Source organism: Bubalus bubalis, chromosome 9 (genome assembly GCF_019923935.1).
Source record: "Bubalus bubalis isolate 160015118507 breed Murrah chromosome 9, NDDB_SH_1, whole genome shotgun sequence".
Taxonomy (NCBI): Eukaryota; Metazoa; Chordata; class Mammalia; order Artiodactyla; family Bovidae; genus Bubalus; species Bubalus bubalis.
Genome location: NC_059165.1, coordinates 66,863,099 through 66,930,319, shown reverse-complemented (window position 1 = coordinate 66,930,319; position 67,221 = coordinate 66,863,099). Strand labels below are relative to the sequence as shown.

Below are 67,221 nucleotides of genomic sequence, written 5' to 3'. Positions count from 1 at the left end.
TATGATTTGTGCTGCAAATTCTAACCCTTAGGCAAGACCCTCAGTGAAGCCCTGCTAGACCCCTTCCCAATCAGGATTCTGTCCTCCCGGGAGCCCTCTCTCTGCCTCAATTCTCAAGGAACTGAGGTAGGGGTGGGGCACGGGAAAGGATCCTGTGGGACTCTGTCTCCAGGCCCAGGGGAGGACCCAGCGCTGTCTCACCCATTGCAGCTCTTCCTTCCTAGGCTCCAACCCTGCCCTGGGTTTTTTGCCCCAACAGGCAGCCCCTTGACTGGCTTCTGCTCCTGACTGACATGGGCTTGGGTGGCTGCATGTGGACATGTCGAGTGCCCCAGACAGGCCTCTGCGCCTCCTCTCATGCCTCAGTTTCCCTATCCATACCGTGGGCAGTTGAGCCCAGTCATCCTGCCGAGCTCCTGGGCTCTGGGTCACTGCCGTGACTGCACTTCTCCGGTTCTGGGTCAGGACCCAGACATCTGCTCCCCACCACTCCCTCCCAGCAGAGTGGAGCACGCTGGGAGACCCCTGAGGGGAGGGACAGAGGACATTCTTTCCACAAACAGCCCTGCTGGGCCCTGTGCTGGGTGAGGCCAGGGACCCATGGGTTTAGGACTGGGCCCACATGGCAGGACAGCCCATGTCAGGGTCAGGGCAGGAAAAGCTCCCTGGAGGTGGGGACTGAGGGCTGAACCTCGAGGAGAGAAGGATGCTGAGCATCTGAGTGGAGGGAGAACAGGGAATAGCATGTGCAAGGGCCCTGGGGCAACACCGGAAACGGGTTCTGGGAAACCCCTCGAGAACAGGGAGACCAGGGCAGAGATGACAGACAGCAGAAAACAGAAGGATGAAGATTGGCAAGGGGCCAAGGCTAATGGGCTTCACCTGGAGATGAAAGGTTTGGGGCAGAGTGGGCTGAGTGTGTCCCGAAACCTAGGCCTGGCTGGAAGAGAGGGCGGAATCCAGGGCAAAACCCACCCACAGGGTGTCCTTGCCTGACTCAAAAGAAGATGTCCCCTCTGGGCAGTGCAGCTTGGAGTTTGTGTGTTGGGCAGAACAGTGTGCAACCTGACCAACTGTCCATGGCTTCCCTGAGGCCATTTCTCTGCACACTCTTTTCCCCTGCCCCTGTGTCTTCAACTCTGCCCCTCCACCCTCCCTTCCCACAGGGACTCACGGCCAAGGCCTCCTCTGTGGCCCATTCTGTCTCGCCTTTCTTTTGCAGGCGCTCATAGATGACTGTGTCAGCCCCTTTGGTGTAGAGGTAGATGGAGCCCTCGGGCTTGCGGACTGTGGAGGAAGAGGCCTGGCTGCCCACATACACTCCCCTCCCCACCTACCCCCAATCCCACCCAGGACCGCGGGCCCTTACCCAGCACTGACATCCGCTTGCGGATGCTGTTGAAGTCCATCATGGCCAGGACCTGGTACACGCACTCCTCCCCCAGCTCCATCAGGGTGATGCTGTCCTGCGTGCGTGCCAGGAACACGTAGCCAAAATTTCGGGCTGCTGTGACTAGTGCCTCCTCGTCTGGGGAAGCTGCCTGGTACACTAGCTGGTCTGGCCAGGGCGGGGCAAGGCGGGCAGGGGTCTGAGAGCTTGACCTTGTTGGAGACCCACCACCCACCTGTCTCCACCTGCTTAGCACAGGGAGGAAACAGATACAGGAAGTTCCCAACATGTATTTGCGGGACGACAGTTTCTTGGGCCGGCATAACCTCTAAGTACAATAAAAGAAAGGGGCGATTGCATCCCAGTCCATAAGTCCTCCTCCTCCCTGTACGATGACAGGCCAGGACACCCTCAGTGGCAGAGGCTAAGTGGGGTTCGGGCTGGGGGCCTGGGAGCTCTCTAGTTGGGATGAGAGGGCCCTGGGAGCTGGCGGGAGAGCATCTGGGGAGCCCGGGCCCAGCCATCCCCAGGGTTGGGGGGGCACTCACTGTTCTTCTCCTGCACCATCACCGTGTGGCAAATGGCCAGCACGCGCCAGAACTCGCGCACCCTCCAGTCCTGGTTGGCCCGCACAGCCTGCAGGAGTTGCGCGTTGCAGAATAGCAGCTTCCCATCAGCAAATTCGTTCCAGAGGAAGGGGTTCTCCTGCGGGGGGTGGGGCACAGGCCAGCCCTGGGTGGGTCACTGCCCTTCCCCCCACCACCCAGGGCTCCGGGGCGGCCAGGGCTCACCTTGCCTGGGGTCTCCTCTGGGCCTGGGGAAAGACTCAGCTTTAGGCCTCAGCTCCCAGTCCCCGCATGGGGTCCCACAGCACCCCCTCCCTGGGCCAGGCTTCCTGGGGCTGCCGGCTGCAGCTAGACCAGCCAGGCCTGCACCCTGGACCCAGCACCCCAAGCCACCAAAGACCCCAGCCCCAGCTTCTGCCTGGAGAATAGGATGCAGCCATGTGTCCCAAGGCCCCCCTCCAGGGCGGTGGGGTGGAGGGCGTATGGGAATGGGGTTCAGCCCCATAGAACATGTTTGGTTTGACCTCCTCCTGGTGTCTTTTTAAAATTTGGACTTGGCCACCTACTTTGAAAAATAGGGTGATTTCACGAAAACCTGGGTCCATAGCACTTCTAGAAACATCAGAGACCGGCTGGGATTGGTGCCGCTCAGCATGGGCCTGGTGCCCTACCTGAGGGTCAGGTGGCATCAACCCAAGGGCAGGGGCCCAGGTCTGTCATGCGACTGCCCATGAGGCCCAATATCGCCCAGTGGGGCCCTCTGTCGGCTCCTGGTCTAAACTGTGGCCGCTGCATATCAACTAGACCAGAGACTGGTGAACCATGCCTCCACTTCAGGACCAGTTTCTGTGTGACCTGCAAGGCTATAAATGTTTTTCACATTTCTAGAGAGTTGGGAGAAACCTGAAAAGAATATTATCTTGTGCGACACGTGGAAATGCTATGAAATTAAAAATTCGGAGTCCGGGTGAGAGCAGCAGCTGCTTTCTGGGGCCAGAGACCCAGCGGCCTTAGTGGCCAAACATATTGACCCGTGGGTCCTTTACAGGAATAGCTAACCAACCCCCAAGTGAGAGGAAGCCCCTTGGCAATAGTGGTAGGGCACCTATCGGTGTGGGATGCTGGATGCCGGGCCACTGCTATGAGACCCTGGACACGGGGAGCGGGGCGCGGGCGGGGTCCCACCGTAGACAACTCCGTTGATGCAGCACTTCTTGAAGGTCATGATGTTCTGGGTGAGCGTGCCCGTCTTGTCGGAGAAGATGTACTCCACCTGGCCCAGCAGGTCGTTGAGGCTGGTGCTTCGCGCTTTGGCGGGCAGGTCCTGGGGCTCATAGTACATGTGCTCGTCCCAGTTGATGAAGACGCTGTTCCCCAGGTAGATGAATTCGGCCCTGCTGATGCACGCATGCGCACTCGCACGTTGGGTCACCCAGCCCTTGGGCCTGCTGTCCCTCCCCCACCTTCCCTTCCGGCTCAGCATGGGGCGGGGCCCGGAGGCCCCGGGGCTCACATAATGAACATGGCCATGGGCACCAGGACGCTGAGCAGGATGAGAAAGCCCCAGAAGATGAAGAAGGCTTCCATAGCCACACTGCGCATGTGCACGGCAGACACGTAGTGGTGATTGGCCTTGAACTCCTTCACCTTGTGCCAGAAGCCAAAGGTCAGGACTGCGGAAACCACCAACATGGACACAAAGATCTGCGCTCGGAGGGGAGGAGGGGCGCAGCGTGAGGGGGCCCGGGCGGCAGCGAGGCACCTCGGGGACGCGCGCACCCTTAGTGTGAACGGACAAGCACGGGGCGGGGAGCGGGTGTCCCCCGGCATTGCTTCAGGATGGGACGACGGTCAGGATGGGGAGGGGCTGGCAGTTCAGGGGGAGGGCAACTTGCAGGTTTTCTGCCAAGCTTCGCGGCTGCGAAATTATTTCGATAATTTTTAAAAAGGTAAAAGTTGATTTAGGCAAAAAATTAAGGATTTTTAAAGATCGGTGGGGCATCTTATCTCCTGCGGGTTTTGGAGACGTTGCAATCAAATATTGTTTTATAAAACCTTCCTCCCCGCCCCCCCCACCTCCCCCAAATCGCTATTTGAAGAAAAAATTCTCTGGCCTGACCAGGCGATCAAGCTGCATATTCTTCAGAGGAGGGAAACTGAAGCCTGGAAGATGACAGCCATGGGGCTTCTGTGCAGTGGGGCCCTTTCGCTCCCCTCCTCCATGGCCCCCCACCCAGGGCAGGGGGTCTAAGAAGCTCACCAGGACCACCAGTCTGTTCATCAGATGGTCTATCTTGGTTCTCTTCAGATGGATCTTGCCACAGTTCTTCATGATTTTTGTGTCAAAACCTGCAAGATTTCCACCCACTCATCCATCTATCTACCACCCATTCATCATCCATCCATTCATCTATCTATTCATCTATCCACCATCCATTCATCCATCCACCCATCCCTTCCTTCATCCATCCACCAATCCATCCACTGTCCACCAACCGTTCATTCATCCATTCATCCATTTACCATCTATCCAACCATCCATCCATCCATTTATCCATCCACTCTCCCGTCTACTCATCCATCCACCCACCCTCCATCTCTCTGTCACCCCCTACCCATCTATCCACCTACTCCACCACCCATCATTCCATCTATTATAAATACCCCCATTTCTCCAGTCAAAACAAAGGTGCTGGCTCAACATGTCCATTCCTGCAGTTTCAGAAATGAGAGTCCAGAGATATCACACCAGGAGCCCTTCATCCCATAGCAGCAGACATGCGGCGGCCAGGCCTGGCCTTGTGACTTCCTGCCAGTGACGTCAGGGTTCTCCGCCACCCAGCCCTACCCCTGACCTGGGCAGGATGGGCCCCGGGGCCCCGGAGAGCAGCTGTACCGGCATAGACGACCAGTCCATAGCAGGTGTCTGTGTTCCGGACCTTGCAGCCTCGCAAGAGGATGTTGCCACTATCCAGGGGGTATTTCTTGCCCTTCCACTCCAGGCACCCGACGAAGTGGTGCATTCGGCTGTTGGGTTCCTCACACACCACCTTCCCTGTGGGCAACCCAGTGTTCAGGGAGCCACGAGCATGGTGCAACTCAGCCACCCCTCTTCAATACTGGTTGGGGATGGGGGACTCAGGGAATGTTCCTGTCACTCTCCAGCCAGGGGCACCTGCATGGGCCCCACACTACCCCAAACCGGCCCCAATGGCACCTCCACTCCCACTATATAACACAGCCTCCTCCTGGATGCTCCAAGCTGGGCGTTCCTGGCCTCAGGGCCTTTGTGTGTGCTGTCTCCTGTGGTGGTACACACACCTCCTCAGGGAAGCCCTCCTTGATCCTCCAGCCAGATATGGCCCTCCCCCCATTGAGCCCCTTCCTCCCTGCCAGTGTCTGATGTCACCAGATGTTTATTCCTGCAGCCATATCAGTAATGTCTGTAAGGGACTTCCTTGGTGGTCCAGTGGCTAAGACTCCCTGCTCCCAATGCAGAGGGCCTAGGTTCCATCCCTGGTCAGACAACTAGATCCTGCACGCTACAACTAAGAGTTTCCATGCCACAACTAAAAAGGTCCCACATACCAGCACAGCCAAATAAATCAATAAATATTTTTAAATGTTTGTAAGGTGCACCAGTGCAGGCACTGGCCTTATCTCAGTTGAGCTGGGGACACCAGGGCCCAGTCCAGCACCTGACACACAGTAAGTGCTGAACACATATGAGGAGGGAGGGAAGGAAGGGGTGCCCCCATCCAGCACCCTAAACTACAGGGACCAAACACAGGGCACAGAGTTCCCCAGCAGGCAGTAGGGGAGGGCCTGTCCACCATCACCCTGAGAGAGTACAGCCACTGGTCTCACTTCTGTTTGACAAAACCCACCCAGAGTGCAAAGGCTGGCCCAAGGCAGCATCTGGCAGGGAGTGGGCTGGGGGGCCACGGGGCTCTTAAGTGACCCTCACCCTTCCTTCTCAGGGGCTGGACCCTGTGTTTCCTGAAGGTAGACATGAGAACTGTCTAGGGAGGGGCGGGAGAAGGATGGAGGAGCCATGGGGCAAGCCCACACCTCTCACTACCCCTCTGAACTGCAGTCTCCCCCTCTGCAAAATGGGCAGGGCTTCTGGGCCATCTGGGGTGGGTCAGGACCCAGAGAGAGCTGTCAGGGTGGCAGGGCCTTTCTCCAGATCCATGAGCAGACACAAAACCAGTGTCTAGATGTCAGGAGCAGAGGGGCTGTGCTTGGAGAGAAAGGTTCTGGCATGCTCCAGAGCCAATTAGAGTAACTTGCCTTTGCAATTTGACAGGAAAATAATGATAGCAAATAGTAACAATTAAAAAAAATTATCCCCTTGCTGGGGCTCAGCAAACAGTAACTGAACCAATAGGTGTGAAATGTCATACTTATCTGGCAGAAAATAATAAACCTGGAGATGTCCCTGTGGGCCTCTCCCAAACATGTAGGTGAATTGCTAGCCAGTGTACATGGGCTGCCTTGGTTTCTTTGTTTTGTTTTGTTTCTTCTTTCTGGTTGCACCACTCGGCTTGTGGGATCTTAGTTCCCTGACCAGGGATTGAACTCAGGCCCTGGCAGTGAAAGTGCTGAGTCCTAACCAATGGACCTCCAAGGAATTCCCATAGGCTGCCTTTTTGAATAAACAAACAAATGGTCTGGGAATAAATAAGACAGGACAACAGAGGGTAATGTGCCCATGTGGATGTCAGAAGCTGCACAACACCCTCCACCCAGGAGGTGGGGAACCTGTGCTCCCACTGCAGTGGGGGGAGACAGGGCCCAGAGGGGCTGGATGGGTTTGCCAGCTCCCACCTTGGAAGGAGGCTATCTTCCTTATACTGGTCAGCTCGTGGTGCGTGATCATTGGGGCCTGCCTGAACTTCAAGTTGGTCTCCCTAGTGACAAGAAGGGGAGCAAGACAAAAAAGGTGGGACAGACAGTGCCTGGTCAGGGCATGCCCAGCAGAGCCACTCTGGCATTTTCCCTAAGCACCTACTGTGCACCAGCTGCCAAGCAGGAGGCTGAGGCCCAGAGAGAGAGAGGGCCTTGCCCAAGGTCACACAGTGTTTGCCAAAGGGCTGAGGCCAGACCCTGGGCCTTCTTGCTTTGGCACCTGGCTCATGGTGGGTGGGAGATGGGCTTCCAGAAATGGTGGTGCATTTTTATTGCTCCAGCTGACATTCAAGTGTCCGCATGCTCCCAGGGCAAAGGACCACAACATCCAAGTGGGCTGGGTGTGCAGCCCTCAAGTCCCCAAAAGCCCTAGTGATGACCTGGTCTCTCACCCGTCGATGTCAGCCGTCTCCACATAGCACAAGCTGCTGGGCTCTGTGCTGGCCAGCAAAACCAAGTCAGCCTGGGGTGAGGAGCAGGGTGGGAGATGACAGCCTTGCATGGGGGCAGAGAAGGGGGAGACCAGTGGTGGGGGGATGGGGACAGCCCTGCCTCCAAACCACCCCCCCAACCCAGCTCAATGAGGAGGAGATGATGGCCTTGCATAGGGGCAGAGTGTGGGAGACCAGCAGGGTGAGGGACGGGGAGGAGGGGGGGAAATACCCTGTCTCCGGAGCACCCCCTGCAGCTCACCGGGACAATGCTGTCTTTATGCAGACAGACCAGGTCTCCCACATGTAGATTCTTCCATTTTCTCCACAGAAAGCTGCGTGGGTGGGGGTGGCAGGGGTGGGGTGGGGTGGGGGGTCCTCCCACCCCTTACCCCCGTCCTGATTGCCCCCTCCTCCCAGATTCCAAGGCCCTTCAGACCTTCCTGCTTCCCCTTTGGCTGAACTCTGCTCCATGAGGGTGAACAATTGGATCTTCAGCCCCTGCCCCTGCACAGGGCCCACCCCAAGCCTGGTAGACAGCAGGCATCTAATAAGTGCTGGTCTGGGTTTCCCCTGGCCCCACAGGATGTCCAAGAGTTCAGAAGATGCTGGATGATCTTCCAGGCACACCCCCCGTGAGTGTCCATCCCTCTTCCATGCTGGAGTTGCCTCCCTTGGACAGATCCCACACCCAGCTGCTGCGGCCTCACCTCTTCCCCATTAGGATCTGGCATGGCCGATTGTTGACGATCTTGTCACTCCTGTGTCTCCCCTGGGCCGATGGGGATAGGTCAGAGCAGCAACGATTCCTCTCATGTTGCTCAGGCAACAGGACAGACACAGGTGCCAGGCTAGAGAGCCCAAACCCTGCGGTGCTTGTCCAGTGACCTTGCCCCGGGGAGGGTGTTGGCAGCAGAAAGAGGGCGGTTTCCTGCAGGCTGCCAGTGTGGACACTTGGATGACCTGCTGAAGGGACACTGGCACCTGCCCCAGTGGCCACAGGGCACAATGGACAACACAGCCCACCAGGGCTGCCTTCTGCCCACCAGTGTGGACCTTCCTCCCACCGCACCCAGGAGTCAGGAGGACCCACCTGCCTTTGCCCTGCTCCCACCCCGTCCCTCCTTACAATATCATCCACCAGGTCTCGGATGGCCCGGATGGTGAGGAGGCAGACGAGCGGGGTGAACAGTGTGAACCAGGGCAGCGTGGAGATCTCGGGGATGCCCTGACACAGAGGATGGGTCATGCCAGCCAACCGTCTTGGGCACCCTGACCGCCTCCCCTCCCCTCAATCCTGCCCCCTCCCACCCACACATCCAGCACCACAACCTCGCATCCTGCTGTTCCCACCTGCAGGCAACTCCCCCCTGGGCCCTCTCCCTGCCTGGACCTCCTGCCCAGCAATGCCTCCTCTTCCTTCCATGCACTGCCCCCCCAGGTCCTCTCCTCCAGAAAGCCCTCCTAACCCCACGCTTGGTCCCTCCTCAAGGCCTTGGCTCTCATGGGATCCCCTCTGTGCAACCTCAGATCTGCCCTCAGCACAGTTTGTGTGGGGGGCCTACCCCATCACTGGTTCCTACCATGTGGTTTAATGACAGTCATTTCCCCCAGTCCTGAGCCACCTTAAGACAGGTGTCAGGGCCACTACTGGGTCCCCAGTGCCCAGAACAGTACCTGCATACAGTAGGTGCTCAATAAGTGTTTATTGGCTTGATGGATAAAAGCAGTGTCTCACTTTACTCAGATCAGAATGAGACACTGGGTACGAGTTGGGGTGTTTTGGAAACTTCCCTCACCACACGGGGCCCCATCTCTACCCACCACTGCTCACCCATCTCCACCCATGACCAGCCTGATGCCAGGAAGTAACCCAGCGAGTCCCTAGAATCTGATCCTTCCTCCTTGCCCTCTGGGACCTGCTGAGGCCAAAGGGGTCAGTAGGCCTCCTCAAACTGGAGGAGCCATCCATGCACTCACGTCCTTCAATATATATTGAGCACGTCCTGTGTTCCAGGCCCTGGACTGGGCAGTGAGGACCCAGCCATAATGGAACTCCCAGTCTGTGGGGAGTGGACACTGACCCGCTAACCACACAGACAAACACATGGGTCTACAGAGCCATGTGGGAACCACCCTGGGTCTACAGAGCCATGTGGGAAGGTGGGAAGTGCCGGGGGTGGGGATGGGGGCTTCCTGGAGGAGACAGCTCAAGCAGGTAGAAGGAGTGGAGTGACCATGGGCACTGACTCCTGGGACTACCCTCACCTCACCTGGAGGAGGATGATGAGAAGGAAGTAGAGGTTGGAAAAGCGTTGGAACTGCTCATACAGGTTCAAGGGCAGGAAGGAGAAGACATTGTACTTGGCCGTGTGGATGATGTTCTTCTGGAAGGAGAGCTGGTGTGGGGGTCTGCCTGCCCAGCCCCACCTGGCCTCCACCCACCTGCCCTCCAGCCACGAAGAGCATGAACAGAGCCCCTACTGGGTGCAGGCTTGGTGAGCCAGGTCGGTGACCCCAGGATTCCCTGCAGGAAGGTAGAGCCTGAAGGACACACTGTACTGCGAAAGCTGCCTAGGAACATATTTAGGGCAGAGGAGCCACGTGGGGCATCCGTGCCGGACCAGTGACTCTGCGAGGCCAGCACTACAGTCCTCAGGACCAAGTGGGAGAACCCAGCAGGCAGAGCCCCGGTGGCCACTCTCCCTCACTGGCAGGTCCCCAAAGCCCGTAGGAGCGGGGATGGGGGAGGCCTGCCCACCTTATACTTCCTTCTCTGCCAACACAGAAAGACCTTCTCCTTGAACTGGCTGTTGTAGGCCCGGTTGTTGGCCTGCACCTCCCAGGTGAACTCTGGAGGATAAACACAGGCTAATGACACCCCGGAGGAGGGCTAATGGGCCCCTGGGGGATCCAGCTGGTAAACAGACAGGAGGGCCCTCGACCTCTGTACACGGTAGGCACTTGCTCGGGGAGCCCAGGTAGATCTGAGGATCCAGCCACCCCGAGACAACCCCTAGGCCATGGAAGACCTATTCACACCCACTCCTTCTACAGAGGGGTAAACTACAAGGCTCCGGGGATGAGCTCCAAGGTGTCGGAGGCTCCATGCCCAGCCCAGGTGCTCTGGGTCCCAGGCTTCCAAGTCCTGAGTGCACCCTTCAGTCCCAGATTTTGAACTACCTGTAACCCCATGAGAACCCCGCACTGGGCCTCCTGTCTCCCCACTTCAGCCGCTGTGCTTTCTAATGCCCCTTGGCGGAGCCCACCTTGTGCCCACACCTTTCCCCCCACCCTATGCCCACGCTTCGCCCAGACATGCACCTGAGTTCTTCTCCTCGTCAAGGTCTTCTCGGTACGCGAGACTGCCCATGCTGGTGGGGCTGTCGGGCAGAGTGGCCTGAGGTCACACTGGCGGCTGTATTAGTGCCCACCACTCCAACCTTCTTGGAAAAGTCATTTCCTATGCCCACCTGATAAAGTCTCCTCCCCAGAATCTGAAGGTCCAGTCACCAGCTGTGAGTCCTTGCTCACTGCTGTGGTCACCTGGCCACTGTTCCCCACCCCACAGCCCCCCACGGCCCTCCGTAGTCCAAGCCCCCCACTGCCGCTCCTGGAAAGGCTGCACACAGCACAGGACATCCAGCCTGGTCAGGTGTTCGATCGATTTCTTTGTTGACAGACTAAATGGGCCCCCAGGGTTCCCTGTCGTATCTCGAAAGGGAGTGTATGTGGCCAAGGGGCTGAGAGGTCTGAGTGTGACCCTGGGGTAGCAACCACCAGACTTCCATAGAGCCAAGAGCCTGGTTCCTCCTAGTCCTTCAATGCCCCTGGCAGCTCCCCAAATGACCCCCAGCCCCAGCACTCCACACCCCTGGTCCCACTGTTCCCTCTGCCAGCAGGACCGTTCCCTTTTGACAGGCTGGCTGGAGGCTCCTCACCCATCTGCTCTCAGCTCATATTTCTCCGATGGCCCAGGCTTGTTCTTGTTCTGGCGCCTCCTCTGGGCCTCCCTTCTGCCTGCAGTGTCCCCCATTCCAGCTCTGATCACCCTTTCTCTGCGTCTTCCCCCATCTGGGTTGCCTGCTGAAACTGGAACCTCCCAGAGCAGGGACTGCTGGCGTCTGAGTCATTGGTGTCCCCAGGGCCCCGGGGTGGGATGGCCTGGCTCAGGGCCTGCGCTGATGCTCCTGGGAGCCTGATGAAGGCCAGTGCCCATTCGCCAGAAGAGAAAAAACGAGGCTCGGGGTGAGTGAGGCTCAGCCTGTGGGACCAGAGCCACTAGGAATCCCGGCCCGGGCCAGATGGGGTTAGAGGGCTGCTGCTGGTCAGAATTCACGCAGAGTGTTTTTGGGGACGGTAACACGCCTCCCCCGACAAGGGTTTGCTTCCTCCTCACCCCACTCTCGGCTCACCAGAACGTCCACTAACCCTGGGGAAATCCCGAGCATTCCCACAGCGAAGCGACGCAGGATTCGATGCCCAGCCCCGGAAAATGCACTGGGAGATCTCGGTCCACTACACACCGTGAGCTCCAGAGCCCGTCCGGACCCTGGCCCGCGCGGACCTCTAGGGGGCGCCTCCTCCGCCACGGACTCCCGCCTTCAGGCCCGGCGGAGTTCAGGGAGGGTGCGCGGGCCCACAGAGACACACAGCTGTGGAAGCGCCGCCGCTCACCTGCGCGGGCCGGGGCGGGCGGGGCCGGGCTGCCTGGGGCAGTCCGCTGGAGTTCAAAGCGACGGACGTGGTGGAAGCTGTTAGGCGGGTGCCAACGGGCCTGAAACGGGCGGCGCGGGCGCGGGGCGGAGCTGGGCGGAAGGGCGGGGTCTAGGGCCGGCGGCGGGTCCAATACCAAAGTAGGGGCGGGGCCGAAGGCGGGGTCGAGAGAGGCCAAACAGAACAGGGTCAAAAGAGGCGGAGCCGAAGGCAGGGCCCAGTGACCTCGAGGAACGGGGAAAGAGCGGGCGGGGCTAAGGACGGTGCGGGACGTCGAGGGCGTGGCCTGAGCGGAAGGTGAGTCCAAGGAAGAAGGGCGTTACCCAGAGGCAGGGCCAATACCGAAGGCGGGGCGGGGGAGAAGGCGGGGCCGAGAGTCATCCACGCCGAACACGACTCAAGGAGGAGGAGCCTAGTGTGACTTCGCGCAATAGAGCTAGAGGAGGCGGGACCAAGGGGGAGGGGCCGAAGGCGGGGCCGAGTGAGGCCTTGCCAGTGGGGCTTGCTGGAAGAGTCTTAATCTGGGCTTTTGTATTAAGGGGCTATGACTCAGAGGGATGGAATGGGGAGGGAGGAGGGAGGAGGGTTCAGGATGGGGAACACATGTATACCTGTGGCGGATTCATTTTGATATTTGGCAAAACTAATACAATTATGTAAAGTTTAAAAATAAAATAAAAAAAAAAAAAAAAGGGGCTATTGACAAACCTGTTAGTTCATTTCAGTCGCTCAGTCGTGTCCGACTCTTTGCAACCCCATGGACTGCAAGTACGCCAGGCCTCCCTGTCCATCACCAACTGTCAGAGCTTACTCAAACTCATGTCCTTTGAGTCGGTGATACCATCCAACCATCTCATCCTCTGTCGTCCCCTTCTCCTCCCGCCTTCAATCTTTCCCAGCATCAGGGTCTTTTCAAATGAGTCAGTTCTTCGCGTCAGGTGGCCAAAGTATTGGAGTTTCAGCTTCAGCATCAGTCCTTCCAATGAATATTCAGGACTGATTTCCTTTAGGATGGACTGGTTGGATCTCCTTGCAGTCCAAGGACTCTCAAGAGTCTTCTCCAACACCACAATTCAAAAGCATCAATTACTTGGTGCTCAGCCTTTATTGTCCAACTCTCACATCCATACATGATTACTGGAAAAACCAAAGCTTTGACTAGATGGACCTTTGTTGGCAAAGTAATGTCTCAGCTTTTTAATATGCTGTCTAGGTTGGTCATAACTTTTCTTTTAAGGAGTAAGCATCTTTTAATTTCATGGCTGCAGTCACCATCTGCAGTGATTTTGGAGCCCCCCAAAATAAAGTCTGTCACTGTTTCCATTGTTCCCCATCTATTTGCCATGAAGTGATGGGACCAGATGCCATGATCTCAGTTTTCTGAATGTTGGATTTTAAGCCAACTTTTTCACTCTCCTCTTTCACTTTCATCAAGAGGCTCTTTAGTTCTTCTTCGCTTTCTGCCATAAGGGTGGTGTCATCTGCATATCTGAGGTTATTGATATTTCTCCTGGCTATCTTGATTCCAGCTTGTGCTTCATCCAGTCCAGCATTTCTCATGATGTACTCTGCATATAAGTTAAATAAGCAGGATGACAATATGCAGACTTGAGGTACTCCTTTCCCAATTTGGAACCAGTCTGTTGTTCTAAGTCCAGTTCTGACTGTTGCTTCTAGACCTGCATACAGATTTCTCAAGAGGCAGGTCAGGTGGTCTGGTATTCCCATCTCTTTAAGAATTTTCCAGTTTGTTGTGAATGACAAACCTAGACAGAATGTAAAAAACAAACAAACAAACCAGAAACATCACTTTGCCTACAGAGGTCCGTATAGTCAAAGCTATGGTTTTTCCAGTAATCATGTATGGATGTGAGAGCTGAACCATAAAGGCTAAGCCCTGAAGAATTGATGAATTTGAAAAGTGGTGATGGAGAAAACTTTTGAGAATCCCTTGGACTGCAAGGAGATCAAACCAGTCAATCCTAAGGGAAGTCAACCCTGAATATTCATTGGAAGGACTTAGGCTGAAGCTGGGAGAAGGAAATGGCAACCCACTCCAGTGTTCTTGCCTGGAGAATCCCAGGGATGGCGGAGCCTGGTGGGCTGCCGTCTATGAGGTCGCACAGAGTTGGACACGACTGAAGCGACTTAGCAGCATGATGAAGCTGAAGCTCCAATACTTTGGCCACTTGATGTGAAAAACTGACTCATTGGAAAAGACCCTGATGCTAGGAAATACTGGAGGCAGGAGGAGAAGGGGATGATAGAGGACGAGATGGTTGGATGGCATCACTGACTTAATGGATATGAGTTTGAGCAAGCTCCAAGAGATGGTGAAGGACAGGGAAGCTTGGTGTGCTGCAGTCCATGTGGTCATAAAGAGTCAGACGGGTCAGAAATCAAAGTCTTCTCCAGTACCGCTTTTCAAATGCATCAATTCTTCAGGACTTAGCCTTTATGGTTCAATTCTCACATCCATACATGACCACTGGAAAAACCATAGCTTTGACTATACGGACCTCTGTCAGCAAAGTGATGTTTCTGTTTTACATTCTGTCTAGGTTTGTCATTTACAACAAACTGTGGTTGCAAAGGACATGGGGGAAAGTCCTTTAGTGGTGGAATCTTGTAAAGCTTGCACTCGGTGAGGTGGGTTGGACCTGGTTGAAGCTGGGTGGGCCCACAGGGTTGGGGAGAGGCTAGAGGCAGAGGAGGGATGCTGGGGTGTTAGATAATCAGGAATTGAGTCTGAGCCATGGGCCTGGGTTCTCTTTCATTCATCCCATTTCAATTCAATGAGCATCTCCTATGCACAGGTAGAGTGTTGGGCGTCTGGCTGGGGAAGGCTGTTAGAACCACTGAGACCATACTACCAGGAAGCAGCACAGAGGGTTGCAGCCTGGAGTTTGCCTACTCAGCACTCAGGTAGGGCTCCGGGGGCCTTCCTGGAGGGGGCAGGTGTGTGAGGCAGCGATGAGGCTTGGGCAGCATTCAGGCCTGGGCAGCATTCAGGCCAGAGGTGGGGTACTTGGATCAGGGTGGGGCAGTGTGTGGGGGGCACTACTAAAGGTAGGGTCCTCTTAGGAGGGGCAAGTTTGAGGGTTCAGGGGAGGTGATTAAGCTGTTTTTCATATACTTTTAAAGAACCTTCTGAAGAACAGAAATTAGGAAGGTACTTCCCAGCTTTGGAGTCAGTCACTCCCCCTGGCTAGCTGTGACTGAACAGGCCAAATGTACCTGCCTGTCCTGCCTTCCGAACTGATGTTGGGTGAATGAGTGATGGAGTGGAGACAGCACCCAGAAGCTGACTGCCCCATCAGAGCAGCAGCCTCCACCCCCATTTCTTGGGAAGCCCTGCACATCGAGCAGCATCCTGCTCTTCCAGCCCTATCCAGGGCTTACTGAGAAACACCCTGGGGAGGGGCTTGGACAAATTGCTCCAACAGCCTCCAGGAGACACCACCACCAGGCGTGCACCTATGCAGAGGGCATTTGGTATTCAGCAGCCCCCTTCCCACATGGTGACAAAAGGGAGTTTCCCAAGCAGGCAGATCTGGTTTGCAAAGGCTCTTCGGCCTCTGTGAACCAGCAGTTTTGGCAAGCTGAAAGCTTTCGTCCCAGCCAACTTGACCCCCTCCCCTGCATCCGAAAGCCCCTCCCCCAGGTGCCCAAGGCTTCCCTGGGGTACTCGTGCTCTGGGGAAGGGGAGAGGGATGGAACCCACACAGCAATGTCCTTCGGAGACATGCTTGCATCCTGTATTTAGAAAACCACTCCTTGTTCAAAAAAAGGTGGGGAAAGTCAATAGGTCACTAGAACATGGGTCATAATGGGTCCCAGAGGGTCAGGATGGTCAGTGGCTGGTGGCAGGGGCCCAACTCTTGGCTGCTGGCTGTAATCACCAGCACTGGGAAGGGTCTGGAAACATGGGGCCCTGGGTCCACGAGGGAGAGCAAGGTCCTGACACCCGCCCCCGACTAGGGGTGAGTGACCTCCACTGTGCATGGAGAGCCACACCTGGCACCAAGAACACCACATGTCACAAGCTCTAAAATCCATACAAACATTTATTCTGCCCCTGCCTGGGGGTGGGGGAGGGGATCTTGGAAGGGGGTGCTGTGGGGCTTTACAGAGAGCCCCCAGGGGAGGGCGGCGCTCTGGTGGGAGGACAGTGTCCAGAGGCCAGTAGGCCCTAGGGTTTCCAGAAGGCGAGGCCTCGGGGGCTGATGGAGGCGCCGGATTGGTTCCCAGAAGCCCCAGGGTCCAGGTAGGTTGGGGAGGCCAGATCCCACTGTCCAGGCCCAGGTTAGGTGGAACTCCCAGGTCCTGGTGGCCTTTGGGGCGCCAGCTGCACTCCCAGCTCCACCCCCACCCCCCAGGAGGGAAGGCAGCACCGGGGTCTTGCTCCTCCGGGTGGGGAAGACAACTGTCAAGTCATCAGGTTTAAATTCAAAAAAATAAAAATAACAATACAAAATAAAAAGACAAACCCCTGTCACAAACAAACTCTTGACAAGCCTGCCACCCCCACACCCTCCACCCACAAGAAGGGGCACCAGCAGGGCCTGTGGGGGTGGCAGGCCGGCCCCGCCCGTTGAGTCAGCAGCAGTCTCAGAGGACAGAGGTCAGGGGCAGAGGCGGGGACGGGCAGGGGCGCAGAGGGGCTCAGGGCTCCAGGGTCGGTCTCGGCGCTGGGCTCTCTGCCGCCAGCTCATCTGGTTCTCTCGGTTTTCTGTGTCTCGGTGACGTGAACAGGGTTAGCTCTCGAGATTTATTGCACTGTTTTGGAAGAGGCCTGGGGTAGAGGACGGGCCGGGGCTGTGGGAGAGGCGAGCGGGCGGGCAGGCGGCGGTCACCGCTTGGTCTTGGCGTCTTCTCGGATCTTCCAGATCACCAGGTGCATGCAGGCACTGGCATCCTCGCTGGAGCTGTGCCCGTCCACTGCAGGCAAATGGGTGTCAGAGCTGGGAACCTGCAGCCCCCATATCCCCCAAGGCTCCCACGTGCCTGTGCCCCAGCACTCACCATTGTCCTGGATGATCTGTCTGAGGTAGTCGGCCATGAGATTCCGCAGGGAGCGCTTGTAGGGGAGGCCCAGGCGATGTGGGAATAACACAGACGTGTCCACCACGGTGCTGTGGATGACCTGCAGGCGGGTGGGCGGGCGGTCAGGGAGGGTCCCAGAGGACACGCCGGGGCCTGGCCTCAGATTCCACAGCTCCCTCCCTGGATTGAGAACAATGGGCCCCAGCTGCCTTCTGGGAACCAGGATGGAGGGGACAGGGTACCTTCAAGGCCAGCAGGTCGCTCTCCAGACTGTGACCGATGAGGACGGTGTCTGAGCTGAACATGCTAAGCAACACGGCCTGGACATCCCGGAGCGAGATGCTCGTGTCTGCAAGGTCAGCCTCGGTCACTCCTGAAAACCTGGGTGGGAGGAAGGAGGCATTATGGAGCTGGGAGGCCCCAACCTGGAGCCGGGCGGGGACTGGGCTGCAGGCAGGGGGTTGGGCCGTGGTGGGGAATGGGCAGAGAACGCGCACCTAGTGTTATAGTCGACAATCTCGTTGTCTGGCCTGACAAAGGTGTCATACACAACCTGGAGGTCCGTGTCCACCACTGTGACGCGCGTCAGCTCCAGGCCGTACGTGGTGTAGGACTGCAGGGCCAAGGGACACGCCTCAGACGGAGGGTCCCGACAGCCCCTCCCACTCCACAGCCCAGGGTCCCTGAGCCCCATACGCGGCAACTCAGGCCCCACTTTAAGATACAGAACCCATGCCAGAGGCCTTCCAGGGGCTTCTCTGGGGGGTCAGAGGGAGATAAGAACATGGGTGCCCTCCCCACGCCAAAGCTGAGCCAGGGGCTGTGTTGTGCACCAGGCCCTCAGGCTCAGGTGCTGGCCAGGCTGTGACATGAGCTCGGGGGAGAGGTGGACTCACTGCCAGACACCCTCTTCTTCTGACGCTGGCACAGCCTGAGGTTCTGCAAGAGGAACTGGGAAGCCCCTCCCAGGCAGCAAGCCCCCCAAGGGCTGAGGAAGTTCAGGGTAGCCGGGCCCACTCACCATCTCACAGTCGAGGGCGTAGACTCCTGGATGCGCATCTCCTGAAAGCTCTTTCTCAAAAGTCTTCACGAACCCTTCCAAGTTTTCCTTCCGGCCATCTTGCACATGTTGCTTGGGGTGGAAGGAAGGGAAAATCAGGTGGTGGACTCGGAAGGGCAAGGCTGGGCTCAGGGGCTGGGCTGTGCTGGCAGCAGTCACAGACTGTCCTTTACCCAAGGTCCCCACACCAGGCAGGAAAATCAAGGACAGGAAAAGGGAGGCTTGGGGCCAGCGCTCCCCAGGACAAGGAATGACCCAGGACACTTACCTTGGCAACCTGACAGCCGGTAGAGCCTATGGCAGCTGAGCAGCACGTGTACTGAGTCTCCCAGCCACCGGCCACTATAAACAGATGCAGTCAAGCAGGTCCACCCAATGCTCTGGCCCAGTCTAGAACACCCGGTCTGCCTGGTGGGCAGGGGCTTCCTAGGCCCCTTCCCTAGGGGAGCGCCAGGCCCAACCAGGATGTGAGGAGCAGAGACACCTGACAGACCCCACCCCACCCTCACCCAGCACTAGTTCTCCTCACTAGGCAGTGAGGACGAGCTTGGTGTGGCCCCAGGGAGGCTTGCCTACCCAGAGAGGGTCTAGGGCAGCCAGCGGGCAGAACTTAAGGAGCCCTGTATGTGCCCGTGAGTGGGAAATGGCCACACTGGTGACAAAAGGAAGCAAGCAGCCACAAGACAGGATGAAGCCTTGGTTCCCTTGGGCTAAACTGCCCCTGTTCTTCAAAGGCAACAGGGGTGGAAAGGGCACCCGGTGGGTGGGGCCGGAGACCTTCCTTTTATGAATGCTGTCACAGGAAGCCCTTTGTATTATTTTTTCCATAAAAACCCACAGTGGAAAAAAAGTTACAAACAATCAGAGCAGGTGGCCAGACCAGCCCAGCCCGGCAGGGGTCTCACCTCGGTTCCGGCGGAGCCGACCCCAGTGGTAGTAACACTCCTCCTCACGCACGCAGCGGCCAGAGGAGGACACGAGGTACTCGGTGCCGCAGCGGCAGCAGATCCTGCAGGAGGCTACCGGGTGGGGGGGTGGAGGTGGGGTGCATCAGGCCAGCCTGCCTGGCCCTGAACTCTGTGTCCATACCCATTGGCTGTAACACTCCCTGTCCCCAGACAGCCCCCTCCCCAGCCCCCCAACCCCAGGGCAGTGGTGCAGGAGGTACTCACAGTCCTTGGGTTTCTTCTCCTCGGCTGTGAAGATGACGGCGCCACCAGGCTTCTCGGGGTGTGGGAAGGGGTAGCCATTCTCCTTGAGCTGGCCCTCCGTGAGCAGGTACTCCTTGAGGCGGCTGTAGAGGGCGGCCCCTGGGGACACGAGAAAGGTGGTCAGCCCACGGCCACACTGGGGCCACACCAGAGCCCTGGGAAAGAGGGCTGAGAGCTGCCGGGGAAGCCCTGCAGGAGCCAGGCTCACCTTTCAGATCCTCCACACGGGGGCTGCTAGGGCGGCTGAGCGAAAAGCTGGTCCTGGCAGCCAACTTGCCCCCCAGCACCACTTCATGGGACACCACCCTCCGGCCGCTGGTTTCTGGAAGAGGGTAGTGAACACAGTTCAGCCTGAGTCCTTCCAAGTGCTCCGCTCCCCAAAGAAGGGAACAGCCTGACCTCCAGTGACCTTAACTCTATGGGGACCAGTAGGCTGCCTGGAAGCCCCTCCTCCTCCCCAGGGTCTTCACCTCTCAGAAGGGAAGGGCAAGACCTCCACATGGGAGGAGGAGGGGACTGGCCTGCGGCAGACAAAGTGCAGAAGGCGCTAACGCATCCTTTAAGAAGCTTAGGAAGTACCCTCCTGCCTCAGGCTTTTGAAGAGGCCCCCCCACATTAGCAGGGGCCCCACAGCTCACTGAGAAGGACGGTTAATAGTGAGAGGAAGCTCTTTTGAGGGCACAGGGCCAATGTTATCCTCCACAGGGGCCAGACAACCGGACACGGCAGAGCCTCTGTCTGACAGCCTCCTGATGGGAGGGGGGCTCCTAAAGGCCAAGGCCTGGGTCTTTCGGACATGACTTACTGTTGAGACCAGCTCCGGTACCCGGTCCCAGGCCGCGCAGCTTCTTGAGGGTGTTCACAGCCACGTTCAGGTAGATGTTCTTGCTGGGGCTGCGGTCGTAGGCTACCTTCTCCTCGTTGAGCGCCTGTGGGAGGACATGGACTCAGCCCCACCCGGCCCCGCCTCCCATCATCCCCCAACTCTCCCACCCTCACCACGCACCTTCTCTATGGCTTCCTGGTTAGAAGAGCAAAATTTGAGGCACTCTTCAATAAACAGGTTGAGATACCGCTGGCGGATGACAGTAGGGACTTTGCCCCCAAACTCTTTTGGGATAATGGGCTTCTTTAAACTCTAGAGAAAGAGACCAGCAGAGGGTGGCAGGCTTGCTCCCACCTGGCCCTGGCCTGGCCCAGCTCAGGGTCGACTCAGTTAAAGGGAGACAGCAGGCAGTACCGAGCGCTCACCTGTAAGGACGGGCTATGCGCCACACGCTTGGGGGCCACGGTGGTGGTGGTCTTGGACGCCATGCCCGACAATGTGCGCGTCTTCAGGGGCTGGCTGCCTGGCTCGGGGCCGCTGGGGGGCTGGCTGCTGCTGGCCGAGAGGGTCCTCTTGGCGCCTGTGGGGGCTGTGGGGGGACAGGGGCCGTGAGAGCAGGAGGAGAGCACGCCCATCACCGAGCTGCAAAGCACCAGGCGGCCGCAGCCCTGGAGCGCCAGCAGGACATGCATCTGGGAGCAGAGAGGGAGGGGCCGGGGTCGGGCCCTAGGGCTGTGAAATGACATCAGGCTCTATTGGCTTTCAGGTAAGTCCATCGAGGGGGCGGGGGGCAAAAATGGGGCTTCGGAGGCCGGCTCAGGCAAGGTCACCGCCAGGGTGGTGCGGCGAGTGGTGGGGGGTGCAGGGAGCCTCTGCCACATGTTCCGGCCCCCGACTCCAAGGCATGGAAGTGTGAGGGACAAAAGGCCCTGGCTCCCGGGCTGAGCACCAGAGCATGCGGGTCGCCCCCGGCCCGCTCATTGTGACCAGCCGGCTGCCTGCAGCTGCCCCAGTGTTCTGCCGCTCCCCTTGATGAGGTCACAAACCAGACAGAGGAGGGGGCCACCAGCAGGGCTGTCTCCAAGGGCCCCAGGCGGAGCAGCAGCTGGCAGTGGGGCTGGGGAAGGGGCATGGGGACAGAGTGAGATCACCAAGGTGCGGACAGAGCGGTGACCCAAGCCTGCCCACACCAGGCTCAGCCATGAGGGAGGTAAGCTCCCCACCAGCCTCGTTTCTAAGGATGCACACTTCTCGGTGACAGGAGCGCTTTCAGGGTTATGTAGAGCAGGAGGCATCGGCAGGTGAGTACTCCTGAGGCTTGGGGGAACCGCCCTGCCGCCAGAGTGCAGGCAGTGACACCGCCACAGAACTGTCCTAAGTCATCGGAGATGACCAGACAGCCAAGAGTAAGGTTAGGCTTCTGAATGTGCACCTCAGGGCCACAGTTCAATGCTCTCTCCCTTCCTGTCCCCTCGTGCCCTGCTGGAGATGGACTGCATGGTTGCTGGGAGCTGCACCTCAGGCACCCTGAGGGGAGGGCCAGGAATGCCGAGGGCTTTTCCTATGGGAGGCTCTAGCACCAGGAAACCTAAAGAGCCTTCAGAAACCTGGAGCTGTCTCCTCGGGGCTGGCTCTTCGAGGGGCTTGGAAGCAGCAGCAAGGACACCCAGGGAGTTAGTCAGACAGCAGGGTCTCCCACCCAGGGAAGCCCAGTTCTCTGCATCTGGATGAGCCTTCAGGGGCTGCACAGCCCTGCTCCCTTTGCATGCCTAAGCCCCATGCTTATCGCACCACTGAGGTGTAACAACTTTAAGACAAGCCCAAGTCAGAGGACAGTGGCCTCAGGGTGGGAGGGGAGGAAACCCAGGCCCAACCACTACCCCAGATCCACTGGTTTGACTGGAGGGTTGAGGGCCTCCAGAGCCACCCCCTCATTAACACCTTGTAAGGTGCCACACCTGGGTGGGAGCCTCCTAGACCAGGCCGGCAGGGGAGGCGTGGAGAGTCACTCTCAGTCTGGGGACAGACAGGGAAGGGAGGAAGCCACCCTCGGACTCCCCAGGGTAGCCCCGCCAGGCACCTCCCACTAGCATCGGGGCTGCTTCACAGATAAGCATAGACATCCAGCCAGCACCGCTCAAGGCCACAGCCCCCGGCAGAGCAGGAGCCAGGCCGGGCGGGGCTCTCCCTGCTGGTGGCAGCATTCCCCAGCCTCTGGGACCCACCTGCAGCCAGGAGGGGGTTGGGGACATGGGCAATCCTCCGCTTCTCTCCTGGGGCCGAGATGTGGACAGAGCTTGGCTTCTCACTCAGCTGCTGGGTGGCCTGGAGCCAGCCGGCTGACTCCCTCTGCGCCTGCTGGGCCCGTCGGTAGCACACCTCCTGGGCGGTCGGGGGCCGGGCAGGGGGTGCAGGGCCTCTCCTAGTGGGCTCCACCTGGGTGAAGAATTCCAAGTCCAGGATGCTGTGGATCAGAGGCCAGAACAGGCCTTCCAGGGCGTCAGGACAGAGGCAGCAATGCAGGATGGGGTAGGCCAGCCCAGGGACCTTCTCCTGGGCGGGCAGGTACCCTGGAGGGAAGCAGCTGGCCTTCATCTGAGTCTGCTGACCGCCTGGAGAGAACCAGCTGGGTTTCCTCTCAAGTGTGCTCATACCCAGGCAGGAACCAGCTGGGCGCTTCAGCACTCCAATTCACCATGACGCTCCACCCAGCCCTGCCCTGCTGGCTTCTGCGTGCCCAGTCCCCTCAGCCCTTCTGTAGGCACAGGCTGTGTGTTCCCACCCACCCGTTAGATTATATCCTGCTCGGTCCAATCTTCTCTGAACGGTACTTTCAAAATGCCCAGCAGGGTGCAGAGGGACTGGTGAGTGGATCACCTCCATTTCTCTCTTCTGCCCCAGCCTTCCGAGTGCTGGCTCACTGACTAGCCCCACGGTGACTGACAACTGATCCTGTCTGTACACTACAAGGGAAGAACCCTAGGCTCAGAGACGTGGCAGCACTTGCCCAGGATCACAGACCACCTCCGAACTGGGGCTGGGCAGTGTGACCCTGCTGGAGGGCTGCCCTCACCTGGCTCACCACGCTCTGGGCTTTGCCCCCCAGCACTAAGCATACCTTGATGACCGGATGTGGATCCTAAGAACTGCTCTGCAGGACAAGAGCAGAGCCAGAGGCCCCAGCAGCAAGGGAGCGTGAGGAGGCCCTGCCTCTGTAGATGGGTGCCCATTCCTTCAGGACCCAGAGGCAGCCACTTACCTCCTTGCCTTGCTTGGAGAGGTGAGAAATCCTCCTCTTCTGCCCAGGAAACAGCGTGGTCAGGCCTGAATGCCCCTTGTCCTCAGTCTTCTCCTCCTTAGAGGGCTGAGACACAGATCTGTCCCTCAGCGAGCCCACCCCACATCAGCCACAGCTCTTCTACTCGTCCTGGCCTGGGGTACACAGGCCTGAGACAGGAGCAGGTGGTAAGACACTAACTGGCTGCCCGGCTGGAGAAGGGGTTTCAGGGTTCTCACCTCCCCCCAGAACGTGCACAGGCCCTGCCTCCAGGTGAGGACACAGACTTGGCACCCGGGCCCACCTCTCAAGGCCCCCAGAGGGTGAGTTCTGCAGACCACCCAGCCCACACTTCCACCCACCCAGCACAAGGACCGGTGCAGGTTCACAACTGTGGGAATGAAGGAAGAAATGAGAAAAGCAGAGGGCCAGGAACAGGGATGGGCACTAAGGAGGGGGGAGCAGGGGGTGGGGCAAGGGTCCCACTAGGGATCCCCCTGCAGCTGCAGGTTGCCTGTGGGACTGGCTGTGCCAGCTTTGTTCAGAGCAAAGGTCCCTCTGGTGGTGAGGTGGGGACACTGCAGCAGGAAACCAGAAAGGTGGAGGCTGGCTGAGTTTGGGGGTCTGACAGGGAGGAGAGGGGAAAGGAGGGGAATGGGGGCTGCAAGGAATACGGAAGTGGTGAGAGAGGCAGGGAAGCAGCAGGATCAGGAGCGGGCAAGTGGTAGCCATCCAGGGGTCTGAATTATGAATGAGTTGCGAGGCTGGTGCTGAGAAAGCCGTCTCCACTGGGTGCCGGGACTCTGGTCACAGGGGAGTCAGGGAGGTGCCTGGCTTGCCTGCCCTCACCTGCCGGGCCAGGCGGCCCTTGTCCTCAGTCTTGACAGCCGTTGACTCATTGAAGATGCGCAGGCACTCCTCCATGGGGTCAGAGTCAAAGTCAACCTCCTTCTCCAGGGCCGAGTAGTCCACGTCAGAGCCCGCCCCCGAAGAGGACGAGGAGGAGGGGGGTGGGGAGGCCTTGAGGCGCTTGGGCGGCCCCCGCGCAGCCGACAGGCCCAGGCTGGAGTCCGAGTCTGAGTCCGAGCTGGAGCTGAGGCTGGGGGGAGCGAGAGGCCTGGTGGCTGGCGCCTGGGGCCGCGGGTCCTCGTCCTCACTCTCATCCCCGAAGAGCTCGGCATGGCTCAGGGTCCGCCTGGGCAGCTTGGGGGCGTCCCGGGGGGCGCCCTCGTCCAGCGAGAGGGCCTTCCTCTCTGCCAGCTTCCCTGACAGGGTCTTCCCAGCTATCCTATCTGATGGTTGGTGGGCTGCCCCCTGTGCGGGGCTCGGCAACGGTCCTGGCCGTTCTGGTCGGCCTTTCCCTGAGCTGGCCACCGGAGTGGCTGAAGATGGCTTTTTCTTGGTCCCTTGGGGCCGCTCTGCCTTGTGCCTGGGGCTGCCGGCCTGCGGGCCCCTCCTGTCTGCAGCGGGCTTCTCAGCCGGCCTCCCTCGTGCACCATCCTTACCCTTATCTGTCTTCCGGACACTGTCCTTGTGGCTGGCAGTGGGTGGCACCCCACTTTTCTTCTTAGGCCTCCCCTCCTTGGGGCTGCTGCGCTCTGGCGCAGCCCTGGCTGGTGAGCTGGGCTTAGCCAGGGGTGGCCTGCCTGGGCTCCGAGGAGGTGGCCCGAGATCCTCCACGTCACACTGCACCGCCATCTCCTTGGTCTCCCGAAGGCTGCCCTCCTCCAGTTCAGGGCCTTCCCTGGAGCCCGGCTTCCCCGGGGCCTTGCTCTCAGCACCCCCTTGAACTCTTGGGGGGCTGGTGGTGACAGATTTGTCACCCGGAGCGACAACAGCGTCATCGTCCGAGTCCGAGAACCTGGCGTCGCAGCTGCCAAAGGGGTCACAGGGCTTCTTGGGTGCAGGTGTGTAGGGCTCGCTGCCACGGGAGCTCCGGGGCCGCTTGGGGGCCCTTTCGTCCTTGGTGCTGGCCCTGCTGAGCAGGCGGGCAGAGAAGTTGGACAGGGGGTCATACTCCAGGTCTGTAGATGGCTTAGAGTTGTCCACCACATACTTGCTGCTGGAGACGGGGCGGCTGTACCGCCGGGGCTGGCCCACGGCCTTGGGAACATACTCCAGGGCGCCGCCACCCCCTCCACCATGGCCCTGAGCCCGATCTGGCGAGGCCAGTGAATACTTGCAGCCAGGCTCAGCGGTGGCAGCCAGTGGGGTGGGCTGATAGCTGGCATCGGGGCTCAAAAGGCCATGGCCGCTGGGGTTATAATCGAAGGACAGTGGGAAGGCGTCCCCGTCCAGGCTGGTGGCGGGGCAGGCAGCAGGGCCATGAGGTGCCAGGACGGGGGCCTCAGCTGAACCGCACTCCCGGGCCGTCTCCAGGAGCTCCTGGTAGCGCCTCTGCTCCAGCTCCACCTCAGAGCGCACAGCCTCGATGGCCTGGTTGACCAGCTCCAGCTCCAGGATGTCTGAGCAGGAATCAATGCCTCTGCCCAGGGCGCCATTCTCCCTCTGTGCGGGGGGCTTGGGCAGCTCAGGGTTGTACGGGTCATAACCAAGCCCTGAAACGGAGAGGAGAAACAGCCATGAGCAGGCTGGTGCAGCAGTGGCCACCTGAGCCAGTAACCAGCCACTGCCTAATCCCAGGCCTTGACCCTTGGGGCCAGCAGGGAAGAGCAGAGAATCAGCCTTTCAGAACCTGCCAGGGCCAGGTCTACAGCTGACCGCACAGAAGCTCTGGCAGCAAATCAAGGGTCCTGGAGGGTCCCTCCGTGCAGGTCCTGCCACCAAGTGGGGTGTGGGGCACAGAGCCTGGGGTCTTCCTGACCTGGAACATGGATGGTGAGGTCTGGGGAGCTGGGCAAGGGTGGGCTTCCCACATAGCTCAGCCCACACTTAAGCCATACCACACATCTCCCTGAAGCCAGGGAGGCAGGAGGACACTGGCAGAAGGCCGGATAGCCAGCCAGCCAGGGCCAAAAGCACAGGGCACAGAGCCGTCTGACTTGGGGGCAGGGAGCAGAAGGTGGGCCCGACACAGCCCACCCAGAGCAGCGGGCAGACATGCACAGCCCTGCCTGGTGACTGCGCCTTTAAGGCTCTGTCCTCCCACAAGCTTTCTCGCCCACAGAAAAGTCCACTGGTGGCGCATATACCAGTGAGGACATGGAAAGTCCTGAAGTGTCGACTGTGAGGAGGTGGCAGCTGGGTGTATGCAGGACAACATGGCAAACTTCACAGGGGAAGCAAGGCATACTGTCCCCAGAATGATGCCCAAGTTTAAGATGTTCAGACAACGCGTGACGTTGGGGAAGCACAGTGGGGTGGACGGCAGGGCGGGCATGGGACATACTCATGTCTGCATCGGAACAGGGGTGGCTGGGCAGCTGGTGGGCAAGCGGCTGCTGTTACTGACCCGCCTCCAGGGTACATTACACAGGAGCAGCCGAGCACCACCCAAGCTGGCAGGGATCTCACAGAAGACTCCCTTATGGACAAAGGTGCAAAGCTTCTCCGTAAGGTGTGAGCAGGTAAAGCCCAATGCTCCCAGAACTGAGTAACTAGATTCAATTGTTTCAGAATTTAAAATGGTTTCTGGTTAGAATGTCTCCCAGACATGAGTCTGTGAAACTGAAGAAAAAGTGACTTGTTCTGATGCCCTGTGCTTGGCCATGCTCCAGGAGCCTCAGGATGGAACCAACTGTGTCCCCACTCTGGGCCTCTGACCTCCAGAACCACCAGAGGAAACCCTGTGCTCTTCTAAGGTACCTGGTGAGGAGGGCTCACCAGGTAGAAACCCCAGGAAACGTGAACACCCTTGAGAGGGGACGCACAGGAGAACCGGCGCTGCTGCAGGACAAGGGTGGGTAGCTGGGCTGCTAGAGGACCAGGGGGCCAGGGGTGCAGGTTCCATCACAGACCTACTGTCCGGCTTTTACCCTGGAACCTATTTCTCAAGTGACACGAGAGGACGTGTGTGTGTGTGCTTCAGACCACCCCAGACATACCCAGCCTGCAGGTTATAGACAGGGTGGCAAAACCGAGTCGCACAGGCCACAGCGGGACTGGGTGCTGGTGACTGGTCAGAACACACAGGCACTTGCCCCTCTGCCCCAGAAGAGGTTCAGGATGAAGCGACCATCCAGAGGTCCAGAAACCCCCAAGGGCAGGATCCAGGACCCTCCCCACAGCTGACCCTAACCCACAGCGGGCCTACAGGCACTACCACAGACCCACCCCAGCCACTTGCGGCCCATGCGAACAGAAAAGCCAGTGCTCTCTCCTCCCCTCGAAGTCTTGGTTGCCAGCAGAGTGGAGGGCCTAGAACACAACCTGGGGGGCACTGACGGGGCATGTCAGCAAGCGGTGGGCTGGGTCCTGCAAGTCTTGGGGGACCTCCAGCCCCAACCCCCCTCACTCCCTGACCTCCCTCCTCCTGAGGCTGAGATGGCTCCCAGTAGCAGGGCTCATCTGGGGGAAATGCCCCTCGCCCCAGAGGGAGTGGGGTTCTAATGGATGGAGGTCCTCCCCACTCTGACCAGCTCTGGAACATGCGGCAATGTGCCCCAGCAATACAGAAACCCCCCGGAGTGCCTCATGCCCTTCTCATGCCAGAGGTCAGACCTCTGCACTTCACGATGTGACAGGAATCCCATCACAAACAAGCCTGCACTTGGGAAGCAAAGAGAGGAAGGAGGTGCCCAAAGGGCCAGGCCACAAGTAAGGAAGAGGGTGGCAGGCTGCCAAGGCCCCAGGGGGCCCGCTGGGCACCCTGATGAGGAGAGGAGCTCCTGCTCTCTGATGAGGGCCTGCACTAGCGTCAGAGGGCTTTCTGAGGGCAGTACCCCTTCCACTTCCTGTAGCCTCCACAGCCCAACACTCAGACTCTGAAGAGAGTAAGCCCCTGGCCAGGCCCAGCCCCCGAGATCTGGGCATCCCAGAGCCCTGCCGAGGTGGGATGTTTCAGTACCAGGGAGGCTCCCTCTCCACACCCCACCAGGCTAAATTGAAAAAAACAAAAGAAACAGCCCCAAGAGAGAGCAGAGGGTCTAGGTCAAGACCTTCCCCTCTAAGCCTCAGCGTCCCTGAGGTGACACAAGGCTGCAGGTCTAGGCACATCAACCACACAGCTGCTGGGGCTCGGCCGCAGTCCCTGCAGCTCAGAAGTGTGTGGGGCCCAGAGTTTGACCCCCATGCTCCTGCTGAAGCTTCTGGAGGCCTCTAGGGGGAGGCAGGTAGATGGAGAAGGCATTTGTGATGCTACCTAGCCCCCACCCCACCCTGCCTCAAGGGACCAGCCCTTGGGAGACCAGGAGGAACTGGAGAAGCCAAGCAACAGGTTACCCTCAAGAGGTGGAGAGGGGCCGCAGCGCCGCAGAAGCACCTTCCCGTTAACAGGGAGTTAATGTGGCTGGAAGCCAATGGGCACTCCTTTGGGGTTTGTACCAGGGAAGAACGCCTTTGGTAAACAAGACTAATTGGCTGTTTTTCAGCAAGGGGTCGACTCTCAAGCTGACTGGGAAACCTCCTGAAGGCCTGGCTGCCGGGGTTACACTCTCAGGAGAAGTTCCTGCCCCAGACCCAGGGCAAGAAATGGGCTGGCAAGCAGGGCCACCACGGAAGAGACACCCTAGGGAGGCCCCTGGCAGCTCCTGGGCTGTCCCCGTGCCCGGTCTTTGTGTGCCAGCCCCCTCCTGGTTCTGGCACCCGGGGCCACTCTCTCCGTGACCTGGTCCCAACACGCCCTGGTCACCAGCTCCAGGTGGCCAGGCATCCAGCATGGCAAAGCCCAGGCTGGCTGTCCCACCTCCAGCCAGGAACACACACTCACGGCCACAGTGCTCAGGCAACAGATCGCCCAGAGCTCACTTTGGGTGGAAGGACAGTGTGGGGTGGCAGCTGCCCCAATACCTCTGAGCCCTGTCCTCTGCTCCCCCTACCACCCTCAGTTGAGGAAACACTCTGCAGACAACTGGCCCACAGCTGCAGCTGCAAGTGCAGTTAATGAGCAGACAAGTGGGCAGGAAGGCCTCACTGGGGGGCACGGGCCCCAACCCAATCGACTCTAACTCTGAGGCCTTCCCCTTTAATTCTCATGCCCATCCTGCCTGCTTTGGCACCCCTCACAGAGGAGGCTGGGACTGGGGCAGTGCCATACCCCAAAACCCTGGCTCCCCTCCCCAGACCAGAAGACCCAGTGCCACCTGATTCTCTACGGTCCGAAGAACTCTCCACCACCCCACCTTCTCCTTACGCCTCTGCCCCCCATCAACTGACGATATGCACATGGCAGTGCCACCCCCTACTTTGTGCCCTGGTTAGACAACAGTGGGGACTCTTTCACCTCAGGGGATGGTCACAACCCAAGGGAGCAGGCCAGGGGGTCAGGAAGGGACAGGCACCATCCCTAACACATGAGAGATGAGTAGGACAAAATAACTAATCAAAGGAGAGCAATGAGGCCCACTCCTTTGGCAGGAAGCTGCCCAGACGGCAGAAGCCTCGAAGGCAGAGAGAGAAGGACTATCAGCTTCCAGACACCAGGCAAACTCCTATTCATCCCTCAAAAGCCAGCTCAGCAACCGCTTGCCTGGGGATACTTGCCTGACTTGTTGCAACCACAGGTGCCAATGGCTCGCTCTCCTTGATTCTGGCCGATATGTCCTGCTGGACACTCCTTCCCTCCCAGAGGCCCCCAGGTAATCTACAGATGAGTACTGAATTCAGACAGACCCGAAGAGCCCTAGAGGATGCCAGAGCCAGCTCCAGATTTCACAGCTGACTCAGAGGCTGGGTGGACCATGCCTGTGTGTCTGTGCCGAGCTCACAGCTAAGATGGCCAAGCCGCCCTCCCCGCCGACCCCCCCCACCACCCTCCACGAGCGCTCAGGTCCGTCAGCCACCCGTCCTGCTCCCTACACTTTTCTGGGCTTCCAATCCTGCCTGCCACCTGTGCAGACCGCTAGGGGCAGGGTCAGCCTTCACAGAAAGCCTCAGCCATGGACCCATCACCCTAAAACCACTGGCACAGTTTTTGCTGTGAGATCACACTGACAGAAGTCAACCTTCCACACGGGCACGGCTTTGACACCAACAAACCAAGTTCCTGCGCAACCACTGTTCAAGTCCAATGTTCTGATCATGGGGATTCTGAGGGAGGTGCCGGGGCAGAAGAGGATGGCAAGGCAAGGATACTGCACAGGACAGCTGGGTGAGACGGGAGAGGTGCACTGCTTGTTGAGAGGCCTACCTCAAGACCCCACCTTGCAGAAGGGGTGGCCAAGGCTGAGGCGGTGACACTGAGCAGTGGGAGGCTAGGCTCCTTGCACCATGGAGGACGCTGCCCCAACACCTTCACCTGAGGCTCTACTCCGCCTGCAGGGCTGCAAGCCTGCCATGGGGCTTGTGCCTCCCCTCTGCCGTACACTCTGGGGATGGGGTGCACTCAAGCATCTCGCATAGCCCCTGAGCTCACCGGGCTGCTGTGCTGTCCTCGCTGATCCAACCCTGGCGCTTGGGCTGCTCTGCCTCTCACCTTGGGTCCCGGAGGAGCTGGGGCGGGGGGGTTGGTGTGGCAATTCTCGGGGTGGTGCTCTCTCAGCAGGCCAAAGCCGGCTCTCTCAGCCCATCCTCAGATACAGAAACAGGCCAGGGCTGGGACACTGTTCAGGCTCCTCCATCTCGTTTGGCAGCACTGACACCTGGAGCTGGACAAGGCCACATGTGTGCAGGGAAAGGGAACTGCCCCGGGTACTGTGAAGTGCTGAGCGGCATCCCTGGACACCCCTTTTCCCTACCCCCCCCGGTGCCAGGAGCCCCCTACTTCCTGACAACCACAGATGTGTCCCCAGGAAGGTCAGTTATGAACCCCAGGCAAGACACTGCTTTGCTGACACTAAGCAGAGAACCCTAAAAATGCCAAAAAAACCCAGCTCTGGGGGCAGCTGTATCTTTATTCAAATGGCCCGAGCCTGGATCTGGGCAAGAAGGCCGGTCTAGAAAGCTCCCCAGGTGCTTCAAGAGGGGCCACCAGGTGTGGGAACCAGAGGCACGGGGCAGGCCTCGCACCTCGCTGGGGTTTCTGCAACCTCGACAGAAGGACCCAGCTCCCAAGAAGGGCAGGGTTACAAGTACAGGAAGGACAGACCATGTCCCAGGCTGGGAGGACGCATAGAAAGCCTGCTGATGCGGGAGTGGGGACATCGCCATATACAAGACGCATCTGCTTTGACTTTGCAGTGTTTTCCTGTATGTTTAAAATGAACATTACTCCGAGTCCAAAAAAAGGCACTCTGAACAGAGATGACTTAGCTGGGATGGGACACTGCCTCTGAAGACAGGGGCTGCACCACCCACTGAACTTAGACCGCCCTCGTCCCGGCAAGAAAGGGATTCGTGCTGCTCTGAAAAGCCACAGTACCTCTCCTCCACTCCCTCTTCACAGAGAAGTCAAGAACAATGGAACAATGGAACCACCCACCGGATGGCAGTGCAGGCTCCTCCCCTGGGAGGTGGCAAGCCTGGGTCCCCTGAGCCTGGTGGCCCAGCTCCCTTGGCTGAGCTGCACCTGTGCACACAGCTCCCCAGGAGGGGTGGGGAGGTGAGACTGATGACCCGGGTCTTCTCCGGGGTGCTCCTGCCCCCAGGGAACACTGGGTGAAGTCTGGGGACACCTGTGCTTATTAAGACTGGGGGACTCCTGGCATCAAAGAGGTGGGGCCAAGGAGGCTGCTCCATCCTGCACAGAGCCCAGGATATCCTCCCCCACAGCCCCCCACCAGTTTCTGGCATTATTCATGGCTCCACCGTCTCCCGACAAAGTCAGAGGCCCTTGACAGGACTGACCCAAGACCACACCTGGCGGCAAGCTAGGGAAGCCCTGGAGGTAGTCAAGTACCTGGCCAGACCTTCAGATACACAGGTGACACTGCTCTCTGCTGGGCTTTCTCTCCCAGGAAGGGTAGGAAAGGGTGTGTATGGCTCACTTAGGAAGAGAAAGCACCAGACAGAAGAACACTTCCCTTCTGTCTCTGAGCACGGCCATCAAGGCCGTGGGGAGTCATGCCCTCGTGAATCCTGCTGGCCCCCAGCCCATGGGGAAGGCAGTGAAGGGCTACTGCCCCTTCGGAAGCACACACTTCTCTGGCTGCACCCTCCCTTCCCACCTGACTCCTGGCCCTTAGCGTCCCTTAAGAAGCAAGGCTTGCTCTCAGGACACCAGACCACAAGGGTCCCCTAGGGGCCCAATGTGAGACCCAGGTGAGCTGGGGCCACCCTGCCTTCCAGCACAAGTCAGGGCTTCCTTCGGCCGGTCTTTGGGAGATTTCAGTGCTCAGGCCCTGCAGAATGGGTGAGGCCCTTTCCCAGGTCTCACTGCTGCCTCTAAGCCTTGGGACACAGCACTGAGCCCACACATGATGGGCACCCAGGTGCCCAGCAGCAGGAAGTGAGGGGGCAAGGGCCTGACCGCCCTGATCCGACCCCAAGAGGCGCACTTACCGACCATGCGTACACAGGTGCGTGGCTTCCCCTCTCTGGGCCCGTCTCCTTGTCTGTAAAATTGGGACAATTGTCCCTCCCACCGGTTAAGAGTCATGAATAAAGAGCATGCCTGAGGGTGCACGGCAGTAACTGGGCAACCCCAGCAGAGCATGGGGGTGGGGACCCTGGAGCACAGGAGGGCGGATCTAAGGGCCAGAAAGAATGGGATGGGCCCTACACAGGCTTCAGGGGGCCGGCAGACCAAGGCCTGAGGTGCTGGAACCCCTACATCCTGCCTGCAGGCAGTCAGTACCATCTGCATCCCTGCCCAGCCCACCCTGGCCGAGCATCTGCTCTTGGGCCATTGTCAGTCTGCTCACAGGGGGACCCAGACAAAATCTGGCCTGTGGCTGCAGCCTCTCCAAGCCCCACAGGAAGTGTGCCTGTCAAAGTCCAGAGCAAGGCGGAGCTGAAAGGTGCAGGGGTTGGGGGGGCGGGGGGAGTCACACCTGAGCCCATCAAAGAGGAGGAAACAGCATCAAAGAGGCCCCACAGCAAGACGGAGGCTGAGCTGCAGGAAGAGCCCCACCCACCCCCCCAGAGGAGAGGAGAAGAGGACTGCTTGTTCTCACCTGCAAAAGGAAAATGTAGACACACTGGGGTCAGGGGTAGGCAGCTGCACTTTTTCCTGCGGGAAAGCGAAGCAGACAGGACCACATCACCAATGGGTTCTCAAAAATAACACTTTGGGAAACTGGCCATTTGTGATGCAGGAAGACATCAAGAGACCAATGAACTTGGAAGAACACACAAGAGATACATCAGCGCTCTCAGATGGCTGGAAGTCAACCTGTGGGCCTGCAGACGAGTCACCGCCCAGGGTCCGAGGGAGCCGGCCTGCCCCTAGACATCAGGGGCTCTTTACAGAACATCATGCAGACCGCACCAGCACGTCAAAAGATGGAGTGAGAAAGTGCACCGGGGCAGGGTGGCCCCCAAGGAGCGTCCCACACTCAGGCCTAAAGCTCAGGCACCTGTGGGCACAGCTATCTTTCTTCCTTGAGAGAAAGTTCCCAAGAGCCAGGCCGGTGTCCCACCCAGGTGTGCAGCCTGACCTTGAATGATAGCATCTGGGCGGCTGATGCAAGGCCAATGGACCAAGCAAAATTTAGGGTGGAAATTTGAGACAATTCTTTTTTTCTCCTTTTAGGGGGCGGGGGAAACAGGCCTTCATACTAGCAAGGGTGCTTCTCAAGTAAAAAAGCTCTGAGATGAAGATCTGTGTCTTAAGCAGAAAGAGAGAGGATAACTGAACAAGGAAATCTGGGTCTGATGGAAAGAGGGAGCCAGTCCCCGAGAACAGGGGCTACAACCAGAGCCTGAATTCCCCTGAAAGGAACGACACACATCCTCCCTGTGGACCTTTCCTTGTGATGCCCCTCTTTTTACCCCCGTTCTTCATGTCTCTGCTCAAGGCCTACACCTCCTAAGAGAAACAGTGCCTGCCTCCTGGCAGCTCTCACCTGAACTCTGTGACATTGACAATCACCACGCAGAGAGACGCGCAGCCTCTGAACGTCCTCTCGGAAGTCTGCCCCCCATCCCAACACACACACACACACACACACACACACGCAATCAATCAGGTTTGACTCCCTCCCTGACCCTAGCATGACACACAGGGTTCGACACCCAGTCGGTGAGCTCCGAAACAAGACCCTCTCGACTCCGCTGTTGTCAACAGGGGCGGCCTCGAGCAGAGATGCGGCGGGGGAACGAGCGCGGAAGTAAACATCGCCTGCAACCAACACCCCGGGCCGGGGAGGGGGCGGGAACGGTTCCCCCGGCAGGAGTCCCGAGCCTGTTGACCAGTGCTGGCTGCGCTCTTTTCCCGACCCCCACGCGCTTCACACTCGCGACACCACTAGGAGGGCAAGTCCTCTCGTTTAGGTTTTACACTTGCGAAAACGCAGGCTCAGAGGACCCGAGACCGGCAGTGGGCTCTGGGGTGGGTGACCCCGGCTTGGAGGGACGTCGCTCGCGAGTGTACAGGGAGAGCTGAGCGGGGAACGGGGAACCGAGGAAGCCTGGGCGTTGGGGTCCAACCCTCGACGGGGAACCGAACTCGGAGCGGGCAGGCAGACATTACCTGCTGCGGGGGACACCGCTCCACCTTCGCCGGGCGCGCCCGGGCCCCGGGCCCCGCGGTGCCGGAAGTGGCAGTAGGGCCGCCGGCAGGGTCCCCCGGGCGCCCCAGCCCAATAGGGGCAGTCGATGGCCCGGAAGAAGCCGGTGGAGCGTAGCATGGTCCGTCCCGCGGCGGCGCCCCGGCCCGGAGCCGCCGGGCCCCCGGGCCCCCTCACTGACGCCGCGGTCGCCGCCGCCCGCGCCTCACGGACCCCGCCGCCGCCGCCATCTTGCTCCGAGGTCCCCGGAGGCCCCCGGGATGCTGCCGCAAGGGACCCCGGGAGCGGCTGCCCGAAGTGCGCCTGATCAGAAACGCCTGCTCCCGCGGGACCGAGACGGATCGCAGGCCCCTGGTCTGAGACAGATGGCCCCCAAGGGAGGGATAGAGGACACAGGCTGCCCTGTCTGAGGCCTCAGAGCGCCTCGCTGGCGCCTCCGCCGGGTCCTCTAGCGGCAGCAGCGCCATCTTGAGCCCCAGGCCTCTGCGGCGCCAGGGCTGTCCAAGGCGCGCCTGATCAAAAAAAAAAAAAAGCTCCTCACTGCCCTACTACGGCTTATTTGCATTCAATTTGCGTTTTATTAGCTTGTCTTCCTAAGGCGCCCTCTGGTGGTCTATTGGAGTTCTGCAGATGCATCTCAACGGCACCTGAGTTACCCAGTTCAGGCTGTGAAACTCAACCCCGCCCGGGTTGACTCGCGGTAAGTGCTTCATTTCTCCCACCTGGACACTTGCGGCAGTTAAATATCCAGGTACACTAGAGGAGACCTGTTCCGATTCATTCATCGGTCTACCTAATATTTGAGCACCTACTATATATCAAGGCCATGCCCCAAAGTATTTTATCCAGTTACCAGATGATGGAAATTTCAGTGGTTTCTGGTTTTTGTCTATGGTGAATTGTGCTACTGTGAACATGCATATATAGGTATGTGAGCACCAGTTTTGTTTCAGTACTAGTTTTTCAAATGGTGTAAATGTGTTTGTTGCCCGTTTAAAAAGTTGTGAGAGGACTTCCCTAGCGGTCTAGTGGTTAAGACTGCGCTCTCAATGCAGAGGCATGGGTTTGATCCCTGGTCAGGGAACTAAGATCCCAAATGGCTGCACGGTGCAGCCAGGAAAAAAAAATTGGGGGAAATGTTGCAAGAAAAACTACAATTTCCAGGCTGTCCACCATCTGGCAATTACCAAGGATCCCCCTGAGCAGGGGATAGTCTTCTTAGGTCACCTCCCACTTCTCCTAGCCCACTTTTCTCCCTACCTCAGCACCTGGCCCTGCAGACACAGAGGCTTGAGAACCCCTCACCCTCTGGGATCTCTCGATGCCTCTCCTCCACTGCCAACAGTGGGGTGGGCTCCTGAACAAAGCAAATATCCTCACCCTGGTGGAGGTAGTGTCTACATGCAGACAGACAACAGGAAATCAGTAAGTGAGATATCACAGTACAAGGTGAAAAGTGCTATGGGGTGGGGGGAATAGAACGAAGTAGGAAGTTCAGTCTCTCAGTTGTGTCTGGCTCTTTGTGACCCCATGGACTGCAGCACGCCAGGCTTCTCTGTCCATCACCAACTCTCAAAGCTTGCTCAAATTCATTTCCGTCTGGTTGATGATGCCATTCAACCATCTCATCCTCTGTCGTCCCCTTCTCCTCTTGCCTTCAATCTTTCCCAGCATCAGGGTCTTTTCCAATGAGTCAGTTCTTCGAATCAGGTGGCCAAAGTATTGGAGTTTGAGCTTCAGCATCAGTCCTTCCAGTGAATATTCAGGACTGATTTCCTTTACAGTAGGGGGGTGGGAAAAGGGAGTGGTCCATGTAGTCCTATGGGAAAGGTGGGCTTTGAGCAGTTCTGAAGAAGGAAATGGGGACGCTGAGCAGACATCTGGTGGAAAGGCATTCCAGGCAGAGGGCATTGTATGGGCAAAGGCCCAGGGGCAGGACTGCATCAAGCTTATCGGAGCAACCGTGGTGAGGAGGAGGCCGGTGTTGAAGCAGAAAGAGCGAGGGAGGAGGGGAGAGCAGGGAGGGGAACCGGGCAGGTCATACAGGGCCTTGTGAGCCTTGGGAGCCTTGGGGAAGACTTGGACTTTTACCCAAGGGAGGTGGGAGCCCTGAGGGCTGTGCGCAGAGAAAGGAAACCTGACTCAGGTGCTCACGGGCGCCCCCTGGTGGCTGTTGTGGGCGGCTGTGGGTGCACCAAGCAGGGGGAAGCTGGACTGGTTCAGGTGAGCCATGATGTGGGACCAGGTGGAGGCAAAAGAGAGGGGAGAAATGGGTGGACTCTGGATATGTTTGAAGGTAGAGCTCCAGGGAGATTTCCGGAGGTACTAGATGTGGATGGTGAGCCAAAGCGGGGAGTCAAGGACGACCCCAAAGATTTTGCATGCTTGGAAAGATAAATATGCAGTGGGGGAGGGGTAAGAACATACTGGGCCCAAAGTTGAGGGTGAGGCTGGCATGAACCAGGGGTTGTCTTTGCACAGGGGGACCTGAACCTGGGGAGGGGAGCTAGGGGTCCCCGAAATCATCTGCCAATGGAGCGTCTAGGAGGCAGAAATCCTCCTGGTGATTCCGGGACACGGAGAGTGCATGCAAGAGAGATTTAAGGGGGTCTGAGCTTGCGGACCTAGCATTCCAGGAACCCTGCCGCAAAGAAGCAGAGAAGTCTGCCAGAGCTGGAGTGGGACAGGGGTCCGGGGAGGGACATCTGCGAGCTTTCGGGCCATATTCCAGTAAGAAAGAGAGCAAGGAGGGAGGGGGTTCCAGAGGGTAAGACGAGGGCCACGTGTCTAGATTGGAGAGACCTTGGCGGCCCCAAGGGCAGGACCCTGGGGAGGGGAATTAACGGAGCCGGTGTTGCAATGCCGAGGGCGACCACCAGATGGCGGGGCTGCCACCTTCTCGAGGGCGGAAAGTAGCAAAACCCTTGGGGAGTGTCTGCGCTGCGTGTCACCGCAGCCCCACTGTCCTTCCGGGCTCTAGAGATGGCTGGAATCTGGGGTGCACTTTTCCTAAGGGGATCAGAACTCTCACCAATTTCCCAACGCTCCTTCCTCTCCCTTCCATTTGGGAGCCGCATACAGCAGGCATACAATACAGGAGCGGCCAGACGACTGGACAAAGGAGTGGTGCGGGGTACCCTCGGGAGGAGCCCTGTAGAGCAGTGTAGAGAAGTGCGGGATCCCCGCGCCCGCGGCGCCGGAGAAGGGCGGGCAGCAGACGCCCCCGGACGCCATGTCACCGCGCCTCAGTTGCCGGGTAACGGAGCTGGAAGGCGGGCCGGGGGCTCAGATGCCCGAGGTGTGGGTGCCTCTGGTCTGCAGCGCGAGCTGAAGAGGGCAGCCCCCTCCTCCGGCTTTAGGGCTAAGGGGCGTTGCCAAGACCGCCTGCAGGTCCGCGGATTCACCAGCCCACTGGCTCAGTTCCCGCAAGAGGAGGCTGAGGACCCACATTGGCAAGGGGGACAGAGAGTCCCAGAAGGCCCACCGCCTTGAACCGGCGAAGGGAAAAACCACACAGGCTCCGGAATCGGGTTTAAAAAAGACTTGTTTAATTAAATACCAGGATGAGGCCAGGCAGGACAGGGGGGAGGAAGTCACCCGAAAGCAAAGTCCCTTGGGGCCCTCCCCCTCCACCCACCTCTGGGGGCCACAGTTAAATGGCTGGAACCAGGTCCAGGTGACCACCGGTCCCGTCAGGCCCCCGGACACTGGGGAGGGGCGGAGGGGCGAGTTCTCAGCTCCCTGGGTCCTCAGACCACAGTCCACCTCCCGTGGACAAGCACCGGCCAGCACTGGGACAATACGGGGAGGGGGCATCCAGACGGACACAAAGGGAAACAAGGTTAGGCCCGCCCCACCCCTCCCCCCTTCCCTCCCCACCCCGGGCTAAGGCATCTCACCATGGCGCAGCCCCCTCCCCGGGACCCTAGGCGCTGCCCCTGGATCCTGCCAGGGCCGGTTTGGGTCCACACTAGTGCCATCCAAACGCCCCAGCCCCCTACTGGGAGACAGGAAGTTTCTGGAACAGGTTGGGAGGGTGCCACAGATCTGCAGCCAAAGGCTATGGAATAGGCCTTTTCACGGTAAGGGACAGGGAGCCTGGGTCCCTTCCCATTCCAAGGCCGGGGTCTTCAGTCTCTGTCCAAAATGAAATCCAGTCTCAGCCACAGTGGGAGAACCCCAGGAGGGGATGTGGCATTTATCCCTCCCCTACCCTAAGTTCAGACCACGAAGATCCTCCCCCCACACCCACAACCCCTGAGGACAACAGACCACCCACAGGGGCCCAGATCAAGGAAGGGATTGGAGCCTGAAAAAATATTCTACCCGGTCCAAAAAAAATCGAGCTATACTTCCCGCCCCCGTGGGTGGGACCTCAACTGCGGGTCCAGGGGCCACCCTGCTGCCACCACCAGGAGGGCAGGATGGAGCCAGGGCCCAGGGCCTCTTCGCCCCCATCCGCAGTGCTGGGAAGGGGTCCATTTGGCCCAAAGGCTGTTCTGGTCCAAATAGGAGGGACTGATTGTCACATGATGCTGCTCAAGGCCAGTGTCGGGGACTCTTCCCCTGCAGGAGGGAGGCCGGCGATGGCGCCAGCTTCTCCCAGTCTCTCACTCACACAATCGCACACCCACCCAGCGAGGGGCAGTGCAGCCCCCACTCCAGCAGACAGAGGACAATAAATAAGCCTGCATTTACTCATATCCCGTGATATCCACCCCCCAAGTGAGTCTAATTGCTCTTTGGAAGAACCCCCATTTCTCTCCCTCCCTATCCCAAGTCTCAGAAGCAAATCAGGACCCCCTGTAGAGACCCTACCACTTCCCCCACCCCCACCCCGCCCGGCGGCTGGGGAGCTGAGGGGCCCCTCCCTCGGCAGTGGGCCAGTGTGGACACCTGAGATTGAGTACCCGAATGGGGCGGCCAGGCCGCACCCTGTTTCCCTGAACATCTCCAATGGCTTTCGATGGGGTGAAGGGCTCCTGGGGCGGGGTATGGGGGGACAAGAGGCAGCCCACGCGGTAACCCCTAGTTCACCTATGGCTCTGCACACTTCATCCCAACCTGGAGAGAGGGGCCTGGGGGCCAGGTCTGAACGCTGGTTAGGGGGTGCCTTTCCTGGGGCACCTCCCCCCAAGGCCCACATGCCACCCAAAGCAGGGAGGTGGTGAGGGAGAAGGGATGCCTTCTGGCCCTCGACCTAGGGTCCCTGTTCAACAGCTGGGAAGAGAGTTAACATCATGGCTATGTACAGACACGGGGCCATGCTCCTCCCGGAGAGCAACCTCCAAGGCCCAGATGACCCCGGTCCAGTCTCAAGCCCCCTCCTGGTTTGCTCGAGGGGGCAGGGGCAACTCGGGGGGACCCTCCGGGGGACACTGGAAGGGGCCGGTCTGGCAGTCAATCCGAGCCCCACCAGGGCCCGGGACGGCAGGCGGGTTGCTGGTGCTCCATGCCCAGGCCCAGCGGGGGTGCACTCAGGGCGGCTGGACAGGGCTCTACAGGCCGACTGGGGCCGGGCTGGGCACTGGGCTGGGCGCAGGGCTGCCCGCCAGGCTGCAGGGCAGCGAGTCGCTGGGCGAGGTGCTGCGGGTGCCCTGGCGCCGGAGAAGTTCCGGGCGGAAGCCGGGGTGGCGACGCGCGTGCTTGGTCAGGTGGTCGCTGCGGGTGAAGCGCTTGGAGCAGAGCGGGCAGGGGAAGCGCTTCTCGCCGGTGTGCGTCCGGTGGTGGCGGGCCAGCTCGTCAGAGCGTGCGAACTTCTTGTCGCATCCCGGCCAGTCGCAAGCGAAGGGGCGCTCACCTGCGTGGAGGACAGACAGTGGTCAGCGTGTGGGGGGAGAGAAGGCCGTTCCATCAGATCTCAAAGGGTGCTGGTCATTTGTCTCACCCCCACCTCCCCCGCAAAACTCCTTCGAGAGGCTGAATTCTGGGTGTGAATTTAAAACGTGTAAATGTATAAAGAAAATGACCCCAACTCATTTCCCGAACACTGTGATTATCCCCTCGTCTATTTCCTACGACTAATGGTAATTACTAGCTTTCCCAGGTGGCGCCAGTGAAAGAATCTGCCTGCCAATGCAGAAGACAATTCGATCCCTGGGTCAGGAAGATTCCCCTGGAGGACACGGCAACCCACTCCAGTATTCCTGCCTGAAGAATCCCATGGACAGAGGAGCCTGGTGGGCTACAGTCCATGGGTTCGCAAAGAGTCTGAGCACAATGGTAATTACAGACTGGGAGCAGCTGCCACGAGTTGAAAGGAAAACCTACAGAGACCCGGTTCTCCCAGGCCTGTCCGCCTACCCCTACCCCTAAGACGGCGTCACCTCGGTGACATGTGTCTCCCAGTGTACTTGCCACACACGTGACCGCTCCGATCTTAAGGCAACAGTTCCTGCTGTCCCCGCCCCCGCGACACTCCCTTCTACCTTTCCTGTGGGGCATTCCGAGGGCTCCAGGTGCTGGCGATCCCAGCTAAGCCCCTTCCTCTGGGAAATGACCACCAGGGGCGCAGGTGCCGGGCATCATCTGGGCGGTTTCCTGTGCCTGACGCCACCACTGACCCTTGTGGCCCTCTACGAGCAGAGGAACATGTGAAGGGACACCCCCAACCCCCGGCCGCGCTAGCAGGGTGGGAAGGGTCAGAAGGCGCGGCGGGGATTGCCCCTGGGTTCGGGCGCGGGAAGGGGCGGAGCCCGAGGCAGCCCGGGACTTGTCCCGCCCCCGCAGAGCAGAAGGCTAGGGGAGGGGCGGGCCGCCACCGGCAACTTCCTTCGCAGACCCCTCCCACCGCCAGGCCGGCCTCGCCCATCCTGCCCCGGCGGCCGCCGCCATCCCCGCCCGCCCGTCCCCACCCGCCCATCCCATGGGGGTCTATGCCCTACGACAGTGCCGCCCGATCCCCTCTCCTCAACCGTGTATCGTCAGCGTGTCCCCAGCCGACTCGGGGGGACCCCCGCCACGCCCGTCCTAGGGGCGGTGAGCTTCCCAGAGTTCGCACGCTCCGGGACCCAGCGCGGGGTACCTGGGACCCTGGAACCCCCCAGACGTTGTGTGCCCAATGCGCAGGGATTTTGCGGGGTGTGTTGGGGAGAATAGATGCGGATATGTGGGCAGGGTCTCCCCTCGCGGCATAGAATGGAACCTAGAAGAGGAAGGGGGGACGCCAGCTGGGGGACGAGAGGGGAAGCCACAGTGGGGTTAGGGTAGGTTACACACTGGGAGGCCCACACCAGGCCCTGGGGACTTTGGTGACCCAGGCTGACCCTGCACACGCCCACTGGGAGGAGGTGGCAAGGGAGACAGACTTGAAGGGTGTCCTCTGCCAGGGATCAGAGAAGAGACCTGATGGGGCTCTTCTCTGATCCCTGGTAGAGATGACCAGGAGCCAGCGGCAGGGGCCATGGGACAAGAGCCGCAGCCGTGGGGGAGTGGGGGAGGGCTGGAATCTCAGGGTGACCCAGTGACATCTCCGCTCTGGAAGCAAGGCCTGCCTAGGGAGAAAGGCTAGGAGGGAGGAACCGCAGAGGGGCACCAGTAGACTTCAGAGAGGCTCCTACTATCACCCGCGGCCCTGGAGGCCCAGTAAAACCTCCCCTCCCCCATCCTTCCTCCTGGCCAGACTCGGGACACCCCCAGCACGGCACGAAAGGGTCCCAGTAGAAACTCCCCCCAGAAGATTTCTTGTGGGATACCTGTCGGTTATGCTTGCAGTTGGAGGAGGGCAGGCCCCAGGAGGCTGCGAACCCAGAAGTGCTGGTGCCACCTCCCTGGGGGAGGGGAGTTACGGGCCACAACCGTGCTGCTGGAGGGAGAGCAACTGTCCCCAAGACCACAGGTGGCCCCAAATCCCCGAGGCTGTCCCCCACTACCATTCGCCTCCCCTGGAACAATCCAGAAGGCAAAGTCCACAGCAGCTGGGGGAGGGGTCCGGGCGGGGACCTCCTCAACGGAATCACGGGGCTCAAAACAGCGCGGGAAAGGACCCCCCACCCTACTTGGAACCGACAGGTTCCGAGGGCCGAAGTCTGGGGGAGGGGGCGATAGGGGCGGGGCTGCTGGCTTCCAGGCAGACAGTGGCGGGGGCGGGGGCGGGACGCCCCTCCGTGGGGCATGCGGCCCTGTCGCCATCTTGCAAGGCGCAGGCGGGGAGGAGCGGAGGGGCTAGGGGAGCAGGTGGTGCCGGTGGCGGGGAAAAGGGCCCTCCCGCTCGGGTTGGCTCACTTCCCCATTTAGGGCAACGGGGCTGGTCCCGCCTCCCACTCTCCTCTCCCTCCCTCCGCCCCGCAGCTCTCCTTCACCACCACGGGCAGGTTGCAAGAGCGGTGCCGGAGCCCGTAGGGGCTGAAAGCACGCAGCCGCCGGGAACACAGCTGCCGCACGTAGCTCGGCGGCGTCAAGGACAGCCGCAGGCCCAGCCGGCCCTGCTCACGTGGTGCCGCTCCCGCCGGGGCCTGGGGTCGCCCTGCCGGCTGGACGGCTGCCAGCCCTGCCCCACGCCGGGTGGCCCGGGAGTGCGGAGCACGTGCACACGTGGGAGGCCGTCCCGGAGCGCAGGCTTTCCGCCCCCACAACGTTAGGCGAATGCCTACAGGATGCCATGTCCTGTCACCCTCTCAGTCCACTGGCGGGGGTGGAAAGGGAGGTGGGGGGTGGGCGTGTTGTAATATTCGGAGGCTCAGAGCCTGGCTGCACCTGGCCTTCCGCCTGTCTCCAGAGTCTACCTGGGCGCTGGAGAAGGATGCGGTGGGCGGGGCTGCGGTGGACTTGACCCTCTGACTTGGGCTGGGCTTTGGGGTGAACTCAGGACTGCCAGAAAATGAAGGCCAGGAGGTCCGGGCGACCGTGCGCCAGGCCTGGCTCAGCCTGCTCCGCCTTTGAAGAGGGCGTGAGGTGGGGCCGGGAAGCCAGTGCCCCACCTCCCCGGGCTGGAGGCCAAGGGTCCGACAGCTAGCCTTCTCCGTGACCTCCGGAGGTCATCTCTAATCTAAGGAGGGGAAGGTGCAGCCCACAGCCAACCCTTGCACAAATGCCCACCTGCCAGGTGGACTGCACCGGGGGCAGGGCTCAGGTAAGGCAGCATCCCAGGACAGCTGGAGAAGGCTGGGGCTGCAGCAGGTGGCAGGGTGGGGGGCCGGAAGTAGGGAAGCTTTCCAAAGGAGATAGGGCTGAACAGGCCACAAAGAACCCAAAGGGCAGTACAGAGATGCAGCCAAAAGAATGGAAAATTGATGGTGAAGTCTGGAGAGCCGGGCCCAGGGCCCCTGTGTGCTGGCCATCCTGAAGGCTTTACAACGACCAGCAGGCACGAGGATCCACTCTGTGATCTTAAATACCCGCCAGATGTTAGCCCCCTTCCCCCAAACCCAAGACTGCCCACCTCCCTCCCTCCCTCCCAGTCCCCACTCCTCCTACAGGTTTTCCATTTCAATTGCTCTGCCTGTTGCACCAAAAGCTTATTAGGCAGAGATCTCCCAGGTTCTCACCTTCCCACGTGGTACCTGGCAACAAATCCCATCGGAGCCCCCTTCAAACAAAATATCTCCAAACCTCCTTGTCTCCAGGCCCTACCTCTGGCTTGGACTGGTGCGGCCCGTATTGGAGCTGCCCGCTCAGTGCTCTGCTCTTGGGCTCAGGGTCCAGGCTGAAGTCTGAAGTACCAGAGCCTGGATGCTTCTCACACCCCTGATTCCTGCTGGAACCTCTGTCCCTTCCTCCATCCCATGTCTGGTCTACCCTTCAGAGCACACTCTCCTAGCGTACCCCCTCCACTGTCTCTGTTCTCAGCTTTCCTATGCTGGAGCTCAGTCTCTCCTGGATGTGATCTCTGCCCCCAGCCAACCCTAAAGCTGAGGGTGCAAGCCTGGCCCCTCGAGGGTGCATGATACACATGTGCAGAGTCTACAGGGTCTAAGTAGACAGAATGACGCTGGAGTGGCTGGCTCCAGCAGCAGCTAACCAGCTGCCAAGTGTGCTGGTGCATCATCTGGTTTACCCCCCAACCCCCAGGTAGGAGCCACTCCACCCCCCACCCCAGCCCTGTTTAGTTAAAAGGTGGACCCCCTGCTGCCTCACACCCTGCCTCCCTCCCTGGGAACCCAGGCAGCCCCAGCTTTACCACATCCCCCACCCAGACTGGCATCTTCAGCGTGGGGGCTGGTGGCCCTCTCAGTGCCTAGGGCTGAGGGGTCACAGCCCCCTCAGGCCCGAGAGCATATGTGTTCCAAAGCCCTGCTGTTCTGGAAATAGGACTGGGCGAGGGTGGCTCCCTCCCTCTCCGGGAGGCCGGCTCCTCAGGCTGGTATCATGTGCCCACTCCCGGGCCATCTGGGCCACCTTTATCAGGGAGCCTGGGTGGGGGGTGGTTATCGCCCCCACAATGTTGGGGCACCCTCTCCACCCCCAAAAAATGTTGGGGCACCCTTCCCCAGCCCCCAGCTGCTCACTGCACTACTGCAAGAGAAGGGGGCTAGATGGGGAGGCAGTCCTGGGCACTCACACCCCCCACCCCACCTTGGCATTGCCACACTCTGGCCCCCCAGATAACCAGTAGTCTTCTAAGCCCCACCTGGCCCTAGGGGCACTCATGGCTCTGCAAGGGGTAGAGGTGGGATCTGCCTCCATACATAGCCCCCATGCCCGCTGCTGCCTCAGTTTCCCCATCTGCCTCCCCTCCTGGGGGCCTGTTCAGCAAAAAATACCCCCACCTGCACCCCCACCCCCGCCCCCGGGTCAGCACACAGGGGTTCCCCTAGCCACTTCTTGTCCCCAGTGTCACGGGGCTTCTCTTGGCCTCCCACACCACAGCCGCCCTCCTCAACCCCTCTCCTGGACCCTAATCCCGTCCTCATAAACGGATTTTCCTCTGCAAAGCCGGCCTGCTTCCCCACCCACCCCCACCCTGCCCTGGGGATTAACCAGACTGCTCACCTGCTCGGCCCCCTCCCCACCTTCCACCAGAGCCTAGCCTCCCAGCCCACCCCCCAGGGTCCCTGCCTCCACCCCCTGCAGCCACGGTGCTGCCCTTCTCTTGAGACACGCCTTTCCAGGCTGCAGTCAACCCACAGCATCCGCCAGAGAAGCTGCTTCCTCCAGGAAGGCCTCTCCTCCATCACCACTGCTGTCACCGCCCCCTACAACGTTCCAGGGGTCCCGGGAGACAGGGATCGGGTCATCCCCACAGTGCCCCTCTCACACACAATCAACGTTCAGCTACTCTTTCTCAGGCGTAACCAGACAGGGGTCTCAACAGGAGAGATCCCGCAAGCCCCAGGGGACACTGTGTGCTGTCTGAGGACATCTGTTATTGTCACAACTGAAGGTGCCCCAGGTGGGGGCCAGGGAGGCTGCTCAACACCCTACAGTGGCCAGGATGCCAGACAGAGAATGACCCGGTCTAGGAGTGAGCAGGGCCAAAGACTAACGGTCTCCCCCACTCCAGATCTGAGCTCCTTGTGGGGAGGGGCCTGAGCCCCCCAGGAGGTGCTGGGCATTGGGGGATCTGGGGCAGGAAAACAGTGGTAGATGAGGGAGGTGGGGAGAGCAAGGAGTAGACTGCCAGCTCGCCTCCGCCCCCGCCCCACCTCCCTCCCTCGCCATCTCGGTATCCATGGCAACCGCGTCAACATCTCCCGCAGCTTCCAAGTCTTTCCCTGCCCCACGCGGAAGCAGGGGAGCTCATTGTAGGCCAGTGACTGCAGGGCAGACCCAGGGGACTGGAAGCCAGCCATCCCCGCTCCCAGCTGCTCCCCTGCAGCTGTGGGGCCCCAAGGAAGACCCCATCACCCCTCCACATCTCCCCACCCCAACCCTCTGTGCCAAATGGAGCAGAGACGATGACGGCTCCTGCTGGGCCTGCTTGCTCATCTGTAAAATGGGGCCAGACCAGGAAGGGAGTTCTCTCTACAGAGAGAAGAGCTGCTGTCAGGCAGTGATGGGTGGGACAGGACCCCCTCCCAAAGACCCTTGGGGCACACTGGCTCCTGCAGCAGACAGCCAGCATCTAATTAAGGCTGTTCATCAGATCTGTCCCCAGGCTTGCCCCTGGCAGTGGGCAACACCACTCTATCGTACAGACCCAAGACAGGTATGACTTCCCCACCCCTGGGGGCTGGAAAAGCCAAAAGGCCTTGATACAGAGGTTTTTGGTAAGGTAGAGTCTGGTGGTCCTGAGTGCCAGAAAAATGCCACATTAGCCATCATTAAGCACGAAGGTACCCCAAAGCATCCAAAGCTGGAACCAAGAGAGCCTGGGTGCAGGACTTTGACTCTCAGTACCCAGGTGCCCCCCAGTGCCCAGCAGTTATTATCAAGGGAGCAAGCAGTGGAGGAATGGCTCCCTGCCCTCCCCCACCCATCACTGGAACACCCCGACTCTGTCTCCTGAGTCTCAGTTTCTCTTTAAAGCCAGGAATGGCAACACTGACATACACACAGGCACTGGACAAGGAGTCCTTTCTCCTCCACGGGCGTAGGGGGCAGTCAATACTGCCTAGGGACTCACGGAGGTCCTTAAAACCCCAGCAAACCCTGGGGAAGTGTCCCTGGGGAGCCACAATGGGAGGTGGCCTGCCCCCCCACCCTTCACCAGACCTAGAGAGCAGGACAGAGTGCGGGAAAAGAACCAAGGCACCAGGGGGTCTGAGCCGCTTTCAGGGGTCACACCATCCCTGTCTCTGCCACAATTCCAGGGCCAGCCCCACCTCGGCCCTCCACGTGTCCCTACAAGGGGAGCATGTCCACTGAACTATGTCCATGTGCCCTGACGTGACCCACGTAAGGACCCTCAGGAGAAGGCGTCAGAGAGCCCTTTATACAGACAAAAAACCCACCCAGAAGAGGAGGTCTTGTGCTAGAAAGTGGCAGAACCACCGAGTCCAAGCCCACGCCCACCCAGCTTCCCTGCCCTTCCCAACTGAAGCATCACCTCCAATGCTCAAACTCAGGCTGGTGACCACCATCCCCTGGCCCCCAGCCCAAGAAAAAATTCTCAGGGTTGAAGGTGGGACTTCATAGGGAGAACTGGGAGGAACCGCAGAGGAAAAAGAGGGGGTGCCCGAGTGAAAGGATGGCCAGAGCCCCCTGCCGCCGGGCTGGGCGGTGAGACGTGACTGTATCGCCGAGCCCTCCCCCGCCACCAAGTCTTCTCGGCTCCCGGAGCTGGTGGGAGGAATCCAGTACGCTGGGAAACAGGGGGATAACATGACGCCCTCAGGGATCCCCCTCCTCCCGAGGCTCAAGCCCTAACCCGCACTCCCAGCCCCGCCTTCCGCCTTACTAAAACACAGCAAAGGACAGAGAAAACGTGCCGGGCATCCCCCAACCTCGCCGAGCACCAGGCGCTCGGCCGCCCTCCGGGGTGAATCCTCGCGACCACCTCGGAGGCAGCGCCACGGTGCCTGCTGCCTTTCTACAGATAAGGAAACCAAGGCAGGGGAGGAGACGAGAACCTCAGAACTGAGCGCTTCGACCACGTTGCCCACCGCCCCGATTCGAAACCAACGGAAAACAAAAGAGAAACCAGGCCGAAGGCGAAGGGGACTACCCAGGAGCCCCGATCCCGCCCGCGGATCCCGCAGCAACCGGCACCCGGCGAGCTCCTGCGGCTGCCTCCGCGCCCGCCATCCGCTCGCCACCCGACCGCGTGGCCGCCACGCCCCCCGCGCGCGCCCCACCCACCGAGGCCCCGCCCTCCCGGCCGGCGCGGCGGCTGCCCGGGCGCGCCCCCCTCCCCGCCCCCGACGCGCCACGCAGTTTCGGGGTCCCGGCGGGGGAGGGGGCGCGGGAGACCGCCCCCGCGCGGGTCCGGCTCGCGATCGGGCTCACCTGTGTGCGTCCGCAGGTGCGACTTCAGGTGGGAGGACTTGTAGTACGCCTTAGCGCAGCCCGGGAAGGGGCAGCGGTGGCTCTTGGCGGCGGCGGGCGCGGCGCCGGGGGCGCGGCCAGAGGACGGGGACGAGGCGGCCGAAGAAGAGGAGGCGGGCGAGGCGCCCCCCGGAGCGGCGCTGGGCCCACCGCGCAGGTCGGCCAGGATGCTGGCAGCCAGCAGGTGGGGTGCGGCGGCGGTGGCGCCGGGGCCTGGGCCTAGGACAGCGGGGGCCGGCGGCGGCGGCCCAGGGGGTCCAGGCGGGGCGGCCTCGCGGCGCGGCGCGCGCACATCCAGGCCGGTGGCTGGGCCCGCGCCCTCGGGGCCCGGCCGCCCGCGGTGCACCACGGCACCCGAGGAGATGGCCATGAGCACGTCGGCGGCGAAGTAATCCACGCACGCCACGGCTGCCGACATGCCAAGCAGGGGCTAGCGGCGCGGCCGAGCGGGCGGAGCAGAGGCAGGAGCGGCGCCCGTCCGGCCGGTGGCGGCTGCTCGAGTGCGGGAGGAGGAGGAGGAGGAGGCCGGCGCGCGCCGCCGCCGCCGCCGCCCGCGCTCTGCCCGCCCCGCCCCGCCTGACGCGCCCTGACGCACCGGAGCCCGCGGGGGCGGCCGCGGCCCGCCCCGCCCGGAGGACGCCCCCTCGGGGCGCGCTGCCACGCCCCCCGTCCGGCGCGCCCTCTACCACCCTGCCCTCTGCGCGAGGCCTCCGGGGGCGGAGCCCGGGCTGAAGGAACCGCCCCATGTCGCGCCCACTCTGGCCCCGCAGTACGCCCTCCTCCCTCCCCGAGCGCGCCTTCCCCACGCCGGGCAGCAGGCTGAGGAGCCAGCTCTCTCTGGCGCGCCTTTCCCTCAGTAGCTCCCTCCAGTCCGTCCCCAGAGGACCCCCTCCTCACGCCAGGAAACTCCGCCCCGTCCCTGGTAGGGTCCCGCCTCCGGAGTGAGTCCCGCCCCATCCCGGCAAGCCCCTCCTTCCTTGGGTGGGCCCCGCCCCCTAGGGCGAGTCCTTCCCTGCTCGGCGCGCGCCCCGCCTCCTCGCGGGCTCGCCCACCGCGCGCTAAGGCGCGCGGCCGGCGGGGGCCCGCCCCTTCCCCGGACGCTTCCACCCGGTCCAGGGCGCGCCCCAGGTCGGGATGGGGGAGGGGTCCGCTCCCCACGTGGCCCGGTGGGGGTGCGGAAGCGGCCAGCCCCGCCCCCCGGCCACGTGCGCGACCCTTCCCCCTCTCCTCTTCCCCAACTTGTGGCCCTGCTGGACCGCGCGCCCTTGCGTTTCCTCGCCCTTTCTTATGGGGGACCCCATCGCCTTTCTCGTAGACCCGCAGCTAGACTACGGAGGGAGGAACTCCTCTCCTGGCTGTGTCGAACGAGCTTGCGCTCGTTTCTCTTTTTGCGCCCCATTTGGGAGTTAGGAGGACCGGGGTCACAAAGGGCGGGCAGGGTTCGGGGTGATTTGGGGAGAAAGAGTGGCCCAGCCTTGTCAGAATACGGGGGTCGGGAACTTCGCTCCCTGGCGCTGGCTTTCGGGCGCGAACAGGGAAAGTGGGGCCTCGCCCCTGAGAACGTCCAGGCCAAATTGTTTAACTTCGTCGGTAACGCGGGAAAGCAGACGCCCGGGGTCCGCCTAACCCGCAGGTCTAAAGCAGCGGGCGGCGGAAGTGGGGCGATGGGGTGGTCCCCTCCATTGCAGCCACGCCCCCGCCCCTTCCTAGGCTGGCCACGGGACGATGCAGTGCCCGAAGCGACCTCCAGGGGGCCTTCCGCCACGGGTTCCAGTCTTAGTGACCCACCCAGGTCTGGGTTTGGACAGCAGCCGGGGACTCGGCCCGACTCCCATACCAGGGCAGTATTCTCACACCCTCTCCATCTGCAGCACCCCCTCCCCCTCGCACCATGGCTTATATATCCTGGCTCAGACCCTTGTCCCCAGGCCTGTCGCTGTCCCTCGGGTCCATCTGGTTTAAGCCTGACCATCCTTGGTGGCACCTCCCTCTCTGGCAGGGAGAGAGAGGCCTGCTGGAGCTTTGACTTCAGGCTGCAGAGACACTCAGCCCCTTCCTCTAGCAGAGAAGCCCACTCAGGACAACCACTGTCCACAGGTGAGCACCCGCTGGGCACTGGCGGTCAGCATTCCTGCTGGCCTGCGCCTCCCATGCCTTTGAAATTCAAACAGGGTGGACCACCTGGGCAGGCATTCACCCTCCCCCATCTCCAGAGCCCTCCAGGGCCTCAGCACCCCAGCCCACAGGTGGTCCCCAGGCCCTGAGCCCAGCCTCTCCCAGGTCCAGGTAAGGCAGGAAGTGCTCTGCAGGCTGCCCCATGGGCCCCTGCTCACTCCAGCACGCGGGGAAGAAGCAGGGCAAGGAGGCAGGGACCCTTTGTCAGTTCCTTCCAGTGATGTTTACCGGGCCCAGAGCAACATCACCCCCTGTGGCCTTGCCCTCCAGGGGCCCAGAGTCTAGGGCAAGGCAACTGGGACTCAAACCTGATGCGTGGAGGGGTTGGGGGAGTATCCCAGAGCTGGCTCCACTGGGGCCTGCTGTTCAAGGGGGCACCCAGAAGAAAGTGGGGCAGTAACGGAGGGGGGCCTTCTCTCCATGGGCAAGGCGGCGGGTGGACCATGTCAGAGCAGTGGTCAGCACTGGACAAGCCTCAAATGTGCATCCACTCCCAGGGAGAATCAGGGTCTTGGAGCTGTGGTTTTCATCTACCAGCCACTCTGCGGGCAGGAAGCCCCAGCGGGGCCCACTCTCAACTCGCAGTGTTTCTATTCACACCCTGGGCCCAGGGGTATGTGAGAATGTGAGTGACCTGTGAGGAGCCTGATGCCCCTCCTGACCGTGTGCTCACTTCCACCTTAAGTTCTGTCACTCTGTCCTCACTACTACCCTTCAAGAGTTGTCAGCCCCATTTCATAGATGAAGAAGTCAAGGCTGGGAGAGGATCCAGAAGTGGCCTGGAGCGGCTGCCCACGCAGAACTAAGAGGCAGCGGAGCATCTGTCCTGTCTGGGCAGACACAGAGTGCTCAGTCCTCTCTTTCTCCAGACCTCAGTTTACTGATCTATAAACGGGGGTCCATCTCCAGGCTTCCCTTCTGGGACCAAGGGGTTCACAGGGGTCTCTCACCAGACCGCGGGGCCCACAGAACCATGCTGCACAGGTGGCAGACAGAGGAAGTTACAGAAGCGGAGGAGAAGGCAACTTACAGGGGCTCCCTGACAGGTCCGGGTCAGAATCAAGGCTGCGGTACAGATGTGTATCTGTGTGTGTCTGTATGTGTAGACATGCTGGAAGGGCCACAGTTGTTTTTGTTTTTTTTTTTTTAACAGTGGTCTTTACTTTTTTTTTAATTAGGGTACAGTTGCTTTACAATGTTGTGTTAGTTTCTGCTGTACAAGGAAGTGAATCAGCCATGTGTATACACATATCCCTTCCCTCTTGGGTCTCTCTCCCACCCTGGCCTTTACTTTTTAATAGTACTTTCTTTATAGTTCAACTTTTTTATAATCCACGTGTATCACTTCCATTTTGTTGTTGTTTTGATTTTTGGCTGTACCCCACAGCATGTGGGATCTTAGTTCATCAACCAGGTATCAAACCCGTGCCTAACCACTGGACCAGCAGGAAAGTCCCCCCAGAAATATTCTTAAGGAAACAAGTATATCTGTGTATGGCTGCACTGTTGTAATGGGAGAAAAGGAGAATGGACAGATGAACTTGAGTGTCTGTCACTGCCATCAGGGAGCACGTGGCCATGGGGGCCCAGGACACGGACAGGGTCAGCCACAAGCTCAAGCTCACTGGAAGTCACGTGCCCACTCACGCTGTGAACTCTTTGTGTTTCCACCTGTCTCGGCAGCCTGTTGGTGCACAGTGGCCTCTGCCAGCCTGTCCACAGTGGTCACCTCTGCAGGGGCCAGGAGACACAAGAAACACAAGGGGACATGGCAGGGAGTAGGGGTGGGGGTCCATCTTCTCAGAGTGGCACGCTGGGCAGGCAGATGCACCCATTTCTGCCACCTGCCTGGCACCAGGTGTGTGTGGGTGTGACCTTCAGCCTCTCCATGTGGGTCCTTCTTGTGGCTCTCAAAGGACCAAAGCTCCCATCCCTCCTGGAGATGAGGTTGCTGTACTTTGATGAGTGTTTTTAAGATTCACGCCCATTTTGCCTTGTCTGTAACCCATCCGTGTTTATTTCTAACATGTGTCAGATTATTCACTGCAGTCCAAAGGGTCGTCACACAAAAGAGGAAGTGCAGTGGGTCCCTGGCCAGGCCTAGGCAGGCAGTGGGCATGTGGCTGTCTTCCCCCACAGGAGGCGCCAGGCCCCTTACCCAGCTGCAGGGAGAGACCGAGGGCCCTCATATCCCTTCTCTAGGAGGCGGGAGGGAATAGGATCTGGTCTGCAGGATCAGGGCTCCTTCTCATCCCCTACTCCTTGCTGGCCCAGGACCCTCCCTGAAAAGCATCTACTCCCAGAGTGCCTTTCAGATGTGCAGTTGTAATGGGGGTCACCCGTGGGTCTGGCCTCCCCATGACCTTCTGATGGAGGTGACAAGCCCTTTTCTGTAACACGGCAGGTCGAGTGGCACTCTGCTAGGCTTTGGAGAGCACCCAACCCAGCTCCTCCCAGCTGTGACCATGACCGCATCCAGGCCCGTCCACCTTGCCAGCAAGTGCTGTGGACACAGACGTAGCTCTGACCTGTGTCCCCAGCCCTGGTGTCTGGCAGCGGGGCATGCCTGTGTCCTGAGACCATCAGAGCAGCAGAGAGTCTAGGTCTGAGCCCTGGGGCTGCTTCTCTGGGCAGCTTGGCCTGAGCCATCTCCCCCAAAGTGGGGACAGCAACCCCAGCACCCCAGGGTTGTTGACGTGAAGATCCCCAGCAGGAGCTTCAAAAATTAAGAAAGGGGGAACCCGACGTTAGGCTGGCACCCCCACCTCATGGAATTCCATGGTTAACAGACTGGCCCTGCACCCTGACCATGAACCAAACAGACAAGTGCCTGCCTGGGGGAACACCCAGGCCTGAGATGGGGGTGCAGGGGGCCTTGAGAGGTGGCACCCTCCCCGAGGCCCCTGCTTGTCAACCACAGCCACCAGGGGCCGAGGACACTTAACTCCCTGCCACTCTTCTGGAACCTCTGAGGCCCTCAGTTCACATGGAGAGCCAGAGGGGTGGGTCCCACCAGCTCAGTCTGACAGGTAGTCAGTGAAGCAGGGTTGCCAGAGGAAGGGAGGGGAAGATGGATGGTTGGCCCTCAGGGGCTGGGACTCCAGGGCCCACAGGAAGTCCAGTAGGGACTCCTCAGGGAGAGGGGCCTGTGCACAACCCAGATCCCACCCTCGAGAACCTCACAGCCCCTGGGCAGGCTGTATCCCCTGGGGTCTCTGGGTGTCAGGGCGTACCCAGGAGCTAACAAAGAGCCAGAAATCTGCTTCTGGGACTCAGGGGCCAGGTGTCAGGTGAGGTGTGGCAGGCCAGGTGTCAAGGGGAGGACCTGAGGTTCTGGGGAGCCGTGGTGCCTGCTGATCAGGGGGAGAATGCTGCCACTTGTGAACACATGTGTCCTGGGAAATCCACAAAATGGAGAACCGAAAGTTGGCCCCTGTCCCAGGCGGCCTGGCCCATGGGCTGTACCAACTGAAAGGAAGAGGGGAGCATCCCGGAAGGTACCACTGGCATCCCTCCCATGGAGGCCCCTTTATGGTTCCCCAGAGGCCACAAACTGAGCCCCTCAGAGGCACCCACTGCAGAAGGGCAGAGCCCACAGGCCAGGCCAGCCTGAGGAGCCCCTGGCCTTAGCTTATCCTTTCTGTTCACTGGGCAGGCATGTAGGGGAGGGGGGTGGTGGTAAAAGCAGGGGTGTGGGGCTCCTGACAAAAGCTGCTGCCTCAAGCAAGGTCAGCACTGGGGTGCAGAGGAGTCCCTAAAGTCTTAAGTTTTCAGAACCCTTTCTAACAGAACTAGCATTACACAAAAGGCGTGCAAGCCATCAACTACTTCTTAGACAGTTTTCTCTTGACTTTCCTGAGGGGAGACAGGGCCTCTGGACACCCAGTAGAGAAGTCAGCAGGGTTCAGGCTAGCTGGGATGACAGGGTCTAGAAACCGACTCCCAGGTACGGAGAGTTCTCCTGTGGTCAAGGCTAAAAGGTGGGCTTTAGTCGGCAAAGAATGGCTTTTTGGGGAAACAGAATTGGGGACAAACGATTTGGGGAAAAGCAGTTTGGATTTCTATCTCACTCCTTCCCAGGAGTCGGTTCTAGAATTAGATACAAAATTTAAACATATACTTTAAAAAACAAATTATTTACAGAAGAAAAGGTCAAAATGTTTTATAATCTTGGAGTAGGGAAGATATCTCTGAGCATGATTTGAAATGCAGAAGCCATAATTGATAAATTAATGACTGATAATGATTTTAAATGCCTGGCAAAAATAAAATTAATAAACACAAAAAAATCCACATACAATCCAAGTCAAACCCAATGACAAGTTGGAAAAAATACTTTTTCTTCACAGTGGGATAATTTTCTTAAATCTGTTCCTAGAAAACAGTAATGCCAAGAACCCAATAGAAAAATGGACAAAGAATGTAAAATACAAATGGCTTTTAAATATCTACTGTTTAAAATAGTTTCCATTTCAAAATGCCCATATTAGTGATAGGAATGATCAACATAAAAAATATAGGTCTGACAGAAGCACTGAGATGTTTGATTATATTTCTAGGAAATACGAAGCTACAATGAAATACTATTTTAAGAGATCATATGCCCATTTACAGATCTATGGAAAGCCCTTCTGCAGTAAGGAATTCAGTTTTCAGGAATACCCGTACTTAGGAAGAGAAGTGTATAAGGATACTGGACCTAGCAATGCCTGTTACAGACTTGGGGAAAAAAAAACAAATTTCAACCAAAAAGTAACAGGAATAATAAATTACAGTGCTAATAAAATATAGTGCAGCCATTAGAAGGACTGAATCCCATCTATGTAGGGGTAACTGAACATTCTCCAAGCCACGATGATAACAGGATCACATTTCTGTATAAACTCTTTGGCTACACATGCACTTTCTCTGTTGACACCTAAAAAATTGCTTGTCTGTGCCGCCGTGGACGGGAACACTGGAGGTCAGGGGTGGGAAGAGCAGTGAGTTACCACCCAACACTCATACTCTGAAGTTTTTACTCTGTGCCTGAAAACATTTCTGTTCAATCGTAAGCCGTCGCTTTGGACTTGCTGCACCGCGGAGCCCCGGCCCTCGGGGAACTTGTATTCTGATGGGGTGAAAAGCCGGCGGGCTCTGTGACAGGGGCAGCAGCGGCGGTCAGTGGCAGCACAAGGCAGGAGGATCAGGGTAGGGGCTTGCGGAAGGAATACTGCAGCTGACGGCCGAAGAATCGGACGTGCTGGGAGGGGTCGGTAAAGATCCGGCTACTTCGGTCACCAGGACAAGCCAGTACAAAGGAGGCTCTCTGCTCCCGGGAGTGCACACCCACGCTCAGTTTTGCTCCCAGACATCCTGGATTATTAAACGGGAACCTAGATTCCCAGCGGGAGGGCCCGGGGACTCGGGAGGGACAAGCCTCGGCACCGTCCTCGGTCGGGGACCGCAGGACCAGGGCTCCCGCCGGGCCGATCTCGCGTGCCCGGGGCCACTCTCGGTTTTCCCAGCACCCCAGGCCCGAAGCCCAGTTGAGAGCCACAGAAAGCGCTGACACACATCCGCCGGCGTCGGCCAGCCCGCTGGGCGCGCCCCCACGGCCGGGACGGCGGTAAGGGCAGGGCCGGCCGCCGGGGCGCCGCCACTTACCGGCCAGGCCGTGGCCTCCACGCCTGCCACTGCAGCCAAGCGCACGCCACCCCACTTCCGCTTCCGCTCGGCCGCCCCCTTCGGCGTCACCCCCGCCCCCAGGCCGAGACACCGCCCCCTTCTTTAAAGGGGCCTAGGACCCCGAGGGGAGGAGGCGGAAGCAGCGGTGGCTCCTGGCCTCGCTACTGCCCGGTGTCGGGCACACGGAGCTGCCGCCCGACTTCGGCGTGGACAACAGGTCGCCCGTCTCTGAAGCCTTCCGCGCTCTAGAGCGCCGCTCTTAGAGGTCGCAGGGGGCACTCCGGGGGGCGGAGGTGAGCCGGGCGTTCTGCCAGGGTCCCGGAAGACCTAGGCCGTCCCTGTCTTTAAGGGCATCCCCCGCGGAGTATTGAGCTCAGACCAAGGTCCGGAGGTGTGCTGCAGGAGTGCTCCTCGTGACCCCATTCCTGGGGAGGCCGCACGGAGCCTCGGACCTACCACTGCCCTCCACTGGACGCTAACGTGCAAGACTCTCCTTGGTCTTCTGCGCAGGGGGAGCTAACCCTAACCCTGCGATGTCTACCACACGGGTACGAAAGGGTATCTGTCTCGCTGAGGGTCCAGAGTAGTCCCAGCCTAAACCCGCGGGGGCCACTTCCACCCCCAGGGTTGTCTTGCGGACAGGGAGCCAACCACCCTCCCCAGGCGTGCCCTCGGAGCACGCAGGGTCCTGGATTCGAATGCTGTCGCCCCTCCATCACCACCTAGGCAACCGACAACCTCAAGGACCGGAACTCTGACCTGGCATCTGCAGTTGTGAACTCCCCTGGAGGGTTGGGGACAAAGCCTGGTCCCGCCCCCGTCTTGGGCTCGCTGAGCCCCATGGAGAGCACGCACAAGCCAAAAAAGGGAAAGGAACCTTAAAATTTTAAATCTTTAATTTCTGTTTTCACGTTTTTCCTTCGTTTTGCTTCCAAAAGGAAAGGTGCGCATAGCTCCGTCACCTGTACATTGTCCACGGCCCAGGGGCCGGGGCAGGTCCCGACCCCTACCGGCCGGCTGCCTCTAGGGCGTGGGGCGCCCGGGGGTTCACATGCAGCCCCCGGGGCCGGGGCAGGGTCCGGGCGCCGCCTTATTGCTGAGGTCCCGGCGCGGCTCGGGCCGGCCACTAGGCTAGGCGCGCTGGCTGGGGAGCTCCTGGGAGATGAAGCGGCGCAGGCGCTCCAGATATTGGCTGTAGAGCTCGATGTCGTTGTGCCCGGCGCCCTCCACCCACAGAGGCTCCACGGCCTTGGGGCAGCGCTCGTAGAGCGCCAGCCCATGAGAGAAGTCGATCACCTCGTCCTCCGTGCCGTGGATGATGAGCACCGGCGACGTGATCTTCGACACCTTCTCGATGCTGCGGGGCGGGGTACGTTAGGCCTCCACGCCCCGCCCCCCCCAAGGTCCCGCCCCGCACCAGTCCCCGCCCCCGCCCCCGTCCCGCCCCGCCCCGCGCTCACTTGGGGAACGCGTCAAAGCAATAGGTCTTCTTGGTGTCGGGGAAGGCGACGCGCATGCCCGAGGTGAGCGGCGAATGCAGCACCACCGCGGCGCACTCGTAGCGCGAGGCCAGGTCCACGGTGGGCACCGTGCCGATGCTCTGCCCGTACAGGACTATGCTGTCCGGGCTGATGCCGTACCTGGCGGCGGTAGGGGCAGGATCAGCAGCGAAACAACTCACACACCCCTCCCACTGCCTGTCTTCCATTCTCTGCGCAGGCTCCAGGAAATATGATAGGGTCCTGGGACCCTCCCCTACCTGCCAGCACCGAGGGCGTTGGCTTAGCAGGGGAGGCAGGATCCCCAGGTGTGAGGAGAACTGATTGCCCGCAGCCCAAACCCTCAGTTTCGATAGTATCTACTTGGTCACACCTGGGCAGTACACCTGTGAAGGCCCCACCAGCGCTGTGGTTCCTGGAGGCAGGTCCCTGGGGCTTCTTCTGCTGCTTCTGGTCACCCGGCCCTCCCGACCCATACACACACTAGACCAGGGCCACATGCAGAACCTGTTTGGAGCCTTCCTGCCGCTGCAGTTCGAAATTTGACAGCCCTTCCTGGTCCCACTGCAAGGGGGCGTGTCTTCCAGTCACCCTCACCCACTCCCTTGGCCTTGGGGAATGAAGACAGTTATCTGTCTTCATATCCTGCCCAATTATCTCAGCCAGTATGCAGCCCCTCAGGTGCTTAGTAAAATGTGGGTGAGCAGGAACAGTGGCTCCTGAGGGGAGTGAGTGGTCACTACCTCCTTCCTTGGGCACCTTTCCTACATAGTGGTCAGGTCCTATGCCCCTTTCCCCCCTACTCCACACAGAACTCCCAGAGCACCACCTCAGCGCAGTTCTTTCCTGACCAGTCAAGGACTCACCACCCTCTGGGTATAGGAGGTCTCCATGGCCTTCCCTCCACACACCCCCAGCTGTGATCTCAAAGGGGGTGCCCCTCTTCCAAGTGGCCAGGGCACTCGGGCCCCTGGGCACCCAGGGGTCATCAGCACCTGTCCTTGCCCTCTGGCCCCAACCTCAGGCCTTGGGGATGCCACCCAACCTTGTGCCAACCCCCCTTGGCCACTCTACCCCAGTCTGCTCCCTGGTTTGCCAGGAGCACCAGCACACTCCTGTCACCCAACTCCGGGCAGGACTCCCAGCTGCACCTGGCTGTCTCCACCTGGACAAACACAGCAGGTGCTGGATTCCACAGCTTTTCCAGCCCTTCCCCGCCCTGCACCACTGCTTGGGCCCATACCTCCCGCCCTCCTAATGATTCTCAATTGTTGGGGCTGAGGAACAAGGTTGCTGGAGGTCAATGCTGGCAGCAGGACAGATGGACGGATGACAGAGCTCAGAACCCTCACCCTTCGGCAGGGCATGATTCTGCTAGCAACCTGCAGCTAGCGGGGACAGGCTGAGGCATCTGAGTGTGGAACACCTGCACCAGGCCACCCAGCATGAGTCCCCAGTACCACAGAGGTGCCAGGGGACCCTGTTCCCAGGGCCTGCATCAAGGACTCCTGGTGCATCACTACAGCAACCAGGGCCCCGCCTCCCCAGGGCAGGCTGGCTATGGGCCCTGAAGGAGCTGGTCGCACCAGCTGGCTAGGCAGGGCTGAGGTCAGGCTGCCCCGGGCAGGCAGAGGGCACCACCTCCAGGAGGCTGGGGGTCAGGTGCTCCCTCCAGGGCAGCATGGGGCACCAGGCCACAGGTTGTGTGTGCTGACTCTGAGACTGAGCCACCAGGCTTCAGTGAGGAACCATGGAGTGGAAGGGGGCTGCCAGGACCTGGACGACAAGGGTGGTGGGCTCCAGGGGCAGAGGTGTAGACAAGACCACAGGGACTCTGTCTGAATCAAGCCAGCAACTGTGCTGGGTACTGTGCCTAGGGAAGCCCCAGCCTCTGCTAGCTGACCTCCCACAGGGGCTGTGTTGGGAACTAAGCTGTCTGACAACACCTCTAGGCCCAGATACCCTCCCCAGAATGAAGCCAAGCTCCACAACAAGGGGTCTGGCCCCTCCCCACCCCTCAAGTGCTCCCTTAGGTGTGGGGATCTCCAAGTCTTTTCACACCACCCTCACACACCACGTACCAGGCCCAGGAGAGGTCTGAGTCCTCTGCCTAACTTCTCCCTCCAGGCAGAGCCTCCGTTCCCATGGAGAGAACCCCAGGCCCTGTCCCTGCCCCTCCCAGACTGGGGCTCCCAGGAGATCACTCCAAGGAGGGCAGAGGGCCCCCATCCAGCCTCCCTGCACACCAAGCAGACAGAACTCTGGCCAGGCTTCACCCTGCAGCCCCCCACCTGGGCTTCTTCCCACAGGGTCCAGTCACCTGTGAGGAGACGCGCACCCTTGCCCCCTCCTTGCAGCCTGGGCTCACCTGGTGCGCAGGGCCTGCCAGGCAGCGTCAATGTCAGCGTAGAGGTTCTTCTCGGAGGGTTTGCCGGAGCTCACGCCATAACCAGAGTAGTCGTAGGAGAAGATGTTGCAGTTGATGCGTGTGCCTAGGCCGATGTAGAAGCTGCTCATCTGGCCCAGGTCTACTGCGTTGCCGTGCGAGAAGAGAACTGTGTACCTGGTGAGGCGGGGAAGCACAAGTCAGAGGGTGATGGAAGGAGGGGGCTGGTGCCCTTACAAAAGGAGCAGAGAATTGGTTCGACTCACTGGGACTTAGGCCAGGATAGACAGTGAAGCCTCAGGCTCCCCATCATCCAGGGGACCACCCAGTGTGAGCCCGAGAAGCCACAGTGACCTTCACATCAATGGCCCTGGGTGGCAGCTGCCTCCCCCCGGAATCATTCCTGATGGAGAGACTCTGAGAGCCTAAGGATGGTGGTTCATCTCCCTGCTGCTCTGAACCTTCCTGGAGGATGAGATTGCAGCGGCTCCGACCACAGGGAGGAGGGCCAACCCCTGTTCACTGCGGGACGGCTCTTCCCTCTCCACGGGAAAGAACCAGGGCCCTTATCTTTGCCCAGGGTCCCACGCGGCCATGCCAGGCAGTCTGACCAGTCTGGATCCTGGTTGATAGGCTCCCAGAATCTTCTTCCTCCAGCACCACTGGGCCCCAGCCCAGCCCAGCCGAGGTAAAAGCCTGCCCTTTGGACCTGGCCTCCTCTGCAGGCAGAAGCAGCTGGAAGGCCCCACCTCTGTGCCACGCTGGGGCTCGGGGAGTCAGACCTGGCCCCAGTTGCCAGCCTAGTCTCAGGGCCACCACCTGAAAGTGGGTGCCGAGGCCTCACTGGGCACTCAGGGCCCAGGAAACTGACCCAGGGCATGTGAACACTGAGACCCAGAGGCAGGAGGTTCCCAGAGAGGGCCCCCAAGAGGCTGCATGTGGAAGGACCCCAAGCAGTTTCTTGGTGGCCGTGGGCAGATCTCACCTGCTGCTCCTTGGCAAGAAGAATCTCTGGGACACCCGCCCACCCAAATGGGCTTTCACTGGCTCTGGCCCTCTGGTGGTCTCAATGGGCCGCAATGAGAGGCTGAGAACAGAGCACATCTGGGGCCCCCATCCCAGTTGGCCCCTCCACCACAGGGGTCATGTCTGCGCAGCTCACCTGGCACCAGGCACACAGCGCACGTACATGCAGGAGATGCGGTTGCCCCGGCTGCTCTTGGTCAGGAAGACCTCGATGGTGTCCAGCTCACGCTGGCTGTACTGGAAGTCAGCGCGCTCCATCAGATGGAGTTTCCAGCGCCCAGGGGTGCCAGCTAAGGCCCGCAGGTTCCCTGAGGGGGCAGCCCCGGCCCCACCAGGCCCGGGCTCAGGCTCAGGCACCAGCGAGTAGGTGGGCTCCGGAGGCAGGAAGGCGAGCTTAGCGGCAATGCGACCGGGGCAGGGCGGGCAACAGAAGAGGCAGCAAAGCTCGGTCACTGACAGGCCGTTCATGGCGGGTGCCGGGTGCCGGGGCGGGCCTCACCCGGCAGGGGAGGGCTGGGGGTGCTCGGAGACGCGGGCAGGGGACAGGGCGACCCCCGGCCACCTCCCCAGACAAGAGCCCCGTTAGGAGGCCGTGGCACAGCCCCATCGTGGTCCAAGCTGAGCCCTCAGGAGCCTCGCAGCCTCGCGTGTCCGTGTGGCACAGAGGGAAAGCCTGTAGGGGGACAGCATGATGTGGGGTTCCCCCGGGGCTCCCACGGGTCCCAAGCCCTGGGCGTCCCCTCTGCCCAATCTCCACTGCTCCACCCACTGCCCCATGGCCTGGCCTGCCCTCCCTGGGGAACCAGCCTTCCAAGCAACCCTGGTGGGACCCAACCAGCCCCCTGCCTGTTACCACACTTCCTCAGCCTGCAGGTGACTCTTGCCATTTAACCCCATTCATCAGTCCAGCCTCTGCCTGCAGGCCGTGCTGGGTGATCAGCACCCTGGCTACCTAACTCTCCCCAATACTGCCCCTGCCCCAGGTCCAGGGAGACTGGTACCCCCAGACCTCTGTCCACACAGCTGGCCCAAACTCTCCTCCACCCCCTCCCATCTGCCACCCCCAGGTGACACAGCTCAGCCGAGGGAGGACAGACTGCTGACCACAGGGACCCGGGAGCATGCTCCCAGGGCCTGCGATGTCCGGAGACATGAGCCCAGGCAGAGGAAATACAACAAACAAAGGCTCTGGGAACAAAAGCAGGATACATCTCCAGGCTGGGAAGGCCCAAGGAGCCGGGACAATGGCTCTCTCCTGTGCTTGGGGCCAGGCCGCAGTGGGGGTTGGGGTCCACAGGAGCTTGGGGAACCTTCCCCTGCTCCGCCAACTTAGGGGTCTGTGGCCTCGGGGAAGTCACTTAGACTCCCCGGGCCTCAGCTTACACTTCCATCAGTACAGACACCACACAGGTCACAAAGAGAGTAAATGAGATGAGGGGAAAGAGGTGGGACAGGCAGGGCTCAGGACAGGCACAGAATGTCCTGAACTCTATCTCAAGCAGACTACAGCTGAGCTGCTAAAGCAGCTACACTCAATATGCATGGAGCTGCCAACAGAGAGGCTGGAAGAAAATACAGAGGTCTGAGAAAAAGCTACTCACTTACTACGTTGTCCTTACAGCCTAGAGCGAGGGAGGGACACATGTTCACAGCTCACTGTTGGCAGCAGAGCACCTGAGCCTATTCTGTTTCCCGGCCACAGCATTTGAAAACCACTGGGCCAGGGCCACACCAATGCAGAGCAGGTTGGTGCAGTCCAAGGCCCAGAAACACACCTGCCCCCTTCAGACCTGTGATCTGAGACTGGGGGCCGCAGAAAGCTACATCTCACAGTCACTTGGATCAGGGGCACATGGAGGGGTGTGGGAGAGGGAGGCAGGGACACAGACGGCCTCCAGGAGCCCCCAGACTCCCAGGTGGGATACTTGTGTTACGTGCAAGTATGTTCAGAAGGGAAAGTCTATCACATTGGTTCTCAGACCAAGGCAAATTTACCCTCTGGGGACATGGGCCAACCACTGGAGAGACATCTATGGTTGTCATGACTTGGGGGGCTTACTATTGGCATTGAGTGGGTGGAACCCAGGGATGCTGCTCAACACCCCACTGTGCCCAGGACACACTCCCCAGAGTGTCAATCAAACTGAGGCTGCTCCAACATATTCTCAGAGATGTCCAGGCCCCAATAGGTTGACATTGCATTGGTGCTTCGATGGCGTGGCGGGTCTGGAGTTTGGGCAGCAAGGCGAGGCTGGTTTTCAGAGGGAGGCCTGGCTGAGAGCCAGTGGGCAGGTAGGAGGCCCCTGGAGACCCGAGGATGAACAGGCACCCCAAGATGGACAAGGGCCCGCTGACTAAGCCAGAAACCAGGATGCCATCCTTGACACCTCCCTGTACCCTCAAGACCGGCCCATCACAGGGCTTGCTGACTGCCTCTCTCCCTCCCACCACCACCTGGGGCACACACAGTCTTCTTCCTCGCTGGTTCCCCCCAACCGTTGACCACCGCCACCCTGTTCCATGCCGTTCTGCCCTCTGCAGCCAAAAGATCTCTTCACAACACAAATCTACCAGCCACTGGGCTGTTCCAGGGGTCCCACTATTTTTATGATGGAGATCAAATCCCTCACCACTGTCTGCTGTGGCCGACCTCTCCAGCCTCCCTTGCTCATCACTAACCCACTTTCCCCAGATGAACCACACTGTCCTCTCCTGCCTCAGAGTTGCAGCCCCAGCAGTTCCCCTAATCGCACGGCCTGGGCTCCCTGTCCCATCCACCTTTCACATCTCCCAGGGCCCTTCCAAAAAGGTTAGTCCCTTCCCCACAGGCTCTCTAGGCTCCAGATCTGACTCCACAGCTTGTATGAATAAATTCAGCCTTCACCCCACGCCTCCAACCAAAGAGAAACTCCATGAGGGCAGGATCATCACCGGTTCTCACTCAATCAACACTGGCTGAATGAACAGACAAAGGACTGGGGGGAAAGGGAGGCTCTACAGTCTGCCATGCCTGACAAGAGAGCGGGTACAGTCTCTTCTCAGGCCTCCCAGACCTGGGACCTCCCGCAGTCTTACACGGATATCAATGAGGGTGCCAGATATCAATGAGAGTGCCGGCCCTCAAAATGCAGAGCACACCTAAATGCCTCACTCACTGGGCAGGCACTCCCAGCACTCAAGAGCCCTGTGATTCTGTCCACAAGCACATATCCAGCACCCCGCTGCCAGGCCCAGTGTGGGTTCCTGGTATCATGAGGATCAACAAGGAGCCAGGCAGTTACAATTCTCCAAGACGACCTAAATATGGACAACTGTGACCGCACCTCTCCCAGTCAGTCTGAAAGGCGTCTGCAAAGTGCCTGGTGACAGCGACCAGGACAGCGGGGAGAGGACAGTCAAACCCCAGAGGTGAGAGCAGGTTCCAGGAACTAGGGGTCCTGGACTGAACAGACACTGGGAGGAACAGTGAGCAGAGGGGTCCTGGAGAGAGCTGGGTCAGGCCCCGCCCGTGAATCCTGCTGCAGAATTTGGGGGAAATTCATCCTGGGGGAAACGGGGAGCCTAAAGAGTGGGGGTCTGGGGTGGAGCCCATGGGTTAGGGGCTGTGGATGGTGCCCTGGTAGCAGCCTGCAGATGGGACTGGAGCAGAGGCTGGGAAGCCTGCCCAGGTGTCCAAGCCGGACGCAGGACGCCCGCGAAAGGGCAAAGGTGTCTTGGAGATGTTTAGGAAGCAAGGCTCGGCTCCGGCTGCTGTGGCGGGCGAGGGTGTCAGGCTGGGGCATTTGTTCGGGGCCGGGGGTCAGAGTCCGCTGCTCGGACAGCGCACTCCTCGAAGGCGGGGCCGCGTCCCCGGGAGGGTGAGCGCATATCCCACGTCGGAGGACTGAATGGACTGTGGACGGAGCTCTGCCAGAGTCGGAGACGCTGTCCCGCGGTCCCGGGCCTGATCAGTGGTCCTCCACCCGGGACCGCGGCCGCCCCGGGAGTGGGGGGGTCTCAGGGACGTCCGGCCGGACTGCCCCAGCCTCGCGGCCCGGCCCGGCTCTCCAAACGGCCGCGGGAGGCAGAGACCGCGGGAGGCACTCAGAGCCGCAACGCCAGCCCCTGCTTCACACTCACCGCCGCGGCCCGCGCCCCCCGGCCCCGGGGCCGCGCTCCATGGCTCCCGGCCGCCCGCCCGTCAATCCCTCGGCGCCCCGGACCGGTCCCCTGCGCCGCCACCACCGCCGCTCCCCCGCGGGCGGAAGTGCGCCTCACTCCCGCGGCCGCCCCGGAAATGACGTGCAGGTGTGCGTGGGAAGCCTGAGGGGCTGGGGGCCAAGACCGGGAGCAGGCGCGGCGCGCGTCCGGGGGCGGGGTTAACTTTCCTGGTGGGCGGGGAATTTGTGGTGGACGGGGAGATTGGGTGGGCAGGAGCCGAGCTTCAGGTTCCAATCAAGGTTTCTGGGAGTGGAGACTCACGACCGTTCACTTAATCCTTCTCTCATTCCAGGTCTAGGACTCTAGTGAGGAACTCTTCTGGTATCAAAATTTACAGGGTGCCAAAAAACTCAGTGGGGCTTCCCAGGTGGCGCTAGTGGTGAAGAACCTGCCTGCCAATGCAGGAGATGTAGGAGACTAGAGTTCCATCCCTGGGGTCTGAAAGATCCCCTGGAGGAAGGCATGGCAACCCACTCCAGTATTCTTACCTGGAGGACCCATGGACGGAGGAGTCTGGCGTGCTGCAGTCCATAGGGTCGCACAGAGTCGGACACGACTGAAGCGATTTAGCACAGAACAAAAACCTCAGTGGTCAACATAAGAACTATTTTAATGCACTACTAAAAAAACAAAGTTTTGGGACTGAGCGACTTCACTTTCACTTTTCACCTTCATGCATTGGAGAAGGCAGTGGCACCCCACTCCAGTATCTTGCCTGGAGAACCCCAGGGACGGGGGAGCCTGGTGGGCTGCCCTCTACGGGATCGTACAGAGTCGGACATGACTGAAGTGACTTAGCAGCAGCAGTAACAGCAGGCCCCTGGCTGGGATGATTCAGCCTTTATTTCAAATCTTTATGTGTTGTTCATCATGGGTCCTTTTGCATCACTTTAGGCTCCCCCTCCCCACGCCCCTCAACCAACCACCCCCACCCCCATCACCAGTTCCCTGGTGGCTCAGTGGTAAAGAATCCGCCTGCAATGTAGGTTTGATCCCTGAGTTGGGAAGATTCCCCTAGAGGAGGAAATAGCAACCCGCTGCAGTATTCTGGCCTAGAGAATCCCATGGACGGAGGAGCCTGGCGCTACAGTCCATGCGGTGGCAAAGAGTCCGCCACGACTGAGCACACACACACGTTAGGCGTTTTCATTGAGCATTAAAATATTGGGGTTTCCGACTCTCTCCCACTCAGCTCACCCTGCGGGCAGAGAGACAGCGGCTGGTGACACAGCTGAAGGCAAAGCAGGTGGACAAGAATGAGGCTTGGAAACAAAGTGGCAGTGTGGCTAAAGGTGACCCGGGAGGTCA

General features: G+C 59.9%; 4 protein-coding genes and 1 long non-coding RNA gene across 6 annotated transcripts in view; 1 reads left to right on the top strand and 4 right to left on the bottom strand.

Moving 5' to 3' along the window:
* The window catches only part of ATP8B3 (ATPase phospholipid transporting 8B3), a 20,375-nt gene extending 8,671 nt beyond the window's left edge, over window positions 1–11,704 (bottom strand). The window contains 19 exon segments of the mRNA XM_025292722.3: window positions 1,175–1,287; window positions 1,370–1,558; window positions 1,939–2,095; window positions 2,182–2,204; window positions 3,142–3,350; window positions 3,470–3,660; window positions 4,217–4,305; window positions 4,853–5,011; window positions 6,787–6,869; window positions 7,260–7,330; window positions 7,561–7,633; window positions 8,009–8,070; window positions 8,428–8,526; window positions 9,572–9,685; window positions 10,060–10,151; window positions 10,623–10,681; window positions 11,240–11,381; window positions 11,414–11,447; window positions 11,449–11,704. Of these exon segments, the coding sequence (XP_025148507.2) occupies window positions 1,175–1,287; window positions 1,370–1,558; window positions 1,939–2,095; window positions 2,182–2,204; window positions 3,142–3,350; window positions 3,470–3,660; window positions 4,217–4,305; window positions 4,853–5,011; window positions 6,787–6,869; window positions 7,260–7,330; window positions 7,561–7,633; window positions 8,009–8,070; window positions 8,428–8,526; window positions 9,572–9,685; window positions 10,060–10,151; window positions 10,623–10,681; window positions 11,240–11,381; window positions 11,414–11,447; window positions 11,449–11,517 (2,028 nt within the window). The 5' untranslated portion in view covers window positions 11,518–11,704.
* A 4,359-nt stretch (window positions 11,705–16,063) lies between these two features.
* Window positions 16,064–35,596, bottom strand: REXO1 (RNA exonuclease 1 homolog). 2 transcript variants are annotated; one of them, XM_006050546.4, is made up of 16 exons: window positions 35,061–35,589; window positions 24,284–25,992; window positions 23,417–23,521; window positions 22,383–22,593; window positions 20,583–20,746; window positions 20,338–20,469; window positions 20,137–20,260; window positions 19,540–19,653; window positions 19,293–19,430; window positions 19,026–19,139; window positions 18,389–18,462; window positions 18,082–18,192; window positions 17,558–17,673; window positions 17,303–17,441; window positions 17,040–17,160; window positions 16,064–16,955 (listed from the first exon to the last, which is right to left on the bottom strand). In XM_006050546.4, the coding sequence occupies exons 1-16, from the start codon at window positions 35,215–35,217 to the stop codon at window positions 16,867–16,869; spliced, it is 3,618 nt and encodes a 1,205-aa protein (XP_006050608.2). In that variant the 5' UTR covers window positions 35,218–35,589; the 3' UTR covers window positions 16,064–16,866. The 2 variants fall into 2 exon arrangements, 1 of the variants encoding a protein (XP_006050608.2); XR_006553609.2 differs by lacking the exons at window positions 16,064–16,955; window positions 17,558–17,673 and having other exon boundaries at window positions 35,061–35,596.
* A 3,027-nt stretch (window positions 35,597–38,623) lies between these two features.
* KLF16 (Kruppel like factor 16) lies at window positions 38,624–49,528 on the bottom strand. The gene is made up of 2 exons (XM_025292720.3): window positions 48,922–49,528; window positions 38,624–40,897 (listed from the first exon to the last, which is right to left on the bottom strand). The coding sequence occupies exons 1-2, from the start codon at window positions 49,376–49,378 to the stop codon at window positions 40,596–40,598; spliced, it is 759 nt and encodes a 252-aa protein (XP_025148505.1). The 5' UTR covers window positions 49,379–49,528; the 3' UTR covers window positions 38,624–40,595.
* A 7,256-nt stretch (window positions 49,529–56,784) lies between these two features.
* Window positions 56,785–57,700, top strand: LOC112586916. The gene is made up of 2 exons (XR_003111407.2): window positions 56,785–57,350; window positions 57,529–57,700. It is a non-coding gene; the product is annotated as an uncharacterized LOC112586916 (long non-coding RNA).
* On the bottom strand, window positions 57,681–65,988 carry ABHD17A (abhydrolase domain containing 17A, depalmitoylase). The gene is made up of 5 exons (XM_025292719.1): window positions 65,833–65,988; window positions 61,850–62,386; window positions 60,670–60,864; window positions 58,263–58,442; window positions 57,681–58,159 (listed from the first exon to the last, which is right to left on the bottom strand). The coding sequence occupies exons 2-5, from the start codon at window positions 62,179–62,181 to the stop codon at window positions 57,934–57,936; spliced, it is 933 nt and encodes a 310-aa protein (XP_025148504.1). The 5' UTR covers window positions 62,182–62,386; window positions 65,833–65,988; the 3' UTR covers window positions 57,681–57,933.
* Window positions 65,989–67,221: the final 1,233 nt, after the last annotated feature.

Excerpts from the sequence above, each read along its gene's own strand:
- ABHD17A (XM_025292719.1), bottom strand. The coding sequence starts at position 62,181 with ATGAACGGCCTGTCAGTGACCGAGCTTTGCTGCCTCTTCTGTTGCCCG. Across the intron at positions 58,443-60,669 it reads TGGCAGGCCCTGCGCACCAG|GTACGGCATCAGCCCGGACA; the intron begins GTGAGCCCAGGC and ends TACCGCCGCCAG. Across the intron at positions 58,160-58,262 it reads TGCTTTGACGCGTTCCCCAA|CATCGAGAAGGTGTCGAAGA; the intron begins GTGAGCGCGGGG and ends CCCGCCCCGCAG.
- KLF16 (XM_025292720.3), bottom strand. The coding sequence starts at position 49,378 with ATGTCGGCAGCCGTGGCGTGCGTGGATTACTTCGCCGCCGACGTGCTC. Across the intron at positions 40,898-48,921 it reads GCACCTGCGGACGCACACAG|GTGAGCGCCCCTTCGCTTGC; the intron begins GTGAGCCCGATC and ends TCCTCCACGCAG.
- REXO1 (XM_006050546.4), bottom strand. The coding sequence starts at position 35,217 with ATGCTACGCTCCACCGGCTTCTTCCGGGCCATCGACTGCCCCTATTGG. Across the intron at positions 20,747-22,382 it reads CAACCCCCTCCTGGCTGCAG|CCCCCACAGGCGCCAAGAGG; the intron begins GTGGGTCCCAGA and ends GTCCCCCCACAG. Across the intron at positions 17,442-17,557 it reads ATTGTCGACTATAACACTAG|GTTTTCAGGAGTGACCGAGG; the intron begins GTGCGCGTTCTC and ends CCTCCCACCCAG.